The 72,089-nt window shown below is 40.0% G+C and overlaps 2 protein-coding genes across 3 annotated transcripts in view; one reads left to right on the top strand and one right to left on the bottom strand.

Moving 5' to 3' along the window:
* The window catches only part of sub1b (SUB1 regulator of transcription b), a 5,384-nt gene extending 1,006 nt beyond the window's left edge, over positions 1-4,378 (top strand). For both annotated transcript variants that reach the window (XM_078249986.1, XM_078249984.1), the window contains exons 2-5: positions 1,271-1,343; positions 1,861-1,980; positions 3,535-3,643; positions 3,832-4,378. In XM_078249986.1, the coding sequence (XP_078106112.1) occupies positions 1,275-1,343; positions 1,861-1,980; positions 3,535-3,643; positions 3,832-3,911 (378 nt within the window). In that variant the 5' untranslated portion in view covers positions 1,271-1,274 and the 3' untranslated portion in view covers positions 3,912-4,378. The remainder of the gene's footprint in view (positions 1-1,270; positions 1,344-1,860; positions 1,981-3,534; positions 3,644-3,831) is intronic.
* A 29,809-nt stretch (positions 4,379-34,187) lies between these two features.
* Positions 34,188-69,745, bottom strand: npr3 (natriuretic peptide receptor 3). The gene is made up of 8 exons (XM_078249983.1): positions 68,744-69,745; positions 52,328-52,450; positions 48,422-48,597; positions 45,677-45,812; positions 37,666-37,760; positions 37,438-37,555; positions 37,249-37,333; positions 34,188-36,121 (listed from the first exon to the last, which is right to left on the bottom strand). Exons 1-8 carry the CDS (start codon positions 69,405-69,407, stop codon positions 36,010-36,012), a joined length of 1,509 nt encoding a protein of 502 aa, XP_078106109.1. The 5' UTR covers positions 69,408-69,745; the 3' UTR covers positions 34,188-36,009.
* Positions 69,746-72,089: the final 2,344 nt, after the last annotated feature.

The raw sequence follows: 72,089 nt of genomic DNA, 5'->3' as shown, positions 1-72,089 counted from the left end.
TATAACGATTTATCGTGCAGGCCTATAGTGAACTATTTAGGCTAGTGACTTCTCATTTTCACTGCGTAGTAGCGCTGTCGATCTTCCTCTATAATACTATTCGAATTCCATTTGTTATTTTATTTAATATTCGAATATTAAATGCTCAAATTCATCCTGTTATTAATATTTACGATATTACACAGGCTTATGGATGGCCAATGCCACCATCAGCATGTGGTTGTTACACTTTCTGTCCACTAGAGGGACGACTAACATTACAAAACACACATTTGAAAACAGGTGATCACTTTCTTATTAACAATCAAACAGCGGAACAAAATGAATGACTTTAATTTGTCAACTTTAATGTACCTTGGCTCAAGCTCGTGAATAAAATATTTATATCCAGACCCTGCGTGATGTTGATCGTCTCATATCTTTACATTTTGAACCGTGTCAGTTTGTCCGTTATGGCCTGGTGGACAGCTGGTAAGCCCCGTGATGAGGAGAGAGCTGTAACGTTGTCAGGTGTGCCCTCAGGCCGCTTTCCGCCATTTTTGATAGTATTGTGATGATGATACCGCGTGGATGTACGTATTAAGGGAATATGTACGATTTCAGAAACGTTATTGTTCATCAGACTAAACAAAAGCATTTAATTTTCACATGCGTGTAGGCCAAGGTGACGAGAAAGGCAAGATTGCATATAAAACATTTAAAAAAATTCATAAAAAAGCAATATTCCAATAGTAATTTTAGCGTTCGAATAGTATTGATTTTTTTTTAATATTCGAATTTCGGAATTCGTTCCAACAGCCCTACTGTGCAGACACCTGTCCTTTACTTTAACTGCAGGCTTTCTGTCTCAATTAGTGAATAATGTATTTATAAATATAATAATGAAATAAATACAACTAATATAATAAGTAATACATTCTTTGATGACAGTCCAATGTTTGTCCTACAGAATATCTTTGTCTGTTACAGAAGCAGCTCCAGTAATATGCCAGTACAGACACAAATGTTAATGTCAAACAGCATGGCACATATGTTATTACCTGCTCTGTTCAAATGACTTAATACAATGCTAACATGCCCAATGTAGAGTTATTGGTCACTGTAATCATTCCTCCTTTCCCTATATAGTGCATATGGATAAGTTGTCATTGTGCACACTAGCTTTTTGCCATATATTCTGTTTAAACTACCCAGACAGAATAATGTCATGCATATGTCACCGTAATGTTTTGTACTGAAATAGAGGTCTGATATTTGATCCCTGTCTCAGCAAAATGCCCAAATCGAAGGAAGTGCTGTCCTCCACATCTGGAAGTGACTCTGACAGTGAAGTAGAGACCAAGGTTTGTGCTTAATACTAATTTCTGATGTGTTTACTTTATCCATGTACTTTGAATATGTATTGGCCCCATCAAAATGAAGCTCTGAAAGCAGATCCTATTTTGAGATAGACAATTTTGGGCCGCTACAGTTTGGACACTTCAAGGCTAGATGGCATGACACTTTGCAGGTTGAGTCACCAGTACAAACGAGGATACATTGATTTAGAAACGGTTTGTTTGCTTTTCTTTTAAAAAAGGTTAATGATACAAGCCTGTGGACATTAACACTGAATAGAGAAGTCAACTATGAGTAGGGATGGGTATATTTAGGAATTTGATTAAATAAATAATGCAATAAATAAAGTCTTTGCCTTGGCACAATTAGGCACAAGTGCTTCCTTGATTTTCTTATTAAAATCATTTTCTCCCAATCTGCTAATACCAACGCTGTACTACTCTTTACTATTCCACTTTATCTATTCAAGTTAGTTAGATGAGGGGCAAGTATTTTAGAAGTATTTTTTTGTTGTTTTTTTAGGCAAAGAGAAAGAAGTCAAATCCACCAGAGAAACCAGCCAAGAAACCAAAGAGTGGCGAGAGTTCCAAGCCAGGTGGCTCATCCAAGGGCAGCGGCAATGGCGATGACAACATGTTCCAGGTGGGTATCGCAGGCATGGGTGGGGGGGTTACAACCCCCCCAATAATCAAAACTGGCCAGTGCAACCCATCCCAAAACCTATTATATTTCCTTTACATAAATAAAGACATTTGCACCATAACTTGTTGCAGAGAAAATCACCAGAATGCAGAAAATGACATTTTAATTTAGCTTTAGGAGATCTCAACCCCCCACCCCCACCCAATGTTGAACCCAAAGTTACGCCCTTGATCACAGGCATACTGTAGTTAAAGATGTTTGGATGGGGAATTGCAATTGCAGCCGTTGTGTTTAACAATTATTTTTGTATTCAATAGATCCATTTTACATGTAGGTGATAGATAGGAGTATGTAACATTTGTTGACTTACTTAAATAGACTCTTCAACGGGGGTCCGGGACCCTTAGGAGGTCCTCAGAGTCAGTGCAGGGGGGCCTCCAAATTATTGTCAATTTTTAAACGTTCTTTCATAAAAATTAAAATGTCTTAACATGAATCCAACATATAATTAGCAAATATAAATCCCCACTGATGATAGGCTAACTGGTCTATAGGTAAGGTAGTCACTGAGGTAGCCATCCACTGATCCAGTTCACCCTAAAGAGTCACTGCAACATGTATGTTTAACATTAAAAGATGATTTATGAAATCATGCTAACAATTATTATTTTAATAGGTTAGTATTCTATGCACTAAGACGGTCTGTATAAAGGCTTTAGGACGCCCTACACGTTATTGTAGGCCCAGTTTAATATACAACTTCATTTTATACAATATCAGTAGTAGGGGGTCCCTGCTCTGTCTATCTTTCAGTTAAGGGGTCCTTGGCTTAAAAAATGTCGAAGACCCCTGATCTAGAAGATCAAATTATGTGTTTATTTGGTTGTAATTCACTGTTACACAAGTTTCTCATTTTGTTTAGTATGTCTGCTCTTGATTGTTTGCAGTTAATCCTGAACGCTGCCGCAAGGCTCCTCACTAGGTCAAAGTCGCATATAGGATTCAATTAAAATTTCTCACGTCTTCCCTCACGTTTCTCAAGCACAGAGCATTGCACGGTCGGGCTCCTACATACATATCTGTCTGAAGTACTTCACTCATATTCTAAGCTTTACAGCTAAGCTTTGAAATGCTCTGCCTCTTCCCTTACGGTCTGTTTTTGTGACTCTTCAAAAAATCCGATAAAGACCTACCTTTTTAGACGTTTGGCTGACTTTTCTGCACTTTTTGTTTTATTATGTAATTTTAATTGTGTATTATGTTCTTTTGTATACCTTTTTTTTAATGTGATTTGAAAGCACTTTGAGATTTTATTCGTGAAAAGGGCTTCATAAATACATTTAACTTCATCTTTGAACAGCACAATCTTTGGTCAGGTTATTGTATTTGCAAATAACATTTCAGGTCAAAACCTTCAATTATATTTTCCTTCAGTTTTTGTGAGAACAGAGTTGTTGTTGTTGAGTACTGGTTGGATAATATTGTAAAGGCCTTAAAATGTACTTCTCCCAAAAATGTTTTGTGCAGAAAAGTGAAGTAGTTTGCTTCTTACAGATTGGAAAGATGAGGTATGTCAGCGTCAGGGACTTCAAAGGCAAAGTCCTGATTGACATCAGAGAGTACTGGATGAACCAAGATGGGGAGATGAAGCCGGGGAAAAAAGGTAATGGCATCTGTAAGCCCTGCATATGCTAGAGATGTTTTTATGATCAGTTTCAGTGATCTACATGCGGTTCATATTTATCTTCAAAAGTACCCCAGGACCTGGAAAGATGTACTATATTTGATGTTTTTACTGGTTTGCTGCTGTGGTGTAGGACGCACTTTGAACCTGTTTTACATTGCTTGTAGGTATCTCCCTGAATCCCGAACAGTGGAACCAACTGAAGGACCAGATTTCAGAAATTGATGATGCCATGAAGAGAATATAAGCATTCCTTTTGATGTGATCTGTTGAACTTATTCCTTTTAAGTTAGTTGGCTGATCAGTTTTGTAAAAAGCCTGTATTTGTTTTCTAATGGACTTGTTTAGTTTGTAGTTGTATAGACCTAGAGTCATCTGCATACTCTGGTTTTCAGTGTGAAACTTGTTCTTGAGCTGAAGGAAAGGGATGGGTGGACGAGTATGGGGGTGGGTAGAGCGTATCAATAAGGTGATGTTTTTTATTGAATAATAAAAATGAGGCACTAGCTTAATATTGTTGTTCACTGTGTAAGTCCATGGTCACAGTTTGATTATCATGAATTTTAGGACTCTGTTTGATCTGACCTTTGTAATATGTAGCACCCAAAATCAGTGCTCTTCATTTCAGAAAGCCGATCCAGTCTGTCATGTTGTACCTGCAGGGGCTGTGACCCATGGGTTAGCTTTTGAAATTAAATGATACTATCAAACAAATTGTCAATGATATTATTGAAAGCATTGTATTAGACTTGCATTACCTGTAACTAGGGCTGGGCAATAATTCAATATGATAATTTATCGTCTTTCAATGGAATCATATTGCGATGAAGTCATATATCGAGATATTGTGATATACAATTACGTCTAAATTGATAAGCACATACTGACTCAATTTTCTCAGAAAATCTGTTGTGAAACATTTTGAGGAATTATTGAAGAATTGCAGATTTGTTTTAACATGACACTATTGTTGGTCGTGCGTGTAAACAGTCGGTATATAACTGGAAAAAAATGTTTTCTCAATTTCACTTGAAACTGTTTACCACATTGATGATTATTTGTCTAAAATGTCATTGTAAAAAATATTTTGTGAAAACACCAATTGTCAACCCTACAATATCGTCGCAATATCAAAATTGATGTATTTGGTCAGAAATATCGTGATATCTGATTTTCTCCACATCGCCCAGCCCTACCACTTGTACACAGTCATAAAGAATAGGAGTGTGTGTAAGGCCAAAAGTTCTAGGCCTATATATAGTGTTTCTCAAACTTTTTCAGACCAAGGACCACTTACCCAATAAAAAAACCAACTCACGGACCACAGAACTGCCAAATTATTCCCCAAAACAATAGACCTCCTACCTCAACGGTATATTACAAATCATAGCCAAATAAAATGACAGTTCTACAAATAGCTTACTCACTTATTGTCTCTGTTGCCAAGAATGGTGGTGCTGCTTAGGCTGAGACATCAGGCAAGCAATGTCTGTCAGAAGCCATCGTTCCACCTTGTCAGTTGACAGTAACTGTAAACTTTATTCCTCCGTACATCCTTCGAATGTCACGCTGATGATCATTTGTGACATAAATCGGAGGCGTTCTTGCAAAACAGCCGGCATTATTGTTGAAGTTAAACAACACAGCAGAACAGCCAATTTAAATAATATGTTTGCATTTACACAATATTGGAAACAACATATCTATGCACCTCACTAGGCTTTGGAGTTTCTGGCAGACAGTTTGAGAAACAATTTTAAATAAAAACATTATTTTACTAAATCTACTCATGAACCACCAGGGGTCACTCACTTAATACTCACCATAATAACCACTCATAGGCCAGGCCTATGTATAAGTCTGAAGTATTTATTTGTATGTAAACAAACAATGAATGTATCTACTAAAAAGTATTGGGTAACACTTTACTTGAAGGTATCTACATAAGAGTGACATGAAACTGTCATGAACACATGACACAGTCATGACACATGAACCCTAACTCTAACCATAACCATAACTTGTCATGACAAAAACCGAGTGACACTTACTAAAAGAAGCGTTATGTCATAAACGTTTATAACTTGTTTATAAACGTTTATGACACATTCATGACAGTGTCATGTCACTCTTATGTAGATACCTTCAAGTAAAGTGTAACCAAGTATTGTGTGTGTACTAAGCCTGATATCTTCTTCTCTGTGCCATAGAGCTCCACATCAATGAGCCACACTGTTGCACTGGATGACATGTTCCTTTATAACCATGAAAACACACACACTGTAGATTATTTTGTACTTTATTCAGTACACTGTCCATAAACATGGCTCAGGAAAGCTGGACTTATTGCAAAAAGCCTGGCTTGAATGAGCCGAACAAACAGAACCAGGTAAATTGTTCAGCAGGTCCAACTTTAAATGTAGGTGATAGATATAAGTATGCAACATGTAAAATGTATGATGTTTAATTACTTAAATAGAATAGAAGATCAAATTATGTTTTAATTTGGTTGTAATTCACAGGTACACACGTTTCTTATTGTGTATGTATGTCTGCGAGAGAGTCTTGTGAGTAAACTGGTATCCTGAGTGAGATGTAATCAAGATCCGGATAAATGCAAAACATACGCCACCAATTGGCCAGCTGCCACCAATTCCTCTTCAGGAGATCTTCGAGGAGACACGGGGGCGATTCCAGGATTTTTTAAGCAGAGTGGCACGGGGGGGACAATAATCAGTCAGGGGGGGCACAGGGGTTTTTATCGGAATACAGCATAGAAAATCTACTTAGAAATATAGGAAATATTGGATAAGATAGAACAACACACTGTAATTTAGCTAAATAAAACACATTATTAATTTCACTTGTTTTTATTTTCAACAAATTGTATATCTAAATACAATACACACATTTATATGGGCTCTTAAGGTAAAAATGTGGATAGTCATTATTGAAACATTAATTGGGCCCATTCAAGCCCAATCCGGCCCATTCAAGCCCATTTCCAATTTTTCCAAATCGAGGCACCAATCACAACCGTTGAGGCGGGCTTTACACCAATCACAACCGTTGAGGCGGGCTTTACACCAATCACAACCGTTGAGGCGGGCTTTACACCAATCACAACAGTTGAGGCGGGCTTTACACCAATCACAACCGTTGAGGCGGGCTTTACACCAATCACAACAGTTGAGGCGGGCTTTACACGATGACGATAGCGCAGCGACGGCGAGCAGCTTTTTGTTTACATTCAACATGACGGCCACCGAAGCGCAGCAACCTGTTGATGCTGCTGTCGCTGCTACGTCACCCAGATCGTTGGTCTGATTGGTTGAAAGACTATCCAATTGCGCCCAGAGGCATTTGAGCGGCGTCCGTTGGTGACGCCCCTTTGGAAATGGGCTGTGAATGAAGCTTCCCCAGACCCCCTCTCAGTTACAGCTGAGAAGGGTCTGGGGTCAACCAGGCTAGTTACTGTACACAGTTTTCAGATAACAGGAAACTGAACAGAAATAAAGTGAAAAAAATCTATTTATTTCTTACAGCAACAAGTGCTCTACAGCGAGTACACAGTTGCCATACAATGTGTGTTTAAAGTAGATCCCCGTTTACCAAATGGAAAGGCAGCCATTGGCAGAAGAGGCAGCAAAGGGACACTACTCTGATCCAATGGAAATCAAGTTTGTCAGATTGACAGCACTCTAGCCCAATGGATTGGGGGGGGGGGGCAATTATATTTCATCCGGTTAAGTTTAAGCATAGGTAATATTTGTGGTACTCACCATTATGGTTGTAGGATGCGCAATATCTGGTAGGGCACTGGTGCAATATTTTTTAATATGAAACGGCATTGTGCAATTGCGTATTTGGCCATTGTGCAATACATAAGTTATTGATTACAGCATGATTTAATGGGAAATGTGCAATCTGGGTAGACTTAAGTGCAATATGAGGGGGAGGATGTGCAGTGGGTTCTCTTTCTTCTGTGAGTGTGGGGGAAGGTAGGGGGGTCTTGTGTGAGGTTTATTGAAGGCATTTGGATGAGATAATGTATGCTTATGTTTTATGCATGTTTACTGTATGTTTATTGTGTGTTTATGTGCAATGCGTCGCCATTTTTTTTCTCACAACTGCCCAGGACGAATTTCTTCTAATAAAGGCTTATCTTATCTTAGACAAGACGTGGTATCCTCTCATTTGTAAGTGCCATGATCATTTAGGATTTTTGTCACCTGTCATCCTTTCAGCAAAAATGGTCCTGCAGGATCTATGTGGCAGGAAAGTCTCCTGGGATGAGGATATCTCTGCTGAACTTACTCCAAGATCATCACTGTGGCTTTCTGACCTCACAAGGCGTCATGGCTTCACAGTAGATAGATGTCTCTAACCGGTTGGATTTGGAACAATCACATCTGCACAGCTGCATCACTTCGCGGATGCGAGTGAAAAAGGTTATAAAGTTGTTATACCTTCGCGTAACGAATAAAATGGGGGTAGTCTATATCCACGACGTACTTCCAGGATTGCTCCGTTGCTGCTGGAAATTCCACTGGATGTTCCTCTTTTCAGCCAGATTTCCGTCCCCTTCCTCCTTCTTTGTGTTGGTGTTCTAACCTCTGGTGGATTTGTGAGGACTATGGTTAACTGCTCCTCAGATCTCTGCAGGGTAAATCCAGACAGCTAGCTAGACTATCTGTCCAATCTGAGTTTTCTGTTGCATGACTAAAACTACTTTTAACGTACAGGGGGGGGTTATTAGAAGAGGTAGCTTTGTCCCCCCTTTAAAAATATGAAAGACAACCCACTCCCCAAAACAGGTAAAAATAATCATTCAGGGGGCTCAAAACAGGTAGGAAAAACAAGAACTGTGTCTACTTTGCTACATTGGGGGGTTAAAGAACACAACAGGAAGTGGAAAATAAAGATATATTTATGTAAAAAATAAAAAGGAAAATCAAGGCACTCTTTTTCAAAATTATTTAAAAAGCCTTTATTTTACTGGCTATTTCATAATAGAAAATGTAAAAGACAGGGAGAAGCAACCCAGGCGTAGCGGCACAGACAAACAATTTCCCCTTTTGTGTAGGCTAATTGGAAACACCTGAGTGACCACATGAAAACATGCCAAAACAATCCACTAGGTGGCTGGCTGTAAATGTTCACATTCAAAAGAACAAAAAAACTAAAAAACAGTTCACTAAGTGGCTATACATAGTAAATATCCACATACAGAGAGAGTCACTAGGTAGCTACATTACAAGTTAAGCCCAAACAAATCTATCTATCTATCTATCTATCTATCTATCTATCTATCTATCTATCTATCTATCTATCTATCTATCCATCCATCCATCCATCTATCTATCTATCTATCTATCTATCTATCTATCTATCTATCCATCCATCCATCCATCTATCTATCTATCTATCTATCTATCTATCCATCCATCCATCCATCTATCTATCTATCTATCTATCTATCTATCTATCTATCTATCTATCTATCTATCTATCTATCTATCCATCTATCTATCTATCTATCTATCTATCTATCTATCTATCTAGCTATCTTTCTTTCTTTCTTTCTATCTATCTATCTATCTTTCAAAAGCCGCTTTCCGACCGCAGGGATTTTTGCAGTTCCTAGAACATAACGGTCCTAGAACCCTTTTTTTTCTCGTGTCCCGACTGGACCAATTTGGGGATTATTAAGTTCCTCTGACCACAGTTCCTGGAACTCTTTCAGCTCCTACTTCAGGGAAGGGTCTTTTCTCTTTTCCGCATAGTGGCGGTTAGATGGCTGTGTTATAATAACAAAAGGTCAGTTCCTATGGCCACAGTGGCCAGCCATTCTCTAACAGATTTGTTGTTGAGATGTACACGATTCCTAAAAAATCATCCCAAAAAATGTGTGATGATGATTTGAGTATGCAGAAAGTTTTGAACAATACAGGAGAAGAATTATTTCCTCTACATAAATAAAGACATTTGCACCATGAATTGATTGAAGAAAATGCACAAATTGTTGCATACAAATTCACCAGAATGCAGGAAATGAAGTGTTTGACGTACACAATTTTGTGGGAGAGGACACCCAGACCCCCCCAGTTACAATGTGTCCCCCCACCAATTTTGAAACAAAACCTACGCCCGTGTGTTCTAGTGGGCTGACGTAAGGCGTCGCCACAGTCGGCCTTCGTCGCCACTAGTTCCTGGCCGTCTGCTCTGTGTGTCAGGGCCTTTATAGACAAGCTGTTGTGGAATTGCCAGCAAACTTTCTGCAGTGAGACCATTTCCCTGAACCATTAGCATGTCCAGACTCTAGGTAAAGTTCACATCATCTTCTGCCTGCGGAGAAGAAAAGGGTGATGGAGGGTGTTTGAACAACATTTACTGTTTACTGGTAACCTGTCAAGTAAGGACAGGGGAGTGGAGCACTTGTTGACATTTCCCAGGCACTTTCTACTGTGTGGCTGTGTTTCCGACAAGGAGTGACAGCTAACAAAGCCAGACAAACATTCAAACATTTAATCACCTTGTTGACGCATGCATGCCTGCACTGTTCACTCTTTGCTCTTTTTGCAGAAATGACTCGAGAGAAGTCAACAGTTGAAGAAGTGCTGGAAGCCATCAAAAACAACGATGCTCTTCGTTCTGCTTTTGGAGATTGTGGATTACCCTGGGAGTATAAAAAATGTACTGTTTATTATTTATGCTTGCATGTCACTTCAGTTTATAAATGATTGTCACAGATATGCTTTGGGAATGACAAAGTGAAATCACAGAAGTCTTACTTTTCTCTTACTGCTCTTACTTAAACTTAAGAGCATTTTGAGTCTAATGATTTGAAAGAGAGCTACTGTATGAAATCCTTTGTTTCTGCCATGACTTGGACTATTCCATGTCTATGGAGAGAGATTTGTCTCAATATTATTTGTGTAAACAGATTGACTATCTGTGTGTAAATGTGTAATCTGTACATATAAAAACACATTCCATAACTACAAAAAAATATTTGTAAATATAAAACTGATCTGCAAATACACAAATAGTTCCACAAATAAAAAAAATATATATATATATATTTGTAAGTACATTTACAAATAAATGAAAAAGTATTCTTTCGAACGGGCATTTGTGAATTCAGTTTTGATCTGTAAATCGATAGAGGCATTTGTGGATCTCAATTCTATGCGTGGATTTGCATTTTACAAACAGAGTGTTGAGACAAACTTTCTGCCGAAAATCCACTTGTAGTACACGATCATCTTTTGGGAAGCACATGCTTGTATCTATATTTTAATTATGTTAATGTGATGCAGTGAGTATTAGTGTTTGTTTATTTGTTCTGTGTACTGTGTATTTTCTAGCACACACTTTCTTATTCATTTTAGTGTTACGTACAGGATTTTGTTAGACTGTGGTGGGTGGACCTCGGACCCTACAGGGGCAGCTCCCCTGGAAAAAAAGTTAAATGCATCAACGCGGTGCCCTTTGCTATTTTCAGCTATTTTAAGGGTACAATTGTGTGACTTTTTTTAATGTGGGGCTTAATTTGGGCAATTCTCCAAATTTATAAAATATAAATACTTTATTTTGAGTGAGTCTGTATGTAGGCAGAGATTTACTGAACTCAAATATATCAGTCATATATAGAAATTATGGAGCAATGTGATTTTAGAGCACCTATGTAGATTTAGAAATGTAGATATTACACGTGGCACATTCATTTTGGCAATTCTCCAAATGAATACAGTAAAAATGCTTGATATTTTTTGTGTATACTCTGAGTTGTCCTTAATTGTCAGGACATTCCTTCCAGCAAACCATTACCAAAAAAAAAAAAGTATTTTCCCTTAAAATTTAGTGGGATTTCTTATTTTATAAGAGACAGCATTACCAGACCTTCCTCCACAGCGCCGCAAAGGAGGGTCTGGCTAGTCTACACACTAAGTGCCTTTGCAGTAGTAGCCCCTAAACTCTGGAATCAGCTACCTCTTCATATCAGGCTGGCTCCTGTACTGCCTCTTTTCAAATCCCGTCTTAAAACACATTTTTATTGTCAGGCTTTAACACATTAGAATAGTTGCCTTTCTATATTATTATCATTTTGCTGTTAAACTGTTGTCTTTTTGTTGTTTTTGTGTTCATTGTGTTCTTTCTATGTTTTAGTTTTTCTGATTGTACAGCACTTTGGTCAACTGTTGTTGTTGTGCTTTATAAATACATTTGGATTGGATTGGATTTGGATTGTAAATATTCTATATTTGTCGTTAATATCAGGATTATTATTTGTTCAAGGATACCTTTTTGCACTAAATTGTGATTATTGCATCAGCACTTTTCCATATTCATCCTGCACTGATGTTAAGCCAATAGAGGGCAGCATAAACCAGCTAGTGGTATATCTGTTCACCACTCTTCCCATTCTACAGTATGTGGATGTGGATCTTACTCTTTTAACATTCCTGTATTACATAATGTTGTTGTTGGAAAAAACTGTGGACAATCATTTCTTCATCATAGTCAGTTACCTGCACTTTCCAACCGAGGACAGGAAAATCTAACTGCAGCATACCAGTGATAGCGTCCACAGTGTCCCTAATAGATATTATTCTAAAGTTTGTGAGTGGAAGTAAAAGTGAAAGATTTTTTACTTCTATGTTTCACCAAATTCTTACTCTAGCAGTTTGATAAACACAGGCCCTGAGCTGCAAACATGCACACAGATTCATAGAGCCTTCTGTTTCTTCCTATAGCAGCTGTGATCAACTCATTAAATCTTTCAGCATTTTACTCTGCTCCCTTTCTGATTCTCTTTCTCCCCTCATTACCACCTGTTCATCATCAACGCTTTGAAAGTCTGTCATCAGCCTGGAAACTGGCCAAAACAAGCTTTACCTGCTGAAGACTGCGCATGACCAACACAGCCAACTTACGCTGCGTAGGCACCGCTGACACAGCTCTGCATGTATACAGTACGTAGCAACCCATAAGGCCCTGGGACATGGTCATCAGCTGCCTATGTACATTACATCCCATTAGCCAGCTCTGACTGGGGGATCCCGAGGCGTTCCCAGGCCAGTGTGGAGATATAATCCCTCCACCTAGTCCTGGGTCTTCCCCAAGGCCTCCTCCCAGCTGGCTTGATATGCTGCTGCCCCAAATTCTACTTGACTTAATACATAAAATCTTCATTCTGACAAAACCTTCTGCAGTCAGCCTCACCAACAAGCCCCCCCCCCCCCATCCCTAGTCTCTACACTTGCACTAACTTTATCCTGGACTTTACATCTGCACATACTATTCTTTGCAAATTCTGCACTCAACCCATGCAGCCTCTTTTTCTTTTTCTTATGCAACAGTTATTTTGCATGTATGTATTTGTTTTTCTGTATTTATTGTTTATTTCACATTCATGTTTCATATGTTTGTTTGTTTGTTTGTGTATGCACCTTTCACCAAGACAAATTCCACATAAGTGTACTTAATGTGGCAAATAAACCTTTTTAAATTCTGATTTCACATTTCTGAAACCGTTTCATGGAAGCAGCCCTACACAGACAAGTAGACAAGCATGCAACTTTAAGAAGACAGGAAGAACGTTTTGGAAAGCCTGTACAATATAACATTGGTCAACACGTTATGTGAAACAACATGTATAGTACAATATATAATATATAATAATAGTTTGAGCTCACTAGTTGTAGCGGCTGCTTTCTTTTGACAGGATGTTACGCCTCTTGTTTTTGCATTACTCAGGGGTACAAATGATAAGAGTAAAGTTGATATCATTTTGTATCCAATCTATATCCACTCATCTACTTTGTTTGCACTTGTTAATGTAGTTCTAAATTACCCGTGAATTGTTTTCCTCCTTAGATACCTCCTCTATCTGCAGCAGACTTTCCTTCTTGGTCCAGTATGTTTCCAAAGTCTTATAAAAACAGGAAATGGCTCAGTCTTTTCCAGAAACGTATTTATTTAACAACAGTTATTTATTTATTTACGGTTGTGTTTTCTTGTTACGCTTATGATTCACTTATGTAATGCTTAACTCATGTAATGCAGCTATTACCAGATTTGTGTACCCTTTCATTGATAGGTTTCATTAAAGTGACTATATGTAACTTCTCAATGTTTCTGAAGCTCTGTCATTTTTCATACAATGGTCTTAAATGACCTGTAACAGCAAAGGAGACTAACAGTGAGAAGAACGCTATTTTTATATAGTTTTTAGTAAGACATCTGCCCGGGTCTGATTTTTCCCACAAAGTCACAGAATAAGTCTGGTTTTTACACTGTTTCTATATATATCTTTATGTTCTTAAATGTATTTTATGTAATGTGAGCCTGCCCCGTCAAAGACAAATTTATGTCACTCGTGACTAGTCTTTATCCACGACGTTCCACTTCCAGGATTGCTCCGTTGCCGCCGGAAAATCCGCCGGATTTCACTCATTTTCGGCCGGATGTCCGTCCCCTTCCTCTGTCTCTGTGTTGGCGTTCTAACCTCCGGCTGATTTGTGAGGACTATGGTTAACTGCTCCTCAGATCTCTGCAGGGTAAATCCAGACAGCTAGCTAGACTATCTGTCCAATCTGAGTTTTCTGTTGCACGACTAAAACTACTTTTGAACGTACACAAGTTCCTTCCTGAGACTATTTAGCAGAGGCACCGCAGCTTTTCTCCGGTGCTTAGCTCTGCCCAAGACTATTGTGATTGGTGTAAAGAAATGCCAATAAACCAGAGCACGTTTTCCTCCCATCCCTGAATGCTACGTGGACTAGCCAGACCCTCCTCCAGCGCGCTTTGTCTTGCAAAGCGAGACTAATCATGACAGACAATAAAGTTTTTCTTATGTTATCTTATCTTATCTTAAGCCACCTCCGATCATGCACCTTGGAAATGTAATGCAAATGTGTTTTTAACTCTAAATGTTTGTCACATCTCTGAATAAGCACATTTCTCACTTTATGTAATATTTGTGACCTGTAACATTTCTGTCACACTTCAAATTGTCTCAACTGAATGCTGTCACAAAACCATAAAGACAACAGAGAGAATAGATATATGTCTTGTTCCGCTTTCTTGGAGGAAAAAGTACACATAATAACTATATCAATTAATTATCATCTTTTATGCACAAAACATAATTAGTTGAATAAACCAGGAAACACTGTAAATGGGCCCATCTGTATCTCTGTCTCTGTCTCTCTCCCAACTGGCAGCGGCAGACGGCCGCCCACCAAGAGTCAGGGGCTGTCTGATAGTTCTGTCTGTTTAAAGGAAGTTTTTCCTTGCCGCGGTCGCACCAAATGCTTGCTGTTTTGGGAATTGTTGGGTCTTTGTAAATTATAGAGTGTGGTCTAGACGTAATCTGTAAAGTGTCCTGAGATAACTGCTGTTATAATTTGACACTATAAATAAAATTGAATAGAATTTGAGGAGATTTGATGACGAGATACTCGTGTCAGATTAGTCTGTAAAACTGATTTGAGGTTTCCCGTCATTGTGTGGGGCGAAACAGGTAAAAAAGTACAACCACAATAATAACCTGAACGGATGTCTTATGGATCAAATAATGCACTTCCAGAACATACAGGCTGTGAGCAAATAATACGTAATAGTCCTTGTTATTCTATGTTTGTCTACACAGATATTATCCAAAATGCAGCAAATTATCTGGTAAATGATAGAATGATGAGTAAAAATAAACCATAGTGGATTCACTGTTGAGCTCACAGTGTAAAATTTTCTTATGCCCAAAAATATATTAACGTTTCTAAAAGAACATCCGGTTCTCCAGTGAAAAAAGACTTCCCCTGCACTGAACAGACAGAACACTGATGTTGGATTGGTTTACAGAGTGCTTGATTACAGTTAATGCTAAATTCTTCTAACCTTTCAGTTAAAAACTAAATCTACAATAGACCTTTCTCACGGCAGACATGTTGACATGTCATAGTAGGAAAAGCACAGCTGTATTCAAAACCATTAATGATGGCTGCATTCCCCTTAGGAGAGGCCCTGGTCTTGGGCATGCTGACTCACTGAAATAGCTTCCTGGGACACTTGATGGAACTGAGCCATTGTTAAGGTGGCTCAATCAATCTCAGCTGTGCTTTTCCTACTATGACAAGTCAACATGTCTGCTGTGAAAAAGGTCCATACCTGCATGACAACTATGGGATGGTTAAAAAATAATGATAATATGGTTACAGTATGTTTAGGGTTAGCCAACCAAAACACTTGGTTAAGGTTAGGGAAAGGTTGGTTATGATAAACTTTTTTTTATTGCTGGTCTGTAACAGAGAGCAAACACCACTAGCTTGCATTTAGGTTATATGCACTACATGCTCATCCTTTACTGCATCATCCACACCACACATTACTTTCAATACAGGAAGTAGGAGTCTCAGACCAGAAGAAGTCTCAAAATCTGCTTGTAGCATGCTCGTATGATTTATCCATCGCCCACCTGTGGGCTCAGCATTCTTTGGCTCAGTGGTGCTGCAACCAAAAGTGAATGACAAAGGAATGTAATCTTAGGAGAATGGCATGTGAAATACCAAAGTGGTTTAAAGCCTTTAGGTTTGGGTGGGTGAGTATCTGTATATCACAATGAACTGAGACAGCTGAGCCCTCATCTGTGTTTCATAAATCTACTGTGAAGCACTCCCCCTTGGTTTTAAAGGTGTACACTTGATAAACATCTGCCTATGCTTTGGGTTCTGCACATCTTAGATATATGTAAGTGTGTTAGTAGTGTATTGGAACTGGTTTCTTTGGAATTGCCTTTGTAAATCTATTCCTTTCTTTTACAGATTAAATTAAATTAAAAACAGCATCTAAGAAAGGTGTAGCTGAAAGCTTAATTTCGATTACGCTTACGAAACAAAATTGGGAAGACAGATCAAGAGAAAGGAGTGCATTCTGTCAATCATAAAACAAATCCAGCTTTGGAATTTGAAAACCATTGACTATCAGATTGCAGATAACACATATACATCCATGCAGGAAACACATTGAGCATAAGCAGACATGTTGTAGCATCAGGTTGGAATGCATGTCTAAAGGGGGTAGTTGAACAGTGTTAATGAGAAACCATGTTGATTTATAGCAGCTGTTACTGCTTTTAGTTATAGCAGCTCCAATCACCCTTACAAGAAGTGAGGTGGGCAAACAAAGACCGGTCAAACTTTTTCTTTGCAAGCACAGCTAATTGACATTCCTGTTGTCAAAGTAACAAGTCAAGAGGAAACTGCTAAGCTACTAAGCCTAATACACAGTTTCCTTGGTAACCGTTGGTGTGGAGGCAGCTGTAGGCAATTCTCAACAATTTCCATGTGACAACTCTCTTCAAAGTGGTTATGAGTAGGCTATTTTTACACTTTAGACTGAGTAGCTCCATGAGTGTGATGGTCGATAACTGTAAACCGATGTCAGAAGTATTTTTGGAATTTTATCCACTGTTTATACACCTGCTGCTGAGACACAGTACTTCCAAACCATGTAAAACAAATTGAGTGTAGACTCCCAAACTTAAAATCATACAGATGTTACTTTTTGCAGTCTGTGCGTGTGTTTCTGTCTGTGAGAGAGAGAGAGAGAGTCTATACATAAGTGTAAAAAGTCGATGAATTACACATATACTCCACTGCATAGACTCTTTGCTGACATCTCCCTAGGTTGCTTGTTGTTATGACTCCAACACAGGCACTGTAGGCCTATATGATAATAGATAGGCCAATACATTTTATTATGGTGAAACACTGCAAAATGTTATAAATTGAGTAGATTGTATGTGATACCCTTTTAGTTGAGTGCATGCATTCATTTTTGCTTCCAGCACACTTAGGTGAGAGATGGGTATGTCCTGCTATCTGGGGCAGCCTAGACAATCTTGAATCTAAGTGGATAGGTATATATGTATTACCTCTGCACAGCTATCCTAGTTTCAAGTGCCACATATTCTACATTGAATTTGAGTCTGGACTCCAGGACACTCCAGTGGATTAACATTTTTGGTTTTGAATACATTCCTGTGCAGCTTTGGCTTTACATTTGGTCTTGTTTTTTTGCTGGAAAATAAATGAGTCAGTCCTGTTGTGGACTGCAGCTCTTCCAGGGCTTATTGCAGACAGCACACCCCCCCACCCCATGCTCACTATTCTTGTGGTGTTTGACTTATGCTAAACATGGTGTTTATTATGGTGCAGGGCTGCAACGAAAATGTATGCTCTTATAAGTCAAGTCAATTTTATTTATTGTTATAGCCCAATATCACAAATCACAAATTTGCCTCTTTAGGCTTTACAATCTGAACAGCATATGAAATCCTCTGTCTTTTTTGACCCCTTGAAACAACAACTGGGGAGGGATCTCTCTCTCAGGATAGACAGATGTACAATAGATGTAGACTGTATGCACAGTTATTTACGAGCTTAATAGCCAGTAGCATTTTTTCCTATGCTCCCCAGGCTTTATGAGTGTAACATTGCTGAATCAGTTAGGACTGCAGCCAGCCTCAGGTATGCCTCAGGTATCATGGAATGACCATATCTAATAGCACAAACTAATTCAAAGTGAATATATGGTGACTTCCTCTGTGAGCAGTGTTGGTCATTAATTTGCTGAGTGCCCATGGTGTTTAGATTTTGCAGCAAAAGATAAAACTCTGTGTTGACATTATGCAGTTGCATGTGAGGCTGTGAAACAGTGGCATCCAGGCGGGATGTTTGGAGTGATGCCTGAGCTTTGATTGGTATCAATGTTGTAAACATCACAGAAGGAGCCACTCAGCGTTAGCCTCAACAAAGAAAGCTCATTTTGGCCATTTCCCTATAACCCTATCAGAAAGTCTATGATGTTGATTTGGATATTATCCATCTGGCCCTCATCTGTTGACATGGATGACGTCAAAAACCTTTTATCAGATAGAATTCTCACACTATACATGGTCAAGTTGACAATTTGCAATGGAATGCATCCCCTCTCAGCTTCGGAAGAAATGGCTTCCTTCCTTTTTTACTTTATACTTCCTGTCTCATTAGTGCCGTACAGGCCTTATGGTTGTTTTGCTTTCCTTCTGCATACCACGGTGCTGCAGAGATGTCTGAGTTAACTAAATCAATCATACATCTTTACTTCATTTTAAAATAATTTGTCTTTCACAAAATAATCAGTAAATAGTGGGATTTCAAAGGGATGTTTGTGATACAGTAACTGAAAAGGAAGTATGCAGGAATTTAGCTGTTTCTATTCCATGACATTAAAACAAAAACATTTAAAGTTTTAGGACTTTACAAAAAGGCAGCATCCTGGAACATTTACAAAGTTCTTTGTCACACTATGCAGCAGAAAAGACTAAGGTTAGTCTCAAAGTCCTCTAAGTGAACAACAGAGTAGTGGACATGGTCATGACTTTATTAAACATAGCATACTCAGTGATGTAGTGGTTCCTGGAGAAGTTGGTATACTCTGAATTTTTTTTAAAGTTTTTTTTAAGTGGCCTGTCCAGCAAAGGATGAACGCTGTGTTAAAGGCAGTGACATGTAAGACTGCTCTTGCATATTTAGTTCACAAAAAATGGGCCGGTAGTATTTGCACATTGTCACTTAACTTCTGCTGCTTGACTTCAGGGAGTAAGCATCTTTCTGACATCAACATTAGCCACGAGAAGAGGTGCATATGTTGCAATCAATACTGTCCCACATAGGGTGAGACAAATACATACACATTTTGAGTGAACTTTTCCTTATTCCTTAGTCCATCTACACATACACAACTATTCTGTCATCTTGCAAGTAGTCTATGGGCCACATGTTTCTTTTGTAAACAGTCTCCTGGAACAGCTGATTTACAAAAGATAGTGTAGGCCAGAATGTGCCACCATTATACAATTAACATTATTTGTCAAGAGGCCATTTGCAAATATTACTGGTCCTGCACAGGCCTCAAGATGAGGCTAACATGGCGTTTCAATCAGAGATTAGTTTCTTTTTAACAAACATTCAAATATCATCATCATTCAAAGAATATAACAGTATATTTGAAACAATGCGTTAAAATGTTTTATTTAGTTACAATGAACAAACATACATTTTACAACATTTTTAAACCTGTCAACAGTGTTGTCAGGAAGTGCAGGGCCAGAATGCAACAGATCAGTTCAAAGGCAGTCAAACACAGTTCATGATTGCCCAGGGAGGGGGCTAGGGTTAAGGAGCATTGGCAGTAGGTCGGAGTGGCAGACCAGAGGCCTGTACTACGAAGCACGATTTAGCGTTACCAAGGTAACTTCAGGTTCAACCCAGGGTTTTCTGTATCACGACGGTGGATCAGTTGTTACCGGGTTCAATCGCCGTGGTAACTTATGCTAACACCTAACCTGGTCGGGAGCAGGTTAGGTTGGAGATTAGAGATCAACCGGTGTAAAAGCACCGCCTACTGACCAATCAACACTCGGTTGATAACGGCGTCACCGTTCTTAGAAGATCAGGTGGAGCTCGGTGCGTAGAGAGAGAGAGAGAGAGAGAGGGAGAGAGAGAGAGAGAGAGAGAGATTTTTTTTTGATTTTTGAAAATCTTTATTGTCAAAAAAAGATACCAGAACATCATGGTGTTTTCAAATGCACAAGAAAATTAGAAAAATAAAACATGTATTAAATATATAATCTCATAGAAACACAGAATGAAAGATGAGCTCATCCTCCTGCACTGAACACACAGCGGTGGTGAAACACCACAGGTCTAAAAACTGCTGCATGTCCTTCATCAGAGAGTGGAACCTGAAGTCCACGCTCACTCTGGCTTTCACCAGAGACACAACCGGTGTCACCGTTCTTAGAAGATCAGGTGGAGCTCAGTGCGGAGAGAGAGAGAGAGAGAGAGAGAGAGAGAGAGAGAGAGGAAGAGAGGGATGCTCTAATAAAAGTTAAAACATTTAGAGACCGACATCATGGCAATTCACACATTATCGATGGGGAAGTACATCACATACAAATACACGTCATGTTATCTTGGTAGTTATGTTAAGTTAAATGTTTGTTACATGGTAGGTAGGCTGTCACGAGGAGACTGCGCACCAGGCTACTGAACAAGACCAGAACCGTGCCTAATGCATGAGTCTATGTAATCAAACGGGTGTCTAGGTTCCCGGCAAGTTTGAGTTATCAACCGATCCATGGAAATTCATAGGCTACATTACCAAGGGGAAAGTATTATATCACATACAAATACACATAATGTTATCTTGGTAGTTATGTTAAGTTAAATGTTAGAAGTGAACCGCTCAAGTCTAATGTAATAAAGCGGTTTCTGGCGGACCACGGTTGTTAGGGTTAGTGAAGCCGGGGAACTGAAAGAAATCCAGGACATGTTGAACTTAATTCGTAGTATAGGCCTCAGGAACTGGCAGACAGGTAAATGTGAGTTCCAGACAGGGTAGATAAACAATGCGATATGCAGAGTTTTCAGGGGGTGAAGTGGTCCTAGTCAAAGGGGGAAAAAACCCCAATTAATCCAGAGTTTAACTTGAAAGAGAACAAAGAATCTTACTTGGAGATATCAGTTGGCTGCAGAGCAACTACCACATGTGGTTAGCTGCCAATCTGGCGGTGAAAAAGATGAAGAACCAGGGTAAATATATTGCAGCTTCTTGATTAGAGGAATGTGGATCAGGTGTGCAGGTGGAGATAGGCAACAGACCTCAGAGTGTGAATCCACGCCCAGATATTTGAGGGGCCATCTGAGACATTATTCAGAATTACCTCACACACATAGAACACTTTTACACTTTGCTTTCATACACACTACCGAAAAATTATACTCTCACATACTATACTGAAACACTCTCATAAACACTACTGTAACACTCATAAACATTACTGAAACACTCTCACGCGCAATACTAAAACACTCATATACACTACTGAAACTCTCTCATATATATTGAAAGTGAAATCCCGTTAAAGTTGTGTATATGAGAGCGTTTCACTATTGAGTGTGAGAGTGTTTCAGTAGTGTGTGTGGGAGGTTTCAGAATACTATGTGAGAGTATAATTTTTCAGCAGTGTATATGAAAGCATTTCAGTAGTGTGTGAGAGCATTTCACTTGTATGTGTGGGAGATAATTGTGAATAATGTCCCAGATGGGCCCTCATACTGACAGACAACACACAGACAACACAGAGAGACAGACAGGATACACAGGGAAGGGGAAAACATTAAGATAACACAAGAAATGAGAAGGAGACACTGCAGAACCCCAACAAGTACAGTATAATCCAGACAGGCTTGCTTTCTGCAGGGATTTTCAGAAGAGGCAGCACGGTGGCTCTTCAACCAGGTCCTTGTATACTTTCTAGGATGTTGATGTTAATCATTATTAAGTGTGATATGTTTGAGATCAGCCCTCTTGTCTGTGCTTACAGTTTATTGTTCCTACAGTAAGGCAATACTGTAAACAAAAAACAGGTAACAGCTCGAACAGACTAACATCATGAATGAGATGGACACTTAAGCAGATAGCAGTTGGAAGACACAGTACTCAAGATGAGGGGTAATGGTTGCCTTGATAATGTTCTCTAGCAACGTTTTTCTAACAAGTCCTACATAACTGTATGTACCACACACGTATGTACCATCTGAAGGTGGTTAGGGTGGATGGTTGGCATTAAAAGCCATTGGTAGAAGGTAACAAACTACATTTACTTAAGTATATTTTTCATGTACTTATAGCCTCTTTTACTTGGGTATTTCCAATCTCTGCGACTTTTTACTTCTACTCCACTACAATTCAGGGGGGCCTACTTTAACCCCACTACATCGGTGGCTGTGTCTCAGGTGGTAGAGCGGTCGTCTATGAACCCAAGGTTGGTAGTTCGATCCCTGGCCATACAGTCCATCTTGAAGTTTCCTTCGGCAAGACACTGAACCCTGAATTGCTCCCGATGCCATCCGTGTGAATGTTTATCTGATGAGCAGGTGGCTCCTTGTGTGAATGGTTCCTGTACTGTAAAAGCACTTTGAGTAGTTGTTAGAACTAGAAAAGCACGATATAAATCCAGTCAATTTACATTTATCAGACAGCTATAATTACTAGTTTTTTTTCTTCAAATTATGACTTTATATAAAAAGCATTTCAGAAGTACCCAACTTTGACAACCACAAAAGTTAAATGCTACTTCTAAAAATCTGATAATGTCACATTAATATATCAGTTACAGCGGTCATTTTTCTGCAGAATGATTACTTTTACTTCTTTTACCTAAAGTACATTTTGCTGATAATACTTGTGTACTTTAAGTTAAGGAGAGCGTTGAACACAGGAGTATCAGAGTATTTTGAGATAGTTGTATAGGTACTTTTACTAAAGTAAAGAATGTGAATACGTCTTCCACCACTGTGCACCAAAGTGCAGGACTTTGACAGCGGAGACAGGGGTTCACATCCTGAGACCTACGTGTGGTTAGGTTTAGGCAACAGAAGCACTTTGGTTAAGGTTAGGAAAGGACCTTTTGGTTAAATGCTAACAAAATAAACTTGTCCTGGGATGTAAAAGACGTATCTGGGAATCATTTTCTTTCTTACAAAACACATTTGCAGTTTCCCATTAATAGTATATAAACTGAAAGGTGTGGAGTTTAAAAGACATGGATGTTTATCTATTAAAAGATGTTATTGGTAGTAGGGCTGGGTGAAAGGACGATATATATATATTGTCAACCAAAATATTAAAATAGCTATATGGCATATATTTTTCTATATAGTTTCTCTCACACTATCGAAAAAACAGTGGCCGAACTGCATTACAGCAATATTAACGCCATTTGGACACCGCTTTTTGTTCTAATCCTTGCACGTTATGTTCTACTTTTTATTTCTCAAGTTTTTAATTCTCACAGGATCATACAAGCATAGGCTTTACCATGTGGTTATTTCATATAGACTATTTACTGAATACAGAAAATTTGCTATATCGTTATCGAGATATGAAATGACTTAAATTGGGATAGACCATATCACAAACCGAATTGGTAGCATAATGGGTATTGTAGTGTCCAGTATTTTTGGAACTTGACCCATACAAGTAATTTAACGTCAGGATATATCTGCCTCTCCTACTTTGATTTTATCCATTCTCTTAAAAAATCTGTCTCTTTCAAATTCCCCAACTGTATGGATGTATAATAATATATTTCCCCTTTAAGAAATAACCAGAATTACCTAAAACAGCAACAGGAGCACTGATTGGCCTGTCTTGGATAAAACACTCAAAGGTCCTTACATGATATGACTTGAAGACTTGGGGTGAGTCAAATAAACTGGATTTAAATCAGAATGTGATGACATCAGTCTTTTTAATTAACACTTGAAATGCACTTGGAAATGACAAGGTAATACACAATGTAAACCACGCTTTGGTGTCATTCTTTACTTCAGATTTAATTAAATTCAGCTTTTTTTCTTTTTACAAAACACTGACAAATAAAAAAAAAAAAGACTTGTACTGGACTATTTAATTGTATATACTACCTCTTTAAATATGGTATACTAACTCTGTGGTTGTTTTTATTTTGAAATCAAATTTGGTAAAGAAGTCTTATTTAGGGCTTAAACTCAGTTTGGCGTTTATGATTTGAATGTCAAGACTGGAGATCTACTTGTGATTCACGAAGCAATGGCATTATCCCACCTTTATGTTAACATGTTTCACTATTCACCGAAATAGCTTCTTGTGCTAAGATAACACTACTGATAAATGACAATTTGTGTGAGTAAATCACTCTTTGGTGGCCTGTGAGCATGACTCCACTCCAGTTGACCCCTCCAAGAGGTTGTAATTGGTTTTGTTCGCAAACCAATAGTTGTAATAACGTTGTAAGGAGACTTGCAGACGTTTAGCAGATTTTGCTTCCTGCTTTTGTGAAGATTGCTTGGATATTAAGGACCCTTTCTCAAACTGCTCTTTCTCACTAGCACTTAACTATGGAGTATTTCTCCACAAGAAACTCCCGTCACAGCTATGGATTGTTAGGGGGTGGGTATAAATAAACAAGTAAACTGTGGGATACACTCACCGCTCTCAGGAAACATCCATTACCACGGATACTGATAAGACGCCTTGCTTCTGTTCCTGTCAGGTCCTGAGGTCAGCTGTTGTGTAATATGTTGTTTTTGCCGTTTCCTTGCAAATAAAGAATGTCTCCAAAACACTGAAGGTATGTTATAAAGTTTAAATGCATACATGCAAAATAACTTTGACCCTTGTTACAAAACTACATAACTGCTGGTTGAAAAACAGCACAGAAATTAGGGAGGCAACTAGCTGGATCAGTGCAGAAATAGTTTGCATTGGGATGAAAGTTGAAGGTGAATTATTGCATACCAAACAGAGGCAGGAGTATCGGAGAAGCCTAGAGCAATAAGGTAAGGAAGATTTGATTTTCTGCAGTAGTTATGGCTGCGCCCCTGTCTCTCCCCTGTGTTTCCCCGTGTTCCCCATTCTTCATATGTCTTCCATGTCCACAGTTTGCCTCTCTGTGTGGGTGTGTGCTCTCTCACTCTCCTGGTTCAGAATCAGAATCATATTTATTACCAACGTAAGTTTTCACTTGCAAGGAATTTACCTTGGTGTATTTGGAACATACAATAAACATATTTAAAAAGGGAATAAACAATAAGGTTTGATACAGTCAAGAACATAAATGTAGAATAGATATATTACAATAAAAAGTATGTAAAAAGACTATGACAAAATAACAAATATGTACAATATACCATTTTTAGCAAAAGGAATGCTGTACGGTTTAATGCAGCGTGTTCTAAAATATTGATCAGGGGATGTGCAAAAGTTAACAGTATATATAATATGTGCAATGGTCAGGGGTTATAGTCCAGGATGTGCATTAATGTAACATGTAGTGACTGAGGGTTGGGGGTTAAAAGTCTGTCAAAGAATGTCAGTGGGGGCCCCGGGCCTTATTGAAGGCCCACTGCAGTCGGGAAGAACCTTCTTAGCAGTGGATGATACGCGGCAGTCTGCCCTTGTCCTTGCCGGTGGCAGCAGTGCATTAGATAGTGATGGAGGAGGTGAGGATGGACTCAATGATGGCAGTCTAAAAGTGCACCATCATTGTCTTAGGCAGGTTGAACTTCTTCAGCTGCTGCAGGAAGTACATCCTCTGTTGTGCCTTTTTGATTAGTAAACTGATAACCAGCTTCCACAAGATCCTGGGAGATGATAGAGCCCAGGAAGTGGAAAGACTCCACAATGTTGACTGGGAAGTCACCCATGGTAATGGGGGCAGGTGGGGCTGCATCTGGAAGTCCACAACCATCTTCAGAGCGTTTAGCTCTGGTAGCATAGGTGTTCTGACTGCACCAGGTCACCAGATGGTCATTTTCCCACCTGTAGGCGGTCTCATCCTCACTTCAGGAGTTTGATGGACTGGTGACTGGAGGTGTAGCTGTTGGTGTACAGGGAGAAGAGCAGAGAGGAAAGGACGAGGGGAACCGATGGTGGTCAGAGAGTCAGAGACATTTTTCCCCAGCTTCACGTGCTGCTTCCTGTCAGACAGGAAGTCTGAGATCCACCTGCAGGTGCAGCTGAAAGAGCTTGTCCTGCAGCAGGGCCGGGATGATGTTGTTGAAGGCAGAGCTGCAATCCACAAACAGGAACCTGGCGCAGGCTCCTGAGGAGTCAGGTACTGTAGGATTAAATTAATGTCATCTATAGATCTATAGACTCTGTAGGAAACTGCAGGGGGACGGTGAGACAGAACAAGGCGCTCAAAAGACTTCATAACCACAGAGGTCTTTAGTCCTGTAATCCTTCTTTTTTGGGGACTGGGATTATGGTGGAGGACTTGTGTAAAGGGACACAAAGTTCGGTATTGACCAACGAGCGTGAAGAGATGGACAAAAGACCACAGTTGATGTTGTATAAAAACTCTATATCTTTATTATATAATTCCTACTGATAAAACTGAGCTAAAAACAAGGCTTAAGTTGGGGGAGAGTTAAATTAATTAAAAGGGCTGAGAGTCAACTAGATAAAGGGAAATATAGGGCTATTTGTGACGGGGTGTACTGCTAGGCTTCTTTCCCTGCCAAAGGCCACAACAAGGACTGCTGCACTATAGCTGATCACCGGTTCAGGGCTGGTTGGTTCCACACTTCTCTGATCTTGGGACTCTGTGATTCAGTTGCTGCTCTGGACCACACTGCTCCTCAGAAATGGACCCAGCTGTCTCAAAGTGTAGTCAATAGCTCCAGGAAGCAGAATGATTGATCTCTTTTACGAACATTTCACCAGAATTTGGACCACATCTTAGACATCCACCCACATTCATTTATACAGCTGAACAGTGAAAACTGCTTTAAAGTTACACATGCAAACATGGTCTGCACCTGAACACAGGAGGAGGACAGCAGAATGACTGAATCTTAGTGAGTGCGTGGTTGGTAAGATTCTGCAGATTGGAGGTCACACCCAAGCACACCTGTACACCACAAGCCCATCACCATGCAATTAACACCACACCACACATGGAGACCACAACCACAACCTTCACTGATCACTGCACACACAATATTAAACCCAAGTGTTCACAGCACACAAACTAGATTGATTCAGATCTACCATGTTACACTTGAAGCAGGCTGGTACGTGGCATGTCTCCAGTGAGGTGTTAAAGATGTCTATAAACACCAGACAACAGATCAGCACAGTGCCTCATGGTGGAGAGAAAGACAGAGTCTGGTCCGGCTGCTTTGCGGGGGGGTTCTGTCTTTTAAACAGCCTGTTAACTTCCCTTTAGTGGATGTAGAGGGTCGTTGTTGTGGAGGGGGGGCTTTAATGAAAAGGCTGCTGAGGTGGGGGAGATGGAGCTGGAGTGCTGGAGCTGGTAGATAGGATCATGGGGGATGGTGTCAGGACTGTCCCATTGTCTTTCAAAGTGGGTAAAACTCGATCAGACTGTTTGCCAGGTCCAGGTTGTTGATGGAGTGGAGGGCTTTAAGTTTGTAGTTTGTGATCTGTCTGAGGCCCCTCCAGACAGAAGCCCAGTCATTAGCGGACGTCTTTTAGCATCTCTATCACTGCCTTGCTAAACCTGTAATTTAACTCTTTAAACATGTCCCTGTCCCCACTCCTAAACACTTTTCCTTTAAGGCGCTGACACACCAAGCTGATAATCGGCCGTTGGACAGTCTGGCGAGGTCAGTGACTCGAGTCTGTTCGGTGTGTTCCGTTCATTTTGGCCGATTTGACATATATAATCGGCGGGCACTGCCGGCAGTCGGACTCAAATGACACATCTGATTGGTAGAGTACTAACCCGGAAATGGGGAGCAGAATGAGCGTGACTAGAGTCTCTCAAAATCTGACGAAAATCTTTTAAACTGAGCTTTGTCGATCTGAAAAGAAGACAGATTCAGCAACTGCACGGCCTATTTCTCTCTTAAAATGTTTTTCAGTACAATATGAGATCGTATTCTGAACGAGCCGACATGACAGTCTGTCTTTAAATTTCCTCGCATGTCGCTTTGGTGTGTTCCGAGGCACTTTTTTGACCAACTCGGGGACACTGATCAGTCCAACTGCCTTTTCTGCCGAGGGTCGGCCGTCTGGTCTGTGTGTCTGCAGCTTTAGCAACCTGATCTGTCTGAGTTTGGCTGTGAACCAGGATTTGTCATTGTTGTAACTCACCCTGGTGCGTGATGGTACACAGCTGTCCTCTCAGCTATGTGTGCACTGTGCCTCCTGTATGTTGGCCTGTGGTGGAATGCAAATACCAACCACAATAAATTAAGCAAACTCACTGTGGGAGTATAACGGTTTGCAGTTTATGAAGATTGTTTGCAGTTTAGGAGAACAGTGCTGTAGGACTGCTGTCCCATCATTACATCAGCCACTGTTGCGTACAAACAGATTACTCCACCTTTCTATTTGCCAGAGAGCTCGTTGTCACGATTCACTCTTAACAGCTTGAAGCCTGCCAACTGCAGTGCAGAGTCTGGTATCGATCCACAAAGCCTTCGTGAAGCACAAAACGGCAGATCTAGAAAAGTCTCTTTTTTTCTCCATCAGTAGATGACGTTCATCCATTTTGCAAAATGAACGCACAAAATAGCGTGGACTAACGTTGAGCGATAGTCCATGTCGGCGGAGACGCAGTGCAACGGCTCTTCTCCCACTCAGTGCCAGATCATTTTCTCAACTATCGTGGTAGCTATATCAGGCCTCTAATTTAGGAATATTTGTGTATAGTTTTCCTCGTGTTCTAGTAACCTGAAATAATGCTTGTTTGTTTCCTGTACTCCAGCCTGATTGCTCGCCTGCCTGCTACCCCCCTGCAACCTCAGCCTGCCCACGCCTCTTACCTTCATCCAATCTGGTCTGCCATCCAATGTCACCTGTGCCATCACCTTCTCTCCTCTCCACCCCCTTTTCTCTGTGGTCTCACAATACATCTTCTACTACTTTACCTACATCTGGGTCAGTTTGCTTAATTTAGTTCCACCCTTATATTAACACAACAGTAGTTCTATCAAAGACAAGAAAAACAAAGTTGTAGTTAGGAGTAAGTCGGTGCAGGAGGTCAGTGAGGTAGAAGGGGGCTAGGTTGTGGAGGGCTTTGTTGGTGATGAGGTGCATTTTGAACTGGATTCTTTGTTAAACGGTAAGCCAGTGGAGGTTTTGAAGGACTGGTGTGCTGTGATCTCTGGTATGGGAGTGAGTGAGCAGATTGGCAGCTGAGTCTTGATTTTTTATTTTATTTTTTTTATTTTGGTTGATGTGTCCTACAGAATGCTGTAGGACACAGAAGTGCAGAAGTCGACGTGTGAGGTGATGAAAGTGTGGATTAGCATTTTAGCGGCTGAGAAGGAGAGGGATGAGCGTTGTTTTTAAAGGTCCAGTGTGTAACGTTTTTAGTTGTTCATTATCAAATCTGTGTCGCCTGTCACAAACTTCCATGAATATTTACCACCACCATCAATTCCAAGTATTCCTATTGGCTTGAAATTTTACATTTGCGTTTGCATGAACTGGGGTAGACGCTCCATATTCATGCTCCATCTTGAAATACGTTAGCCGGTAAGAGACATACAGGACATACTGCTCTGCCATTCGCGTTTTTGCTGTCACATGATAAACTCACAGCTGCTGCTAATGCTGCTAATGGGTATCGTAGCTTCCCGGTCCCGGAAGTTTGAAGAAGGAAACATGGAGGACCACACGTATTCAAAATCCAAATTTTAGGAACAGGAGTCTTCTTCTTCGCCCAGAAAAAGAAAAAGGATATTGAATAGAGCAAGAGACCAGCTTTTTGAAGCGTGAAGACTACCGTAGCTGTAATACGTACTTTGAACTGTGTGGCGCGAGAGAGTTGATTGTGATATATGATTGCTAGATGGGAGAAAAACTTCCCCAACACTGATGTGGAAGCACTAACAGTGGAGGCATCCATGCAGAGTGAGAAATCAGGGCAGGATTTGTTGAGAGTTTTGAGGCTGACAATGAGGATTTCAGATTTGTTGCTGACAAGTTTGAGTTAGCTTGCATCCAGGATTTCATATCAGTGAGGCAGTTTGTGAGGGGGAAATGAGTGATGGCAGTAATGAGTTTGTTGGAGATGTAAGCTGGGTGTCATTGGCATAACTGTGGAAATATAGGCGATGGTGGCGTATCAATTGACCAAGGGGAAGCATTTAGAGGATGAAGAGGAAGGGGCCAAGCACTGAACCTTGGGGGACACCTTGAGAGACTGGGGCTGGTCGGAGAAGTATGATTTCACCAGAAGAGGGCAGTGCCAGTGATACTGAGGAAATGACCAGGGGTCTCATTTATAAATGGGGCTGAAAATGTGCGTATGCCACTTCCCACGCAAAGGTTGTGATTTATAAAAGTAAACCTGACAGGAGAATGTGCGGTCCTCCACGCAAACTCTGACCCATGCGTATGCACATTTTGGAGACAAAATAGGAATTGGCGACACAGATGATGAGGTGGTGAACTGAAGTCAGACTGCAGAAAGTAAATGTGGGAATAACGATTACTCGTAATATTTTCAAGTATTGATGCCTCATGCACATTTTTTCACTCCATATCATCCACGTTACCATGAAGATTAAATCCAGCAGTGTTATTTAGTCTGCTACGGAGCGCAGAAGGAGGAGATGGCCCGACTGCATTGAATACAGGATAGCATCAAATACCCTAGCATTAGATAACTGCAGAACACAGTGTAAATAATTAAATATCTGTCTTTAATACTGTGCATATATCATTAAATGTCAAAGTCTGGAAATACAGCCGTTAAGCTCTCGCGCAATCGTTACACTTAATGTCCTCGTTATCGGTCCTAACTTTATTACTGTCCGTGACAAAACCTGCATGAAGAAAAGTGTGTTTGCCTAATAGACTTTCTTTCGTCTTCAAATTGTATCTCGGGGTGGGGATACCACTAGTTGATGGTGTCATTTTGGTAAGGTGTTAACAATCAGAAATTGTTGAAAACATAAATTCTGCAGTGACCCCCGTGCGTAATGCTGCATGATGGCCCTGCTGGCCCTGCTGGCCCTGCAGGAGGACTAACCCCCAATGGAAGAATCAGGAGAGAAAGAGACTTCAGGGACCATGATGATGACTGGCTAATATGCCGATTTAGATTCCCTAAAGCTGTGCTCTTGGATCTATGTACTGAATTGGGTCCAGTAGAGAGGGCAACGTGCCGGAACCGTGCCATCCCGGTCCAAATATAGGTCCTCGCCACTCTGGGGGAAACCGGATGTTTCCAGAGGGAAATGGCAGACAGCTAAGTGTTTTATATAAATATTATATATAATCTTCAACTTTATCACTAAGGCTTGTTTGGATATAATATATAGTTCTGTTAAATCTAGGTCTGGTATATCAAAGCTGTCCCTGAGTGCCGTAATGCCTGCCATTTTGGACAGTATTATTAATATAGGTAGTCTATAGATCAGGTTTCCCTACACTGTGCAAGAATAAGCCAAAATTATAATGCAATTTGCAGAAATTCCTGAACGTCTGAGAAGTTTTTTGGTTTTCCCCCGCCAGTCATCATGATTCGGTGTAACGAAAGAACAACTGCCAGGGTCATTAACATACTGATCAGCATTAATAAGGTGATTTGGATTGACTATTTATGGTTAAAAATGGGCGTGTACAGGGCGGGATAAGAGGCTTATTCCCGTATGCACACTTGTGGGGGCTTTTGGGCGTATGTACACTTTTAGTAAGGATCCTACGCACAGTTTTATAAATGAGACCCCAGTTGTTTGTAGATGGTCTCGACTTTTGCTTGTTAGAATGACAGGAAGGAGTTACATTTATCAATCAGCGGGATCAGTGGAACCAAAATGGTTAAGGCCAGAGTAGTAGGTGGGGTTAAAGGTGTTAAACACATCTTTGTATTTCTGCATTTAGTATTTGTATGCCAGGCTGTGTACTGTGAGGTGGTTTTTCTTTGAAAGCTGCTCTAGTTGACGTTTATCAGATTGAGTTCAGGGGTGTACTAAAGGATGTGGGTGTGGATATTTTTTCAGTGAGGCAGACTGACAGTGATTGAAGGACAGATGAATTTGAGTGTGACCACCAATCCGAACTGACTGGGGTCTGTTTTGTTAGGAAGTGTGGTACTCAAGCCCAGAGTGCTACATTTTCAGTTGAATTGGCTTGATTGTTAAATGCTGAGAAATTCTGATGTAGGTGTTGTTATTTTCAACATGTGTGAGGGCTGACTGGAGGTCAGTGGAGATGGCAGCCTCTGTGATATGTTAATAATGGCAGTATGACAACATGGCAGCATGAGATTGACTAGCACATGTTCTTCGTATGTGGCCAGGGATGTTATCAGGCCCAGCAGCTTTGCTTCCATTCACTCTCAGCAAGGTTTTTGTCACAGCTCCAGTGGCAGGTCCTCTGGAAGTGGAGTAGACTTGGCAGCTGACTCTTTGTTTAGGAGATTAAAGCAAGCAAAGGAGATGTTGAGCTCACATGGCAAGCAAACATGATGGGGGCGCGCCTGCTTTTGTACCCTGTGATGGTCTGGATCGCCTGCCTGTGCTTCCTTTTCACCTGAACAATAGGCAATGTTTTTGGCTCTGGATAGGGCCCTCACCTCTCCATTCATCCAGGCTTTCTGGTTGGGGAATGATTGTATTGTCGTTGTGATCATTACAAAATAGATTGGTGTGGTTCTCGTGGGTGGCGCCATCTCTAAATATGTGGCAAATTAACAGCCCGTAACAAGACCTTACTGTATGGAGTGTGGGGTCTGGGAAACATTTTTGGTAAAGCTCAAATAAAAAGATTGAACTTTACTTTAATAGATTGTGCTCTTTACCTTTAGTCATTCATTTACATCCAGTTATTTAATTTGTTCCTACCCTTTAATTACTACATCATACTCACACATTACTGCATACCCCAAAAGACATTGAAGGGAGTTCAAATGTGGCAATGCATTGTATGTAGCAGCCAAAACAGAATTTGTCGATGCATCTTAGTCCAAGGCTGCACCAATGTTCACTGGGTTTGTTAAACTTTTCTTCAACCTAAATTCTCTGCCTTTATAGTGCGTTCCATTTACCGCGGAACTCAGAAGCTGGAGCTGGGAATGATGTCATAGCCAAGTTGAATGCGTTCCAGTTACAAGTCTGATTTCTTATTGTTTTCATTAGCTCTAGCCAGGTTAGCCATTGTTAGCAATCAATCAATGCCAGTTTATAACAACGCATTACGCTGTTTGTTTTCACAAAAAACAGTGTAACATGTCCACAGATAGAAGATGGACAGGACTGTGTGTAAGACTTTTAGTGAGACACAAATAAGACAGAAGTGCTTATAACTGTATGTTACTACAGCTCTCACCACTGTTGGTGCACGGGGCAGCCATGTTGGATTTTAAGCTTGGGGTACTCTGTGTGGTTGCCCGAGTTCCGAGATCGGAAATCCGAGGTCAGGGGGCGAGTTTTCGACTTTGACCTCGGAAAATCCGACTTCCGAGTACAAATGGAACTCACTATTACAATAATAATAGATGCTAAAGAATCAGATACAGATAACACTACGTTTTAGTAGAACTGAAGGACTGGTCTCACAAATCTATAAAACATTAATTTCAAATAACCTTAACTTACAATCATGCTGGTCTGGGAATGGGAATTGGAGTCTTGGTTTGGACTGGAAGTGACCTCAAAAATATGGTCTCGCCGTAAATGTAGGACAGCAGTTCATTATGAATTTGTGGTGAAAATAAGAAACATATGTAATATATGCCTTTTCTGAAACAGGTAATTTTAGTTTATTTATTTTTTTAATTCTAATCGAAAGAATAAAACTATAATAAAATCCAAATCACTGGCTATTGTACAAATCAAACAGTCTCTACACTAATATTATAGCATATGAAAAATATACCATGTCCTCGTTGGGATAGAAATGAGGTGCAGTTAAATTGTAGGATATGAAGGAGAAAATCATGATATGAAGAAACCAAATAGGATGAAGTTTAATAAAATCACTATAAATTCAATATTGAGAGAGACATATTTTAAAATATATTTGTTAAATAACATAAAATAATTTAAATACATTGTCACTGTTAAGTCACTTTACCAGATACCAAAAGTTATTATAGTAATATTATACAGAGCTTTGAATAAAGCAAGTGAATGTGGTACTCCAGAATAAAACTGTTTTTGAACCTAAATACAATACATTTGTTTATTCTCCGAATATTTCCCCAAACACACAAACTGAACCAGCAGGCTGGGTAGGCCATTTACCAAGTTCACTGTCTTTATTTTGCGTCTATAAAAACCTTGTCTTTAAATCCGGCTGAATAATTCAACCCAAATGAGACTTTGCTAAAAAACTAAAGGTCACTAACGCAGAGTGAAATACTTTTTTCATGCAGTCACTACTGTTTATGGAAAGCATCTCACACTGCTTTTATAACACAGCAATATAATTAACTATCATTACTATCACAATTAATTATGATTTCAGTTCCACTTTCTGATAAGGAATACTGCAACTACTTTGCAACTTATGTCTTTGGTAATGTTGATAACTCTTTCAATAATGAATGCGTCCTTAATAAGCCATTATTAGAAACCTTTGTGTTTTTCCTTCTTCCTTCTTCAGCAGGAAACTTGCTTTATGTTTTTTAGCTTGCTCTATGAATCTCTTTTTTTCCTAGACTTCTATTTACTCTGGCCATCACTTTTGATAACATTGTACTCATCAAAGTAACTGGTGAAAACAGTTATCTTGCTAAACAAGATTCATCAGGGAACAAACTTGATAAGGATCAGACAGCTCAGACGATCAAAGGCCAGAGTTATGAAAATAAAACCCAAGTTGCAATAAATTGTAGTTTTCCTTTAATTCATTGGGAGGATGGTCAGCTGTGAAGCCAAAACGAATACAACCCAACCCAAGTTGTTCTCTGGTTTATTAGGCTACTGCTCTATAAAGCATTATGAATGATTGACCAACCATTAATAAAGTAAACTTAAGTAGGCATTATCAGAATGTAGAACCACAACTTCTTATGCAGGTAGCAATGTATTTAAAAGGAAATATTGTAAATGAGCCAATCTAAAGATGTAGAAGAGATGTACTCAATGATATGTGACCCAGTGTTTCTCATTTCTCATTTCAGCAATGAGCTCAGTTAGGAATGAGAAATTTGATTTGTATGGAGGCTGCTGGATCTCAGAAAGGTTATGGTGAACTGAAAACCTTACAACATCAGTAGCTTAATATCAGTAGCTTATAGCCTATAGATATAGATCTAGCCTATATCCCTTTTTAGTCGGTTAGCTCCAGCTGTAGCATTTCTTAAAAGTTTTGCTCTGCCATTGTTGTTTACCAACCTTAAACATGAGGCCTCTGTTTGTCCTGTCTTTTGACCTGAGAGGCGAAAGTAGACCTCACTACCCCCACTAGTGCATGCAAATGTAGTGTTAGATACACAGTCTGAATCATTCACAGTCGTGGTAACCACAATCTGAAAATAAAAAGTAAAACACATTCTTTAAAAATCCTTAAAGAATACTAGGGCCAAAGCTTTCTATACACCAATACAATCATATACCTTTTTTATGGAGAACAATCAAAGTAAGTGGTGTTTTGTGACTGTTACAACTGTCCTGAGTTACAATAAGTCAATTAACATTAAAGGATACAACACAAAACGTCTCATTTTTTAACAGCATGGCTCCACTGACAACCATTGCAAAGTCTTTGGTCACATTCAGATGTGTGATTCTCTGTGAAGGGACTGCTGCTCCTGCTGAGGATTATGCTGCTGAGAAGTGCGATCTGATGGAGTCCTCTCGTAACTGACGGTGCTTCCCGGTGTCACACTCTTCACTATGTGTGCGCCGCTCAATGGTTATCCTGTAGTTTTTTCTGCAGAGGAATCACATTAGAGAAAAAAATCTTGTTTTTTAACCTGTTCTTTTCTGTAGTTTTCACCATCATTCCTTTCAGTTTTCATTAAGTCTTTCTCACCAAGAACACTGAGAGTTAGGGAAGCAGCAGCTACAAAGTCTTAGGCCGTTTACACACTGGATGTGTCGCGCGAGTGTGTCAGCTGCCTGCCGTGTCCGTTTTTATTTTGGCTCACATATTAACAGGTTAGAGCTTACACACTGCCTGCGTGACACGCACGTCTCAGGAAAAAACACGTCCATGCTAGAAAATTCACACGACACACAAGCGTGTTGGAAGCGTTTCCAGGCAAAATAGAATAGGAAAAGATGTTTATGTCATTTTGACACAAATACATATTAATAAATGACACGTTGATGTTTGAAAGTCTCTAGGTTTTGACATAAATGCAGATATAAATGTAATTTAAAAAAAATCTATTTTCAAATATTGCACCTGTCAATACGAACAAAATATTCTGTAGCCTATTTTGCCGTCAATACTGCCGACGTCTTTGATGTAATCAGATCAGTCTATATTTATGTTTAACATGAAGTATACTACTGCTCGAGTGCATTTCATCAATGGGAAACATACATGTGTACAGACAAGGCTAGCAGCGGCAGCAGCAGCGCCGCATCAGACACGTTTCTGGTGTGTAAAGACAGAAAAATCCATGCAGCCGCCACGCAGCTGACACGCAACAGAACCACCACACTCACGCCACGCTCACGCCACGCTCACGCCACGCAGCCAGTGTGTAGCTGGCCTTATACTTATTTGGTGGTGAAAACTTGAAAATGATTATCTAAACTGTGATGTAACGGGGCTAGAAGGAGGGCACGGCGTGGCACCGAGGAACGAACAAGCCTTTCCTGGGTGAAAGTGTTTTGTTTTGGCCGCCAAGTGAACTCCGCTCTCCGGCTGGCCGAATGGCTCTATATCCATGGTGGTATTGGAAGGCTGATTTTATTCTGACATGTTCTGTTTTGTTGTGCATGATCAGAAAATTGACCGCTGAGCCAGCCGACAGTACCTGACAAACAGTGTAGTACTTGAACCCAATAATATTATTATAAATGAGCAGATAACTATCACCTTGTTACCTGAAAAAGTAGAATGCTATAAGCATTGCAGTTCCTAGAACAGCTCCCACTATGACTCCAGTCAACGCTGATACTCCTAGTCCACCTGTTTGGAAGAGCAAAACATGTACTCTGTCAAACATACTGTACATAACATACAAATTCCAAGTTAAATTTCACAGGTGTCAGTAAACAGTTGTGTCCAATTACATGATTTGTCGGGTATCTCTGTGTGTGTTTTATGCCTTCCTCTCAGGGTGAAATGGTCAGCGTTGAAGGCAGGCAGCAGCTGAAAAGTTTCATTTTTACCAAAGTAGTTGGCCACCACCTGTAAGTTAGTATAAGATATTTTCATCCAATTGAATCTTTACTAGCACATTTACCATATTTTGCCTGTTAGCAAAGATGTAACAATGTTGGAATTTTGCTTCTTCTTACCTCATAGGTTCCTGCCTCAACATTCGTCATGGCCATCAAAGAGAAATCTCCATTTCTGTCACCATTGACATCCATAGATACCTGGCCAGCGATTCCTGTCCACCACCATGAAAATAATGACAACATAACTTCTCACACTCCGAAGAAAATATAGGAACAAAATTTTTGCCACTACTCTAGCTTACTGAAATGCCATTCCAGGACATATAATCAAACATTTCATTCAAACACACATTTCTTTCAAATAAAAAGCCCGTAGTCAAATAAAAGCTGGGTCTCAAGTAATGGCCGAGGACATAGGTCCCACGAACAAATTAAAGCCGGACCCAAATACAGGCTGGGAAAAAAAATAAAAAAATGTAATACTCCTAGTGCCTGTCATATATTGTGCACACATAATGCACATTTCCATCCCTTTAATTGAACAAATTCACCAATATAATCATGCTTATTTTTGTAACACTTTGTTGTTCTGGATTACTCATTCAGCAGTGTTATTGTCCCATTTGTAGACACTGTGGGTGTGTGTTTATGTCCCAGACAAAGCCATAGTAACGCACAAGTGCCACAAGATGGCAATAGCTACATTTGAAGTACGGTATGTCACTGACACGACACGTTCTTGCCAATAAAAGCCCTGTTAGGAAATGAATGGATTCTGTTCACTGAAATGCTACAGGACTTTTAATTTGGAATGCAGGAAATATTGAGTTTGAATTAACAGAATTATGCCAGCATTTTTTTAACAGGGCAAACCGGTCTGATAAGTTAAGCCAATGTGAAAGTACCTTAAACCTGCATTTTATCCAATTTCCAGCAGAGGCAGACTTCCCTTTTTGCAAAAAAAAGTTGGCTTGTAAAACGTCTATGAGAAAATGACCCTACTTCTCACTGGATTTATCACCTCAATAAACTTTTTTAAATTTTCATGAAGAGTTTATTGTCTCAATTGCTAGTTGCTAATTCAAGTCTTAAGTTTGTAAATTTTGGTCCCATTTATTTACAAATTGTTAATAAAGCAGGGGATGCTTTAGGGGCTTGTCCTGTCAATCATGATAGAGGCTTAGCAATGCTAGCCATGGCATTGTGTACATGACAATAGCCGTGAACTTCTTTTGGGATGTTCTATGTTTCCGTCTTAAACTTGGACCCTCTCACTGTGTGTTTTGACTTCATCAAAGTTGATTGGAACATTTTCGTCGTCTAAAAATGTCTTGCTCAGCGTTCTGTAGCACCTTGCCAACCAAGCTAGCCCTTGCGTTAGCTGGTAACTTAAGGGAAAGTTAGTTCATTTTCAACCAGATCTGTGTACTGCCGTACATTCAGATGAACGTTGCCAGTGCACAGAGGTCCGAGTTTACCTGCTGGTAAAAACTCCACTGAATGACTAGCTTCAGCCAATGAAAACCAGAAAGTTACCCTCTTTAGCGTTTAGCTTAGCGCAGTGCCATTGAAACCATAGATGATACTGGCTGGGTCGTATCGTTCTCCCCAGCTCTGCCCTCTCGTCCAAAAATCATCACATCTGGTTTCAAGATATCAAGATGGCAACAGCCAACTTGGCAAACTCAAGGCTTTAAAACTGCAGTCCACTGCTGCTACGACCATTACTGTTTTACAGTCAATTGTTGATGGCACTATACAGTATACTGTATATCAGGAAGCATAACTACAGACCCATTAGTAGGTTAATTGTCACCGGGATGCAGAGCTAGAGTTCAGTAGGGTGACAGCCGCAGGAAAGAAGCTTCCTCTGAACCTGCTGGTTCGGGTGCGGAGAGACCTGAATTGCCTCCCGGAGGGGAGAGGGGTGAACAGTCTCTGGTTGGGGTGGGAACAGTCTTTGATGATACTGCGTGCCTTACGCAAGCATTGCTTGCCCTAGATGGCCTCGATGGAGGGGAGTGAGGAACCGGTGATGCGTTGGGCAGTTTTCACCACCCTCTGCAGTGCTTTCCAGTCATGGGCAGAGCAGTTGCCATACCAAACTGTGACACAGTTGGTGAGGATGCTCTCGATGGTGCAGCGGTAGAAGTTCACCAGGATCTGAGGAGAGAGGGTGGACCTTCTTGAGTCTCCTCAGAAACGCTGAGACGCTGGTGAGCCTTCCTGATCAGGGTAGAGGTGTTGAGGGTCCAAGAGAGGTCCTCAGAGATGTGGACACCCAGAAACATGAAGCTGGTGACATGCTCCACCTCAGTCCCGTTGATGAGAATGTGTGTGTGTGTGTGTGTGTGTGTGTGTGTGTGTGTGTGTGTGTGTGTGTGTGTGTGTGCTAGCTTTAGACTTCCTGAAGTCCACGATGAGCTCTTTGGTCTTCTTGGTGTTGAGAGCTATGTTGTTGTCAGTGCACCACAATAATAGGTGATGGACCATCTCATTGTTGTTGCTGATGAGACCAATCACCGTAGTGTCATCTGCAAACTTGACAATGGTGTTAGAGCCATGTACAGGTGTGCAATCGTAGATGAAGAGGGAGTAAAGGAGAGGGCTCAGCACACATCCCTGTGGTACGCCGGTGTTCAGGGTGATTGTTGAGGAAGTGTGATTATCTAACCTAACAGACTGAGGTCTGTTGGTTAGGAAGTCCAGAATCCAGTTACAGAGGGAGGTATTGATACCCAGTTCACTGAGTTTGGTGATCAGTTTGGAGGGGTTGATGGTGTTGAATGCTGAACTAAAGTCAATGAACAGCATTCTCACATACAGTTGTGTTCAGAATAATAGCAGTGGGTTTAAAAAAAGTGAATAATGCTCAAAATCCTTAGAATAGTTTTTAATTCCATAATGTCAATGCATTGGGAACACTGCACATTCAATTCCAAATCAAAACATGACCAAAAATGATCAAGTTTGTGTTATACCTTTCCAGAAAGTGAAGAAAAAAGAATATAAAGGCAGTATTTGCATTGTTCTTTACAAACTCAAACATTTACTGTATAAACTGAAAAATGTCTCAAGGGTTTGCTCTACTTTGAATCACTACACTAATATTTAGTTGCATAACCATTATTTCTGAGAACTGCTTCACATCTGTGTTGCATGGAGTCGACCAACTTCTGGCACCTGTGAACAGGTATTCCAGCCCAGGACGATTGAACTACATTCCACAATTCCTCTGCATTACTGGGTTTTGCCTCAGAAACTACATTTTTGATGTCACCCCACAATTTTTCTATGGAATTGAGGTCTGGGGATTGGGCTGGCCACTCCATAACATCAATCTTGTTCATCTGGAACCAAGACTTTACTCGCTTACTGGTGTGTTTTGGGTCATTGTCTTGTTGAAAGACCCATTTTAAAAGGCATTTCCTCTTCAGCATAAGGCAACATGACCTCTTCAAGTATTTTGATGTATTGAAACTGATCCATGATCCCTGGTATGTGATAAATAGGCCCAACACCACAGTATGAGAAACATCCCCATAACATGATTTTTGCACCACCATGCTTTACTGTCTTCACAGTGTATTGTGGCTTGAATTCAGTGCATGGGGGTCGTCGGGAAAAACTGTCTGCGGCCCCTAGACCCAAAAAGAACAATTTTGCTCTCATCAGTCCACAGAATGTTGCCCCATTTCTCCTTTGGCCAGTCAATGTGTCCTTTGACAAATTTCAACCTATTCAGTACATGTCTTTTTTTCAGCAATGGGACTTTGCGGGGGCTTCTAGCTGATAGCTTAGCTTCACATAGCCTTCTTCTGATCGTAACAGTACTCACAGGTAACTTTAAGTCTTCTTTGATTTTCCTGGAGCTGATCATTGGTTGAGCCTTTGCCATTTTGGCTATTCTTTGATCTATTCAAATGGTAGTTGACCGTTTTTTCCCACGTCGTTCAGGCTTTGGATGCTATTTCAAGGTATTTGAAATCATTTTGGCTGAGCAGCCTATAATTTTCTGCACTTCTTTATATGGTTTCCCTTCTCCAATCAACTTTTTAATCAAAGTCCGCTGTTCCTCAGAGCAATGTCTGGAACGACCCATTTTGCTGAGTATTTCAGTGTGAAATGCACCATAACCAGCATGCACAACATTTGCTTCCTTCCTTCCTTAAATATGGGCCATAATTGACACCGGTTTCTTCACAGAATCAATCACCTCACTAGTTGAACACAACACTGCTATTATTTTGAACATGCCCCTTTCAATTACAGATTCAATTACACAGAAAGAGCAGCATGCATGTCATGACTGTTGGGTCTGTTGGTTTTCTATGACTCTACAACATTTACTAGTAAATTATTTGCCATGTAGAAATATCATTTTTACCAATAAATTTGATTCATGAGGTTAGTGATGTTGGACTGCTATTATTTTGAACACAACTGTAGGTGTTGCTATTGTCAAGGTGGGACAGGGCAGAGTGAAGTGCTGTAGAGATGGCATCCTCTGTGCTCCTGTTCTGACGGTAGGCAAATTGGAAGGGGTCCAGTGAGGGTGGTAAGCAGGTCTTGAGATGGACCAGGACCAGCCTCTCGAAGCACTTCATAATGATGGGGGTGAGTGCAACTGGACGGAAGTCATTAAGGCTTGTTGCAGTGGAGTGTTTTGGCACCGGCACGATGGAGGTAGGAAGATGGAAGAACGCAGGGACAGCTGCTTGGGCTAGTGACATAAATATGTCAGTCCAAACCTCAGTCAGCTGCACAGCACAGGCCCTGAGTACGCGTCCGGGGATACCATCAGGACCAGCAGCCTTGCATGCATTAATCTTGCTCAGTGCCACACGCACATCGGTGGTGGAGAGTGTGAGGGGCTGGTGATCTGCAGATCCTATCAAAGTGGCCATAGAAGTGGTTCAGCTCATCAGGCAAGGAGGTTTTGGTGACAGGGGGGGTGGAGTTAGTAGCTTTGTAGTCTGTGATGGTCTGGATGCCTTGCCACATGTGTCGGGGGTCAGAGTTGTTCTTGAAGTGGTCCTTAATCCTTAGCTTGTGGTTGTGCTTGGCCTTTTTGATGCCCCTATTCAGGTTAGCCCTGGATGAGCTATAGGCTTGAGCATCACCTGATCTGAATGCAATGTCTTGTGCTTTCAGCAGGAGTCTGATCTCACTGTTTATCCATGGCTTCTGATTAGGGAAAGTGGTAATCTATTTCAGACACTGTTGATGTTTGAGTTGGTACAGTCCAGAATGGAGGAGGCATAAGAGTCCGTGTGGAAGTCGTGGGTGGCCTGAGTTGCGAACACTCTCCAGTCAGTGTCTCCAAAACGCTGCTGAAGTGCCGAGGCAGCTCCCTCTGGCCACACTTTGACTGTCCTTACTGTTGTATTAACACGTTTGATGAATGCTAAATACTTGGGCAGTAGAAACAAAGAGAGGTGATCTGAGTGTCCTAGATGGGTGAGGGGAGCAGCTTTGTATGCATCAGCCACATTTGTGTTGACTTGGTCTAAAATCGTTTCTCCTCTTGTGGGCCATGATACATTTTGATGTAATTTAGGCAGTACAATCTTTAAATTTGAGTGGTTGAAGTCACTCGTTTTGTTAACATAAATGCACAAACCCCCACCTCGGGTCTTTCCGCAGTCATCAGTTGTTCTGTCCGCACGGAGGAGGCAGCGTCCAGCTAGCTCGATAGCGCTGTTGGGTATTCCACTGTTAAGCCAAGTTTCTGTGAAAATCATGATGTTGCAGTCCATAATCATTCTGTTTGTGGTGATCCGCAGCCACAGTTCATACATTTTGTTCACCAGTGAGCAAACATTGGCGAGGAAAAGGCTTGGAAGAGCGAGTTGATGTGGAGTTAGCTTTAGCCTTTATTGTCTCTTATGCTCCATTGTATAGTGGCACATTCTTCCCTGTACTGCTGTCATATTTGTTTTATATCTGTTTAATGCTGTTTGTACTTTCCAATTTGCACAAACTGTATACAGATTCTGTACTACACTCAGTATTTATATTTGATCTGTATGTTTTGTAGACTCTTTATTGTATTTTGGATCTTTATATTTTTGTGTATTTAATGTTTAACTCTATGTTGTCTCACAAGTTTTATGCCTTATCATGGCCAGGTCATTGTTGCAAATGAGAATTTGTTCTCAATCGGCTTACCTGGCCAAAATGTTGAGTGTGGATTTCTGGACACTACTTGCACTCTATGGTCGCCATCTTTGCTACAGAGCGGAAGCTACAGGACCAGCAAAGTTTTTTTTTTAAAGTCGTGAAAGTGGCAGGCAAGGAAGCTGCAACGGCAAAACACGAACTTTTCGATAAGTACCACTATACTGCCATCAGATAGTGAGAAAACAAGCCAGGCGGACGACAATAGATGGCACTAATGCTCCGCCCAGCTGCAATTTACCATTACACAGGAGAAGAAGAAGAGTCAATTCCTGTCAGTGCATAACTGCCATGCCCGATTTGAGACAACACTACCCTGTCAAAATTTACGTACTGCACTCTACTACATGTAAGTTATGGAAGTATCGGAATTGAGACACAAAAATGGACACACCAGTCCATTTGTCAGGATCAATCCCTGTGCAATAACTCTGTAACACCAAACATCGTCTTTTCAGTAAAGTATATATTTAATAGTGTTAAAAACAACATTTAAACATGTAAATATTTGTATATACACTGTATACACTGTAATATCCACCTACCTCAGATATATACAGTAGGCAAACTATTTATTCCAGGACCATTGGCACTGACCTATTGTCTTACTGCTTACAATTCTCATAGAGCTGTCTGTTCACATGTATGTATGGATGTACGTATGTTTATGCAAATGTATGTGTATGCATATATTCAATTTTTATATACAAATTTATATGTGTACATAGTCAAATGTTTGTTGACCTTGTTCAGTTTTGTTGTCCTTGTTGTTAGCCGTATGTTTATTTTTTGTGTACTTGGTCATTCAATTTTTATTTTCCCTTGCGGGATTAATATAGTATTTTAATTCAAACCTGGTTTCTTTTAATTGTAGAGGGTATAATGTTTATTCTCATTATCTGCCGAAGATCTTCCTCATTGTCAGTGTTTTGGTTTATTTTGTAAAAATAAAAATAAGTTTGATGGAATTTTAAGAACAGAGCTAAAAATAAAACACCATGGTATGGATCACATTTTGTACTTATTTGTAATCTGCAAGAGCCTTTATCATTTCAAGTGATAATTGTAAAAAGAAGTGGGTAGACCAATGCACTGATTTTAGACTTGGAAAAAGTGTGTGTGTGTGTGTGTGTGTGTGTGTGTGTGTGTGTGTGGGGGGGGGGGTCTAAGGTCTAAATTCATAACTTTAAGAAGTGGGTGTGACTTGTCCCACCCTTATATAATGACCCTGACGTCCATGCTTATATCACAGATAGGACCGTAACTATTAACAACAACAACATGTGGAGTCCCTCAAGGCTCAGTCCTTAGCCCCCTCCTATTTTCCTCTCGTTCCAATCTCGTTCCACTGCTACGTGGTTGACACAGCTAACCCCTAACCCTAACCCATCCAACCCAATGACCAGTCTGGACCCACTACCCTTGCAAGATGTCTGGATGATATCAAAGGATGGATGGCTAACAGCCAATCAAAGCAAAACATATCATACTTAATTTAGTTTAGTTTAATTCCCCAAACTCCACCAGCACCACCATCCAGTCCCTTAACGAGTTACTCAACCACATCAAACTCTATGCAAACCTTGAAATCACTTTGTAATTTGATAAACAGGTTAACAGTTATAAAATCTAGCTTCTTCCAGCTCAGTACCCTGTACCCAAATGTCAGGACTTTCTGATCACCTTAAGATTTAGAAAAAGTCATCCATGTTTAAGCCTGTGACATCATGATTCATCATGATTTTCTTTTAAAAGGAAAACCAAAAGCAAACATGCCACATTTTTTTGGAGTTAATCTACTCTTATAAGCTTTGCAATGCTGTATATCATTTTAAGGATATTCTAAATAATTCTACTTAGATTTTTGCATTAGATTTTTACCAAACCACATTAGCAACATAATCATAGTGGCAGTCATCACTGATTCAGTGTGAGCAGTGTGTTTTACCTTCAAAAGTTCTGTTCCACATGCGTGAGGTGATCTCTGATCCGTTGTTTTTACTGTATCCGTTTTTCATGGCTTCATGCAAGGCGATGGCATACAGCAACATGGCATCATGGAATCCCTCAACAAACATGTTGACCTGAAATGGAAAATTTCACATTGAAATTACACTGAATGACAGTCAAACTGTATATTTAAAGCTGGGGTCGACGGTTTTCTAAAAGGAGGCAAAAATAAAAAAAAATAATTATAATTTGAAAATACAGCCCAACTCCAGCGGCTCTGTTCTAAGCCCGTCCCACCAGACGAGCACGGGCATATGTACGTGCTTCATCCTGTCATTGTGATCCCAATCCTGTTACGCAGATGCAATTCTATGAAAATTACTGTTTTCTTTGCAAACTTGTGGGTTGTAAAACCCATTAAGATGGCATACTGTGATTCCAGGCTTTAGGTTGCCACATGAACATGAACTTAGCCGAAGTCTTAAGACTTTGGCTACAATTAGCAGAAGGCAAAACATTTTGTCTCCATCTCTGAAACGATATTAACGATGCCGGCAAGTGTTTTATTGCGTTTATTGTCTCTCTTTTAGACTCTTTTGATAAGTGCCTCTTTCCTTTTTTGAGTTGCTTTGCAGTCTTGGCAGTTGTTGCCAATGCTGGAATATCAACCTTTTCTGCAGGACTTTTTGCGCACCTGCATTTTTAGAACAGACAATAGGAATGTCCTCTCTCTGAAGTGTTCTGTGATTGGTCAAAGTAGATTTTCTAAAGCCTGATAACAGAGCCAAAAGGAAGTGCAGACGTCTAGTTTTCTCTCAGACCACTTGAATTACAATATGGTGAAAGGTTATTATTAGGGCTGTCAAATGATTAATTTTTTAATCGCGATTAATCACTGAATTTCTATAGTTAATCGCGATTAATCGCATGTTTTATCACATTATTAAAATTCCATACCAGTGTATCTTATTTGGGAATCAAATGAATGCAAAGAAAGTGACTTTATGAACTTGACTTTAAGATTTGTATTTGTTTATTATTCATTTATTTACTATAAACAAAAGAAAAATGTGTGAATCTAGTCACACATTTGAATCTAGAGTCAATATAGTGTGCAGTAACTCCTAAATAATTTTGATTACTCACTGACGTCCAGTGATCACCTTGCATCACTTTGCAGCAGTTCCAGTTTGGCTGCTTTCTCCGTGTCGTACAGGCTGTGTATGCATGAAACTACTGTCCCCCTCGACGGCAATGTATAAGACGGGTCAGAACATGCCAACCATAGTCTTTAAGACCCGAGTCTTCTACGATGCTGACAGGTCTGCAGTTAGTTGCCACCCATTTTACAAGAGCTGTAGTAATTTTTGGGGATTTGGTTTCATCCACAGGTCGGCAAGTAGCACTCTCCAAAATAGTTCTTAGCCTGAGCCTGCTAGCATCAACCTGAGTCACGTTAACTGTACGACTATGCTTAGCTCGTAGGTGGTAGCTCAAGCTTGACGTGCTTCGGTGATATTTGAATTCGTCTTTACACAAGGTGCATATGGCTTTTGACCCGTCCGGGAGTTTTGGAAAATAGAAAGCGCCATTCAGAATTGTGTTGCTGCTGTCTTTCTCCATCATGCCTGCAGCCTGCAGCAGCAGGATGTGTTACGAGGAAGTATGGCAAAGTGCGGCAAAGGGTCAAAATAGTAGGTTAGGCACGACGCGAAGCTGAGTGAAGTGAAAATAAATTAATTTTTTATAAATGGCGGCATGCAATTAAAAAAAAATTAACGCCTTATGCTTGGCCCTTAATCGCATCGCGATTAACACATAATGCTGACAGCCCTAATTATTATGGATTATTTAAGCCCAGTGACGCCATAGGAAAACTGCCTACCCCAGGCCTAAATTCCACTTTTGCCTAAAACACATGCTTTGTAGAATTGATAACTTAAAAAGGTATAATATGCAAAGCTTTTCCTCAAAAACAATGTATAGACTAATACAAAAGCAACTTCACTTATGACCCAATAGTGTGTGGGTGTCTGTATCTGCCGAGACCCTGCCCTCTGCCTGGATTCTCTTTATATTTTCCTGTGTGCGGGATGTTTCTGGGCTAGCTCAAAGAGCCTGGACAAAAGTGTAAATATATACAGTATATGACCAAATTGCAGACCAAATAACTGCAAAACTATGGAACTATCAACAATCTCCACTAACATTGGAAAAATGCCATGATAAAACAAAAGTAGCCCACTCTGACCAATCACAGTTCTTGCTGTCCCCCTGTGGTATAACCGCCATAACCCCGACATGTAGTGTTGTGGTAATTTTCTGAAAATCAAATTTGCAATTGGGTGGACATATAAAATAATATACATATAAAAACTACTTTTATAATGCACAGTGTTATTTTTTTGCAGCCACAGAGCGAGTGATGATAAGGTGAGGGCTGGACAAAGACAGCTAAAAGTAGATTTGGCAGGAGTCCATGTAAGATTTAAAGTGAACTACAATGCTTAAGTTGTATATTTTGGATTTTGTAGATTTTGGATATCTGTTTATATTTTTATACTTGCAATTGATATTCCTTTTTTTGCACACTTTTCTACATTGTACAGCAACTGCTGTACAACAACTTCCCTCTGGATAAATAGTCTGATCTTATGTTCTAATTTATCAGCATTTGCAAATGCATCATACATTAGTCACTAATACTTCAGAGAGATTCCATGAGATAAACAGACATACGTACACTTCCGCAGTCCTTGCAGTCAAGAAACCCAGCTTTTTCAACAGCCTTTTTCATTTCCACTGAGAAGTTTTCAAAGTCGGGCTTGACTGTCCTTAGCAGTGTCACAATGTTCAGAGAAGCAAAGGCCTGCCTCGCATCATTGTCATATTTATCCCCTCTCTTCCACGAGCCATTGCCTAGAATTTAAATCATAAGATAAAGAAAAAACAACATTATCCAAACATTATTGTCAAACAGTATGGTTTAATATAAATAATATTTTTAAATACTGATCCCGAGAATTAAACTAAGTGCATCTACAGTGAGGCATGGCTGCTGAGCTTAGTAGCTACAGTGCAGTCACTACAGGACAGAGGCCTTCAGGTGAAAACATTTTTGAAACGTAATAAACACAATAGCACAACAGACACCAAAATGTCACAAACCAAAGGCAAGAAAAGAAAGAAGAAAACCAACTCTGAACCCCAAAGTCTGAACCCTGCCCAGTTCCCCTCAGATTTACCCTTATTACGATTCTGCAGCATCCATTGCATCAAGTAGAGTGCCTTTATGTGATGGATGTTTGGAGACCCAAAGTAATATTGTGGTTGGGGAGGTCAATGGGCATGTAACATGTCCGACATTCATGCCGGATTGCAATACAGAATGTTAGCAGAATGTTAGCAAACAGCTGACTGAAAAAAAGATTATTATTCATTTGGAATTTTGTGCCCTCCTGATGAAGGTCCGATTTCCTAATTTACTCTACTTTTAGCTCTGGTTTGGTCTCCACCAACTCTTGAGAGAAATTAAAAAATGTTTTACACCATATAGTCATTAAATCAAATCTAATGGCCCAAACGTGACAGTCACAAGTTTGTATTTGTCATTTTCACATTCTTAACGAGTACAGAGCCAAAACAACAGATAATATGTCACATATGTATGGACTGCATTGTAGATGCATGGAAAGTCATTCATTAAGACTGCAGAAAATGTAAAAATGATTCCGATGGATTTGGTAGATTTTTTATCATTACTTCAGTTTGTAAAAAACACATTTAAAATTAATATGATGGTAACTTTACCATAGGAAGAGGCATTGAAGAGTTCAACATTGAAGAAAATATAACTGCCATTGGTCAACCGTCGTCTGTGTGCAGCCAGCATGATCTCTCGTATTTTGTCTGCTCCCATGCACATGATCACCACTGCAGGAAAATAACACAGAGAAAGATGCAGTTATAGCCAATAGCCAGAGTCAGATCGTGCATGAATACCACAGAATACAACTCCTTACTGATTACATCGGGACCACAATTGCATTACTTGTATTCATTGTATTGTATATGATTACTTGAAATAACCTAAAACACACATTATGAATTTTTATGTTTGATGTTCTCACCGGGCATTTATCAGTAATTTAACACAAAATAATTAACTTTGATGGAATTTCGTTCTTAGTTTGTTTTGTATAAATGAATGATATCATTATTTAGTGTGCTTAGGATACATATTCAAATCAGTAAATCAAAATAGAAATTCTTAGCGTAAAGCATTCAGACATGATTTCTTTCTCTAGGGGAGGTGCTGGTTAGGGATTTTAACCCATATTTAATCCATCTGTGGGTAATGTTTCACCACCACCACACTAATTATACAGCTAATTAGCTATTAGCACTTCCCGTTTGCAGTGTACCATGGATGGACAGACAACTAGTACTGGAATACTTTGATACTGAAGAAAACTTAAAAAAGTGGTGATTCTCAGGCAAATGCTTAAATATCTTTTTTTTCTATGATTCCTAAGCAGATTTATGGATGTTTATTCTCAATAGACATTAGAGATAATGTTATCCTTGGAAAGTGTAAGTCACATTATTTGATATCAATATGTGCGGAGTCCTTGTGCCTTCTTGCCTCACAGATTTCCTTGGACTGTGGCGGCACCTGGATCGTAGTTGCAGGGATAGTTGGGTCTTTGTAAAATATATAGTGTGGTTATATCTGTAAAGTGTCCTGAGAAAACTTCTGTCATGATTTGACACTATGAATACAATTAAATTGAATGTGTTTCATGTCAGTGTGTTTGATTAGATTTTTTTGACAGATATTTATACTTTATGACTCAAATTCACCTCCTGCAGTAACTTTGCCCTTTAACTCTCCGGTTCAGTCTGGGGAGGCTTTTGGCTTTCCTATTTGGCTTTGTCCTGCCGAATGACAATGTCTATTACAGAGCACATCCTGTAACGATGAGTTAAATTACAGAGGAGCATAATAAATATGTAATTTCCCCACCACCTAAGACACTGTTTTCAGATTTGTTTTGTGATGTTATGATACACCTTGTAGTTGTCCTTTATTTGTTTCCATTAACTTCTTAATTTGCCTCCACTTAAATGAAAATTAATCAACGTTTGCAAGATGTGCTATGACAACCATTTTTTTCTTCCATGTGGTCCATTTAGATATAGGGTTGGATCATAAAAAACACATTTTATAATGTGCCGTAGAAAACATATTTAACACTAACATATTTAAGTTTAACTTTAATTATACTACATTGAGTGAAAGAGGTGATGTTGATTTACATTTGTGATAAACAATTGTCATTCAAGCACAGCTCGGTCCGGTATGCCGTGATGATACAGTCGTGATGCAGAGTTTACTTCAGTGTGAACAGCGCTGGTAATGGTATACTTAATCATTAATTTAGTACGCAGTACATACTGATTGTTAGTATGTGATTTTGAACAGACTCACAGTGTCAGCGCACCTCAGAAAAATGTCTTTGTGTTATGCGCCAAAATACAGCCTGCAATGTCGAATATTAACCAAAACAGACTTGTCAAAATTGGCCGGTATCCATAGTGACTTTTTTTTTAACAATGTTTTTATTGAATTTTCATTAGTGCATTAGCCCCCAATCCCCATCCCCCCGATCACAGTACATAAAAAAAAATCTCTCTCCCAACATCTGCCGTATTAAGAGCCAACAAACCAAAAGCAAACTATATGACAGTATCATATGCACAGAACAATGGCACATCCAGCAAAGTTATGCTATGCATATAAACTCCAGTAAACAAGATTTGCACCTTTGCTATCACCCTCCACGACATGCCTCAGTCCTTTCCCCTTTGTAGGTTCACCACTTATAAACTTAGCACAAAAAGTAAGGAAATTTGTGTTTGGTAGATTATTTCTCTGTGGTAACAATGCTTTTTGGCAATAAACCTTATACTGTTGGAAAGCCTGTTTAGTTCCCTTTCAAATGGTGCCCCATTTGTAAGGAACATTTGTGGGATGAGCAGCAGCGCTGAGTATGTGGGTTGCGCCCATGAACAATTTGCCAAATCTTCTCTGCCATTGCCAAACAGGTTATTTTGTTGTTGCTATTGACACTTGTTTTGAGCTTCTGGTACCCCCAGGTGTTGCCAATCAGGTGCCTGATTTAGAGATGAGATTCTGCAACCAGTGGCAATCCCATATCTCCACAGTCTGGGACCGAACTCTATCCTCCAAGATGACCACGCTCGCCCCCACAGGGCAGGGTTTATCAGAGACTACCTCCAGAATGTGGGAGTGGAGAGGATGGAATGGCATGCCAGCAGTCCTGACCTCAACCCCATTGGACACTTGTGGGATCAGTTTGGGCATGTTGTTCGTGCCAAAGTGACCAACACAACCATGTTGGCTGACTTGCGACAAATGCTGGTTCATTTTCACATTCTTAACGAGTACAGAGCCAAAACAACAGATAATATGTCACATATGTATGGACTGCATTGTAGATGCATGGAAAGTCATTCATTAAGACTGCAGAAAATGTAAAAATGATTCCGATGGATTTGGTAGATTTTTTATCATTACTTCAGTTTGTAAAAAACACATTTAAAATTAATATGATGGTAACTTTACCATAGGAAGAGGCATTGAAGAGTTCAACATTGAAGAAAATATAACTGCCATTGGTCAACCGTCGTCTGTGTGCAGCCAGCATGATCTCTCGTATTTTGTCTGCTCCCATGCACATGATCACCACTGCAGGAAAATAACACAGAGAAAGATGCAGTTATAGCCAATAGCCAGAGTCAGCTTTGTGCATGAATACCACAGAATACAACTCCTTACTGATTACATTGGGACCACAATTGCATTACTTGTATTCATTGTATTGTATATGATTACTTGAAATAACCTAAAACACACATTATGAATTTTTATGTTTGATGTTCTCACCGGGCATTTATCAGTAATTTATCACAAAATAATTAACTTTGATGGAATTTCGTTCTTAGTTTGTTTTGTATAAATGAATGATATCATTATATAGTGTGCTTAGGATACATATTCAAATCAGTAAATCAAAATAGAAATTCTTAGCGTAAAGCATTCAGACATGATTTCTTTCTCTAGGGGAGGTGCTGGTTAGGGATTTTAACCCATATTTAATCCATCTGTGGGTAATGTTTCACCACCACCACACTAATTATACAGCTAATTAGCTATTAGCACTTCCCGTTTGCAGTGTACCATGGATGGACAGACAACTAGTACTGGAATACTTTGATACTGAAGAAAACTTAAAAAAGTGGTGATTCTCAGGCAAATGCTTAAATATCTTTTTTTTCTATGATTCCTAAGCAGATTTATGGATGTTTATTCTCAATAGACATTAGAGATAATGTTATCCTTGGAAAGTGTAAGTCACATTATTTGATATCAATATGTGCGGAGTCCTTGTGCCTTCTTGCCTCACAGATTTCCTTGGATTGTGGCGGCACCTGGATCGTAGTTGCAGGGATAGTTGGGTCTTTGTAAAATATAGAGTGTGGTTTACACCTCCTATCTGTAAAGTGTCCTGAGAAAACTTCTGTCATGATTTGACACTATGAATACAATTAAATTGAATGTGTTTCATGTCAGTGTGTTTGATTAGATTTTTTTGACAGATATTTATACTTTATGACTCAAATTCACCTCCTGCAGTAACTTTGCCCTTTAACTCTCCGGTTCAGTCTGGGGAGGCTTTTGGCTTTCCTATTTGGCTTTGTCCTGCCGAATGACAATGTCTATTACAGAGCACATCCTGTAACGATGAGTTAAATTACAGAGGAGCATAATAAATATGTAATTCCCCACCACCTAAGACACTGTTTTTTTTCACCATTTGAAAGGGAACTAAACAGGCTTTCCAACGGTATAAGATTTACTGCCAAAAAGCATTGTTACCACAGAGAAATAATCTACCAAACACAAATTTCCTTACTTTTTGTGCTAAATTTATTAATTTGAGGTCATAGTGACTTGTTTGATACTGAAAGGGTCAACGTACGGTGGCCCTGAGAGCTCAACGTGCTGCAATTTAAGAAAAAGCATGCAAAAGAGCTAAGACGTAGTTAGGTTTTTCACATTGTGATAACATGATTCAGATACTAGCCTAGAGTTAGCCTTTAGCCTATTATTAACCTGCCAATTCAAATAATCTAACGAAATGCACACAATTAATTGTGAAACAGGCTAACGTTATGTAATCTGGCTATAGTTACTTTATTTTAAAGAACTGTTGTCTGGGCTCTTGTCCGACTGCCCACTGTGTTAACTCTCTGACATCACTCATGGAGTGTTGCACATGTTCACTCTATTGTCTGTTATGATCCATTGCATAACGGCACAATCTTACCTGCATTGCTGTCATATTTGTTTGTTTGTTGTACTATTCCATTTGCACAAACTGTATACAGATTCTGTACTAAACTTAGTATTTATATTTGATCCATATTTTTTCATAGACTCTTTACTGTATTTTGTATGTTTATATTTTTGCGTATTTAATGTGTAACTTTATGTTGTCTCGCACGTTTTATGCCTTGTCTTGGCCAGGTCGTCGTTCCAAATGAGAATTTGTTCTCAATCAGCTTACCTGGTTAAATAAACGTTAAATAAAATAAAAATAAAAAAAACTGTCACCAAGTACTGTTCAAGGACGAAAATAAATTGCATTTAATTAGCATTAATTAATTAATTAAAAAGCATTAATGGTTTAAAAGTAGTCAAAAATGAGTTGCAGTTTAACAGCATGAATACTATTTAAAAATGTATACTGACCCTTTTTGTAAAGAAAGAATGGGCAGCAGTTATCCTATTTAATTTGTAACTGATAAACTAATTGAGGAATGTGATAGGTTTCATTTTATTAGTCATGACAGCAAATCCTACTGGGAGTTTACCTGCTTGTCCCCTATTACATGTTTTAAAAGTAACTGTAGTAACTGAAATGAGACAGATTCAGTATTTGCATAGCCTATTTCTTGCATAAAATGTTTTCAGAAACCCATTTCGGTGATCTATTTTCATAAAATAAGAGATTGTATTCCAAACAAGCCGCCATTATGGTCTGCTTACAAAATCTGGGAGCAGACAGCCCCACGTGACACGTTTGTCCAATCAGGTGCATCTGGCTGTTGGAGGATGGAGCCTGTTTTTTTTGCTTACCAGTGGTCATTGAAGAGTAGTTTTGAATTGCCAAACCTTCCTCCACAGCGCTGCAGAGGAAGGTCTGGCGAATCCACACAGCACTCCTGGATGGGAGAAAAACGTGCTCTGGTTTATTGGCATTTCTTTAAACCAATCACAATCGTCTTGGGCGGTGCTATGCTCCGGACGGAGCAGCGGTGCCTCTGCTAAATAGCCTCAGGAAGGAACTTGTTTTGGTGGAACATGTGTACGTTCAAAAGTAGTTTTAGTCGTGCAACAGAAAACTCAGATTGGACAGATAGTCTAGCTAGCTGTCTGGATTTACCCTGCAGAGATCTGAGGAGCAGTTAACCATAGTCCTCACAAATCCACCAGAGGTTAGAACGCCAACACAAAGAAAGAGGGAGGGGACGGACATCCAGCGGAATTTGAGGCGGCACCTGAACAATCCCTAAGTGAATCGTCATGGATATACACTATTGAAGAGAAACTGGCCTGCAATGCTGGGAAGCGGGGTGATTCCTTCTGCGAAAACGCGTATATGGACCCGTACCATTAATTTGCAGAGTTTTGTCTATTTTCATGTGTTTTCTTAATTTGCAGTGCTTTGAGCTCTCAGGGTCACTGTATCAATATGTATAATTCACACAGTTCCATTTAAATTTGATGCGATCTGAATCAATGAAGGAGAAGGAGTTACAGCACTAATACACTCAAGTTCGAATCCCTTCAGGTAGCCATGTGCCTCCAAAAAGGTCTGAGGCAGAGTGGGCCGAACAGTGACACACTGCCAACTGTGTTACCGGTGATTCAAATCATGCAGAAGCTATTCTCATTTGGAGGTCCATTTGTTTTAAACTAAACATTTAATCAACGAAAGTAATGTAGTGAGCAGAGGGCCTGCCAAAAAAATATCAAATGTCAAAATATTTTTGCACTGGGTTGATATGAACTTTTCCTTTGGTGTCCCAGTGATTAAAAATAAATAAACCAACAAACAAGTAGCTACACAGACAAAGGTTGCGATTGAAAACAGTAACCCCAGCGTCCCTGTTAATAACGAAGATTCAGAGTCTTGCTGGAACATTCCTCACAACTCTGTCACTTAAACACACCTCCTGAAATATCCCTTGAGTCAGTGGGACAAACTTCACCTCAGTCCTGCCAGCACTATAGCACCCTTTAATTACACTGGGCTCTACACACACTACTGGCCCTGTGTATGCTCTGCAAGCCATTCCACGGGGCAGCGCTTGCAGCCAGCAATATTTCAAAACTTCTGGATTTTCCTTTTTGCTAGGGCACCGATGCTAGTTACAAATTAACTCAGGAATGGGGCAGCACATGGTGCACTTACTGAGTGCCCACAGTGTATTTCAAATGCCCTGTGTTGGCTGTAAACTTCTAAAGCTAGAGCATATGCAAATAGGGGGCTGGTTTGCAAATTTGTAATACCATTACTCCAAAAATTCAAGGATTTATGTTGTTGGATCCGTCTGTCAGAAAGTGAACAGGATAAAGAAAAGAGTATAAGGTGGAATATAAAAGCTCATTGTAAGATGAAAATGTCTCAGTTGGATCGGGGAAAAACTTGACATACATAAACGCTGTTTATTAGAGGGACTGAATGGATGCTGTATAAGCCGATTGATGATTATCCCGTTGTTGTTGTTGTTGTTAGTAACAGTATTGTCCTCTGCCCTTTCAGGCTGAACCTGCAGACATTTGTGGTCGTACAGTAAAAGCGAGTCATTGCGTTACAACTATGCTGGAGTCCAAGGGGAGTTCTCGCCAAACACAAAGACTTCATACAGACTCAGGATGGGAGTGCATGTCTCAGGAGGATTAGCATCAGAAACGGACCAATCACAAGAGAGGTGCTTCATTTTCCCTCCTATGTGTTTGTTGCATGTTGTAATATTGTGCAGCCTATGGTACAGACATCTGTCGCAAACTGGTGAGGGGATTTTTACAGGCAAAGCGTGAGTTGCTGGTAAAAATGACAGAAGCGATGCAAGTAAGAATTGTATGCAGTATCAGCTGAATATGTTGGTTTGTGTCATTATAAAATTAGAAGGAACAGGCAATGAGTAATACTTCAAATTTCTTAGCGTAATCCTTCAGCACACTATGAAGCATTAATTAAGTATCAGTAAATACTAAATTCATCATTTCTAAAGCTTTGTTCCTACATTATTACACACTAGTATGGTACTGATAAATAGTTATACATGTTTTATTCTTGATTAATAACCTCATCTATAATGTGTTTATTGATTGTATTTTTTATACTTTATGAATGATGGGATTCACCATTTCTAAGTTAGGTTTAATATAATTTATAAAACAGTTATTTAGGAGTTGTCAATGGTTCCCAAGACCATTAATGAAAGTGTAAGTAAGTGATTATCAAACTATTTAGCAGTGTTGTAGTCAAGACCACATAAACCGAGACCAAGTCGTCGCCAAGACTAGAGTGAATCGAGACTGAGACAAGACCGAGACTTTGAGGGGTCGATACCGAGTCAAGACCAAGACCAGACCAGTGCGAGTCTTACATTGCATGACATGATAAAATATGGAAAATGCTAACCATAGGTACTCCTCAAATTGATCTAAAAGATCCACAGTTCCAAAAAAAACACCCACAAAAAACAAGATAAGATTCTTCTTCATTTACCTATGTTATTGCCATAAGTGTATCATGAGAAATGCCTTAAAAGTAATAATCGAAAGGCAGTCGTGGTCTTGCCCAGTGTTGAAATAAAATCCAGAGTCCTCTTTATCCAAGATGAGACAAGACAGAGTAAAAATGTGATCGATTCCGAGACGAGACTGAGAACTTCAAAAAGTACTATCTCAAGTACTACAACACTGCTATTTAGATGTACATTTATGCATGTGTTTACACTTATGATTTAGACATGCACTAAGGGTCAGTAAGTGTGTTAATATACTGAAGTTCATGATTAATTCAGGTAGTTAGAAAGCATTTACTGATTGTTTGTTAAATATATAGTGCATAGTTTCTGTCTCCCCCATGAGGAATTCTAAGTAATGACAACAGCACTGTCGGTGCCCCCACCCCTCCCCCATGCAGTTGCTAGTAGCCAAGGAGGACACGGAGGATTAAAAAAACATGATGGACTCTTCAGAAGAGGTCATTATCTTCACTTGAGTTTCAGCGCGTGAAAGTCTCCGGACGCCACAATCTTCTGAACATAGTCACACTGAGACATCCAGAGAGAGTTGTGTGGAGCTGACAGTCTTAATTAGCTTTGTAGCAACTCATTTGGCAATGGCTTGAATGTAACGGACATTCATTAATATCAAAATGTTACGCACTAAAGCTTTAACATATTAAAAACTCGGTGATGATGCACAGTTGTGCTTACAGTATGTGATCTAGTTAAAGTTGCATTAGTGATTTTGTTGCATCAATGAATGCAGTCACAGTAATTACTTCAGAGATTCATTTAGGTTTGGATTCTCCTCAGGCAGACATAATGTCACCATTTACATGACTGTCAAGTCAATTTTATTTATCAATGACAAATTTGCCTCGAGGGGCTTTATAATCTGTACAGCATAGGACACCTTCTATCTTTAGACCCTCAATTCGGATAAGGAAAAACTCCCCCCAAAAAACCCTTTAATAGGAAAAACTGTCTGTAAAAACAGACAGCCTTTTTTCAATGAGAAATAATTGTTTCCAGTCCCACCACTGTCCAATTTACTGTAAACTGATTCTGCTCTATCACATCATGCCGTTCATGTCAGCCACAGGTCTACCTTTGATGCAATTATAAATGCACAGCCTCAGGCACTGCTTTGGCCAGACCTGTTGGACAGAGGCTAAGGATGATGCACCAACAGCCGCCTTGGGTAAACTGTGTTTTCCGTCGAGGATACATAAAGAGGAACAGACATGCTGAAGATGTTTATGGCTGTAAAGAAAGGAGAGCCTTTAAATAATAATGATGCTATATTACAACTTGGGTCTTATTTTTGTAGTTTTCGTCATCATTTCTATGATAACCTTAAACTGTCCAAGTTAATTACTGAGATTATCTTGGAACACAAAAACACAGAAAAAAAAGTCTTACGGGTCAAGAAACAAGATCAGACAACTTAAACACAAACCAGCAGTTTATCAGGATTATCTAAATCATTTTATTTGGAGGGGAAAGAAATCGTGAAAGTGAGCACACCTGAAATGTTTGCTATAAAAGAGAAAACTGTGTGTACACAACTATAGTAAGTAAAAAAGTCAGTAGGTCATAGTTGAGGCAGGATATGAGTCTACAAAAGTGATGGACAGTTTGGGTAATACTTTGATCTAATAGTTTGCCTAGTTAGCTCAAACACAACAAAGAACACTTCATGTTGGCTGTGCAGAGGAGTAATGATTTGAAGTATACACTCATCAGTAATTATAACCACACAATGACCTGTCTAGGGCTCTGATAGTTCTGATAGCTATGGATGTAATTCCAGCTTGATAAAACATCTGGATTTGTTAAGCTTTGAAGCTGAACTATCTCTTATTGAATCTTTTGTCTGTCCTCTGTCTTTTTTATTAGCAATGTGTCAAACACTCAGGTAAGCAGGAGCCTCACTTTAAGCTAGCACTGGACGTCATTACCTTGATACATGACAGACCTGACTGGTGACTGGAGATTATATCAGGTGCAGATACTTAACGTTAATGCCATAAATGATTGGTTAATGTGCTCTCTGCACGCTAGCATCCATGCTCGGTCAGAGAGTAAAAGGAAGCTAACATTACCAGTCAAGAGAAGACGATGCATTTCTGTTGTGCAACAAGACCAACTAATAGAGCGAGCGCCCATATATAGAGGTTTACTCCTCGACGCAGTGGGCCCGGGTTCGACTCCGACCTGCGGTCCTTTGCTGCATGTCATTACCCCCTCTCTCTCCCCCTTTCATTTCTTCAGCTGTCCTGTCAATTAAAGGCCTAAAATGCCCAAAAAATAATCTTAAAAAAAACAAGACCAACTAAGTAGTGAGTCTCCTCTGATCTCGCTGCATCACGCCCATGTCAGGAGTTGGAATATCCTATGTTTAATATGTTTGTTTCTGTATGCACCATTCACCAAGGCAAATTCCACATACGTGTAACTTATTGTGGCAATAAACCCTTTTCTGATTCTGATTGTAGTTAAAGCAAAAGCTCAACTTTAGGAAAATATGTGTATTGGCTTTCTGGCAGAGAGCTGAATGAGAAGATTACAGAAGAGGATTAGGGCCACACAAAAAAAAATCTCAGAATTCTTTCATATGTGGCCCTAATCCTCCTTAGAAGATTGATGCCACTGTCATATCCATCTGTTAAACATGCACACATGGTGGCTGAAGTGACTTGAGCTGCAGCCCATTTTACCTTTTGGCTGAAGAGCACCTCTGGGCAAAATTAATACATATATATCATTAACTGCTTCTGCCACCTTTTTGTATTACCCAAAGTTCTCACTATTACACATAATTAAATGTGGTGTTCCTGCCTGCTGATGGGGAACATACTCGTGTGTGTGTGTGTGTGTGTGTGTGTGTGTGTGTGTGTGTGTGTGTGTGTGTGTGACTGCACATTCCTGCTCAGTTTTGAGTGTTCCAGTGCAAGTGTTCTGGATTTCTAAGCTTCACTCCAATTGTTTTCCAAAGCCAAGAGCAACTTCAAGTGTGTGAAGTAGACATTTCTTTATCCTAAAGGACACAGCCTTGTCTTGATTAGCAATGTTATCTTATTTGGGGTGACGTTTAGCTAAAAACAAGGGACATGTCTGTTACAGATCCTAACATATGTAAGCATATATAATACAACACTTATTCTAAAAAGGCACATTGAGTAGGATTTTCCTGAAAACAAGGCATAAATTAAGTAATCCCTCTCAATCATCACTTGTGACCCATGTGTGACAGTGTCTGTATCTGCAGAGACCCTGCCCACTGCCTGGATTTTCTTATTTTGCTGTGTTTGGGACGTTTCTGGGCGTCACCGTCTATAAAAACTTGGCGACCAGGTGCCAGATCGTAAGCACACATCAAAGAGGAAGCTATAAAAATGGCAGACACAAAAAACCCAAATACTGTGTAGTGCATCGAAATGCCAAGTGGACAAAGCTCGTACCAAATCAAGAGTGAATCTGGGGTTGGCTTCCGCTGGCGAGCACCATAACCCTCGTAGAGCCGGGAGAAGAGGCCACCTTTGAATGTTGTCTTTACAAACGGCAACCGACAGATCCTACTCCTTTACACCTACATTGTTTGGTACGGACTTTCAGACTTTTCAGTTTGATCCACACCAAAATTACAGGTGTAAAACCTTCCCCCCAACCATGGTCCAGACTAAACAGCAGAAATTTGGTCCAATGAAAAGAAGTGTTCTCGGTCCGGATCAAACTGGATCATGGTTCAGTTTGATCCGGACCGAGAACACTTGTGTGAAAGCATTTTTTTTTTTAATGGTTCAGACTTTCGGACCAAATACAAAAAAGTTCTGGCAGGCTATTGTCGTGTTATAAGAGAAGTGTAGCTCCTTTAAGGAATAGCTCAGTGCTTAGTGTGTACGTGAAAGAGACGGTGTCAGCGCTCAGAGCAGACAGCTGTCGGCTATCAGAGCTGAGAATACATCAGCAGTTTACTTGTTAAGTGGTAGTAAATGTACAGGTTTCAGTTTGTCTCTGAATAAATGCTGCAGCTCCTCAAAACCACAAGTAAAGTTCCCGCGTCATGCTTCTCAACAACGCAACAAAACAAAAGGAGCCACGGCAGCACGGGGAGAGCAGCAGTCAGCTGGAAAAAGAACTCCCCAAAACTCTGACACCAGAGAGAGGATACGAGTAGACGGGAAAGCCTGTCTACAAACTAATCAATGTCAGGTATCGGGAGACGCGGCACAAGTACGTATGTGATGACGACAGAACGTAGTTTTGTCTTCTAGAGTTTTTTAGTGTGCTTGCATAACTTCAGTGTGACCGTGGTTCGGACTTTCAGGTGTAAAAAGGCCCTTAATAATTTGGTATATTTTCGACCTTCTCTTGGGAAAAATTATCTTTTAAAGCTTACACTTTTGTTTTGCGTATGTTCAATAGTGCTTCAGACAGTTTACATCTCATTCAGTTATAGAATTAACACTATTATAGTCTCAACACATTTCTCTGGTGATTAAAGCCATATATATCTAAGTACAGTACATGCAGAGCAATGATTACAGAGAGTGGCGGCGTGGACCCCCGGCCCTTGGGGGGAATGAATGAACAACACACAGCACAGCAACACAATCCCTTTTTTCCTTTTGAGTCTGACCTTCTCAGCGCCACCTTTCCCTTTTATTTTTTGGCTTTTCATCATTAGACGCTCACTGATCCCCTATATTTCTAAAAATCCTAGACCTGGTTGTGATACGGCCCGCCGTACGGGTTGAGCAGAGGCTTCACAGTTTGACCAGCGGGCAGCGGCCGCACACCAGGCCGCCGGATGGTGTTGCTAAGAACTTGCAATGTATAACTATTATCAGACCGGCACTCGCGGCCCACTGAGAAAAGTCCTGACTCTCCCGATTGCCACTCCGCTACTGATTACAGATGTGATAGGCACAGACAAAAGGGTGTGCCGCCGATACTGGAACAAAAGCACAGGCAGTATGAAAATAAAAACCAAAACCAAAGTTTCACTCTCAGTGGTTTCTGTGTTATAAGGAATACTTTCAAAATACTATATACTATTGTTTAAGCTACCTTTAGCTCGGGACTAGTCAGTGTCGTGGACAAAGCCAGTGAGTGAGTACTCGTAGTAGCAGTAGTTCTGCTTACGCAGAGAACGTACACACTGCCAATTGAATGTGGCCATATGTGGCCCAGACCAATGGGTGCATTCACAGCTGTACTTAGAGCGCTCAACAAACTCAGGCCCAGTGGTGGAAGAAGTATTCGGATCCTTTACTTAGGTAAAAGTACTAATACCACAGGGAAAATTACTCTGTTACAAGTTACAAACATCAGATTTTATAAACTACATGTGTTTTGTGTGCAGAAATCTTAATGTGTAAAGTAACTAGTAACTAAAGCTGTAACAGATGAATGTAGTGGAGTAACTAAAGTAACTAGTAACTAAAGCTGTAACAGATGAATGTAGTGGAGTAACTAAAGTAACTAGTAACTAAAGCTGTAACAGATGAATGTAGTGGAGTAAAAAGTACAACATTTCTCTCTGAAATGTAGCGGAGTAGAAGTAGAAAGTGGCATGAAAGTTGAGGCAGAATGCAACACGTAGGGAAAAGGAGGCAGAGGGATTTTTTTGTTACGGCTAGGCTAACCCGTAGTAGCGGTGGTCTTTGTGGTTTTAACAAGCCCGCTTAGTTTAGCGCGTTCGTAACAGAACGTACAAAAGGTACGTGGAGATATGGACCCTACGCTGGACCCTACGCCGTAGCCTCACAACTGTGATTGGTCCGCTCGGACTGTGTCTTGGTAGTGTTGCATACACAGGGGAGACACTTTGTTTCTCTCACTATGACTCTAGAGTCACTACTCGCTCTGAAGCTAATCCCTGTCACTCTCTCGCTCTACCACACACTCCCCACATGCATGCATGCATAAACTTAAGGCCACTTATGTAGGCTACGAAGAAATCTCTCCGCAGTACCCTTAATCAGGCCAATTTATGCTCCTGCATTAAATCAACGCCGTGGGTACATAAGTATGTACGTGGAGATATGCACCCTACGCTGTAGCCTGACGTGCACCTGTCAAAAAAATTTTACTACACTTTTCCGGCGACGCAGACCGCAACAACTGTGATTGGTCAGCTCAGCCGTGGCTTGGTAGAGTTGCATTTCCCCCGCCTCAAACAACATGAAATCAAGGAGAGGGTTAACTTTTCCTGCTACAGATTTCCAACTGTGGTCAAAAAGCACAGGGGAGACACTTCTCTCACTATGCCTCTGGAGTCGGTACTCGCTCCGAAGAGAATCACCGTCACTTTCTCACTCGCTCTACCACACACACACATACACACACACACATGCCGGCCCTGCTATTCTCTTAAAGAGATCGACGCACACACCAACGCACAAGTATTAACTACAGGCCACTCACGTAATACGGAGAAAGCTCTGAATGGAGCCTCCACATAACCATAAATCACGCTCAACCCTCAATTATCTTGAAAATCAATTCTGGATCTGACCTTACCCCTTAGTATACCATAGCTAAGACACACAACCTATAATCAGATGGGCTTGGAGCTGCTGCTGTGTGAGATAAGGAAAGGCTCATGACGCCAGTACGCTGTAGGGGCATTCAGCTAGGGGAAATAAATTAATAAAAAAATTGATTTAAAACCAAATATGTGCATGTTCTGGATGTTTTCAATGGCTTTGACATTTCAGACAGTATAGCTATGCAGAATGGCTGTGTATAATAAGACTGTGCTGTTGAAGGATACTGCCAGTGGCAGACCAAGGACATTGTAGATTGTGTTCTGGAAATGTGAATGTGACAGCATGACTGACTCCAGTGTGCAGACTAGTCATATCTACAGGAATCTAAAGTGCCATGGCACTGATGGCTGTGTGCCTGATTGCTGTTGGCAAAGCTGAGAAATGCAACAGCATCATTGATATGAAACCTTCATACCATGTTATATTATATATATTTACACAGGTGAATCCCACTTATATATCTTGTGCTGAAGCAGGCTAATGATGGCCTGCCTCTCCCCTCTAACACCGCTCAGTTTTTGCTGAAAGCTGTACAATATTTGCTGAAACCCTTCAAACCTCTTGGTTTAAGCACCTGACATGCCGGGAATACTAATTTCTTGCCATCAGGTGCACTTTGTGGCTCTGCAGCATTTAGCATGTTTAATATATGCTAATTTATACAACAGCCACTTCTGTCATATGAGGTGATGTAATCAGGAGCTGAAATCAGAGGATTATAGCCAACAAGCTGCTTATCAGGCCTGAACAGCCTTGGCATATACACACATTTTCATTTGGTTCGACTTTAAGGGAGAAAAGTGATACCAAATCAACAGGACTAGTGTAGTCATTGTGCACATTTACATTAGACTGCACTAGTACAGTAATAGCCTAGTTTTGTATACTGCATGCCTCATGCTGAAAAAGATAGCAGTCCTACTACTGCTACTAATTCATGTTGTTAGGTAGTCAGTAAAATATTCAAAATTAGTTTTATGTTCATGGAAAAAAAGCCCCCCCCCCCCCCAAAAAAAAAAGAATGATATGCCAATTTGTTCTGAGGGGCATGTAAATACATTAGGGCTTCTTCGACCAAAACTCATATGATTTCGTCGACTAATCGATTAGTTGATTTAATCAACCGAAAGAATCATGCAAAAGCACCACTTTAAATCTTGTGTTTGCCAGAGACCTTCTCATATGTTTCTTAGAAAAAAGTCTTTTAGCATTGAAAAAAATCTTAGTCGACTAATCAGCTAGGAGGGGGCAGCCCTATAGGATACAACACACCTTTAATAAAATAAAAACATATTGAACTGGCTTATTTTCTAACAAAATTGCTTATTTTCTACTATGCTTAGTTACTCACTAGCAGAACCTGAGAGACTGTCCTGAAATGGTGCAAAATAAAACAATGACGGTGTTTAAGGTCTTACTGGACTGTAAGAGCTCTAATCACTCACAGCTTTAGGCCACATATGGAGCTTTCTGTCTGCCAATTCCAAGACCTCTGAACATTTTCAGAGAACTAACCCCTGCGGCTCATCTCTTCAGTCTGTTAGCATGATATGGATGATGTTTTGTGTCAACAGCACGCAGAACATTATGTAAAATCTAAAAAGTGAGTGTGGGCGGGGTGAGGACAAATAAAACACAGATGTCCATCACCTCAGTGTCTGCTCCTGGGATGGATACTTGGCTCTGCGGGGGAAAAGGGGCTGAGTAGGTGGGCAGTCGGGCTGCCGCTAATGATTGTTATTAACACATCAAACATTTATTTCAATTATTAATTTAATCTAAAGCTAATGTCCAATCACTATCATTGCCCAAAGTGGCATCTTCATATATTTACAATTCTGTTTACATTAACATGCATTTTATTCATTTTGCAAAATATTGTATCGCTATATTTTAACTTTGCATTATTTTATGTCCCTATTTTGTTTCCATGGACAGTCTTTACATCTATGATGAGCAGTGGAGGAATAGGGACACAGAAAGGGGATTTGGTCCTAAAAAGACTGGACCTTTGGAAGATATCACTTGACAACAAGACTGTGTTGGATACATTTGTCTGTCAAGAGATGTAATGTACAACTATAAAGCTTGTTTGTAATTTATGTAACTTATTTCTGAAATGTAAGTCATTTTCAATCATGAAATGAATGTGACTCATGAAAACAATTTGCTTCAAATTTGTTTTGTTTTTTAGCTTTTGTGTTGTTTGAGTCCGGAAAAGAGGATTTTATATCCTGTACCACAACATTTTCAAAAATTCACCAGAATGCAGGAAACGAAGTGTTTGACGCTCAACATCTTCTGGGGGAGGATCCCCAGACCCCCCAGTTGCAATGTGCCCGCCCCCCCCCCACAATGTGGAAACAAAAGCTATGCCCTTGGCTGCGATAGCCTAATTATAGTGATAATCATCATTATTTGCAGCATGAATTCAATGATCTTTAAAAGCTCATCTTGGTGTTTGAGAAACATGGATTATCAAACAGTAATTTACTGTGGTTAAACTATCAGTTTAGTGGGCAGACCCGTTGTGAAGTGAAGCCAACAGTGTTGTCATGCTGCACATAAAAGGAAAATCCATTTTCACCTTTGATTCGTCTCATTTTAAGTGACACAGACACTGACTTGTGATACCAAATTACAATGTGAAAAACCCTGACATGGAACTTGATTTTATAGGTAGGTGACCTATTAAATGACTAGTGGGGGAAGAAGTATTCAGATCTTTTACTTATGTTAAAGTACTTATACCACACTGTAAAAATATGCTGAAAATAAGTCCTGCATTGCAAATGTTACTTCAGTAAAAGTCTGTAAGTATCATCAGGAAAATGTATTTAAAGTATTAAAACCTTGTAGAAAGAGTAAAGGACCAACCAGTTGTGTGTTTAATGGTCTGATCATCTCAGCTGGACTTGTAGCCGTTATATTGTTGGCTAGTTTACTTTAGAATCAAACATCAGATTTATAAACTACATGTGTTTAGTGTGCAGAAATCTTAATGTGTAAAGTAACTAGTAACTAAAGCTGGAACAGATGAATGTAGTGGAGTAACTAAAGTAACTAGTAACTAAAGCTGGAACAGATGAATGTAGCAGAGTAACTAAAGTAACTAGTAACTAAAGCTGGAACAGATGAATGTAGCGGAGTAACTAAAGTAACTAGTAACTAAAGCTGGAACAGATGAATGTAGCGGAGTAACTAAAGTAACTAGTAACTAAAGCTGGAACAGATGAATGTAGTGGAGTAAAAAGTACAATATTTCTCTCTGAAATGTAACGGAGTAGAAGTAGAAAGTGGAATGAAAAGAAAAGACTCAAGTAAAGTACAAGTACCTCAACATTTGGAGTAAGTACAGTACCTGAGTAAATGTACTTAGTTACATTCCACCACTGTAAATTACTAGCTGTTATTCAAGTAGGGGTGACGGGGGCAATTATAAAAAAAGATTACATTTTCCTTCATAACTCAAACACTACTTGAAATACACTTGTCATCTTTTGATATAGGATATATATGTGCACTAATTAATAATACAATTGATATATTTTCACATATAAGGACAAAACTATAATATTAAATTGAATGCAAGAAATCAGTGTTGCAGTTATAACAGTGGTTAAGGGAAATTGTAACACTAAAAACACAAGTCATATTAACCCACTTTATCTCAAATAAAACCCACACCTCAAAGTAATCAGATTACCTCTGTAGTGTGTAATAATGTTTCTAACGCTAAGATTTGTTTTTTACATGGTTCAAATTCGTTTTCTCTAATGGAACCATCTAAATCACTTAGACACAGTAGTGGAATGTAACTAAGTACATTTACTCCTGTACTGTACTTCAGTTCAAATGTTGAGGTACTTGTACTTTACTTGAGTCTTTTCTTTTCATGCCACTGTCTACTCCGCTACATTTCAGAGAGAAATATTGTACTTTTTACTCCACTACATTCATCTGTTCCAGCTTTAGTTACTAGTTACTTTAGTTACTCCACTACATTAATCTGTTACAGCTTTAGTTACTAGTTACTTTAGTTACTCCACTACATTCATCTGTTCCAGCTTTAGTTACTAGTTACTTTAGTTACTCCACTACATTCATCTGTTCCAGCTTTAGTTACTAGTTACTTTAGTTACTCCACTACATTCATCTGTTCCAGCTTTAGTTACTAGTTACTTTAGTTACTCCACTACATTCATCTGTTCCAGCTTTAGTTACTAGTTACTTTAGTTACTAGTTACTTTAGTTACTCCACTACATTCATCTGTTCCAGCTTTAGTTACTAGTTACTTTACACATTAAGATTTCTGCACACAAAACACATGTAGTTTATAAATCTGATGTTTTATTCTAAAGTAAACTAGCCAACAATATAACGGCTACAAGTCCAGCTGAGATGATCAGACCATTAAACACACAACTGGTTGGTCCTTTACTCTTTCTACAATCTTTTAATACTTTAACTACATTTTCCTGATGATACTTACAGACTTTTACTGAAGTAGTATTCCAATGCTTTTACTTGTAACAGTGTGGTATTAGTACTTTTACTGAAGTAGCCTAAAAGGATCTGAATACTTCTTCCAACACTGCTTAGACATTCAGCCTACCTTCGGTGTCATGGAAGTTTTGGAGGATGTCGTCGGTGTCCAGGCGATCCTCTTGGTAAAAAGCATACGTCTTGATGTTAAAGTCCGCCATCAGGTGATAGACTCCCTCCAGAGTGAAGTAGCAGTTCCGCTCCTCCTTGTCGTCTTCGTACACCAGCAGCGCGCTCCTCCAGGTGAAGTGCTCGAACACCGCGGTGAACGTCTCTGCCATCTTCACGTAGGACGGAGCGATGCGGGTCAGGTGGGAGTACTCGGCGTTCTTGTTGCTGAAGCCGGCGGCCAGGGCACCTGCCGAGATCACCGGGATGTCCCAGTGGGATGCCAGCCTCACCACTGCCGCCGCCTCGTACTCGCACACCGGACCCAGAATCAGATCCGGCTTGCGCCCGCACGACCTGTCCACTAACACAAACAGAGCATCATTGAAACAGTTGGAGTTCTCAAAGTGGATGTTGAAGCGGAACCCGGAGTACTGTCCTCCGTCTGTCTTCAGCCTCTGCTGCGCGTAAAGGATCGCCGGTGACACTCTTGTGTGTGAAAAAGGGTAGGAATTATTTTGTGGCAAAAATACCAAAACCTCTATGTCTTCGGTGATGGTATTTGTCATAACTGGGTTCAGGAGCATCAAAAAGTAGTACACACACAGTGTGCTGAGATATGGCATGATGCCACTTTCCAAGTCCCGCTTCAGATAAATGACAAAGTGTTGGACAGATGTTCTTCAAATGTTTCTTTCCTCAAGTTGGCTCCACTTGGCAGGGCACATACAGCTGGAAACAGAAAGCCCTCCGCCGTGCGTAAATGGCTTAATGGTAAATAAGTGTATTGTTTTTTTAAAGAAGCGGATCTGCCTGACTGTGTGTGTGTTTTCTTCTGCATTGAGAGTTCCTTCCGAATGCTCCTGAACCTGCTCAAAATATTCTTCCCCAACAGCTGATCCTGCCAGGCTCGGAGGGTTCTTCCAGCTCAGCCAGCAGCCAACACACACGCTGGCTCTGGCCTGGAGTTTTGAAGCATCTTTTCAGGATTATTCCTGCGTCATCGGAGCGCTGCGCACCTCCTTCTTAAAGCGACACTGCCGCCGGAGCTCACAATGAGCCACTTCAACACAGCGCGAGTTAAATGCAGTTAATGGGAATTATGGTTCTGTAAGCCTGAAACAACAAACAAAGTACAGAACTTTCCTGTGTGTGTGTGTGTGTGTGTGTGTGTGTGTGTGTGTGTGTGTGTGTGTGTGTATGTGTTTTTCAAAGATGCTATTATTCATGATGCAAATCTAGCAGCCAGGGGTCAAAAAGTAATGCTCATGTTTTAAACCTTAAATAGATGCTGTATTTCATTTTGGGGTCCTATAACACTTTGGACAATCATTAAGATTTCAGTAATGTAGTAACATCAAGTTGTATTTAATACTAGGCTACAGCCAACACACTTGAGCAGCTACTTTGTCAGAAGTACAACAGAAGAGCAGCCTATCTGTTTACTGTACAACTGAATAAACTCACGTAGTAGGTATAGGCCTATGTGGAGGTAGGCAATTTCAATCCAGATCAGGAATGGCGGACTCCACCACTAACATTAAAAACTGCCATATAGAAAGGTAGCCTAATTACAGAATGTAAACACATTGAATGGCTAATGCAGAGAAAACTGCATCAAAACAACAAGAGAGTTCTTTTTCTCTCTACATGGACTGTAAACTGCATGCAACCAAAGCCGGCTCAAACAGGATTGGTCAATACTGCTTTGCCTAGAAACGGAAACCAGAACGCTTCTGGTGCACAAGTCACGTCACGCCTACAGATTCTGCATTCATAGGCAGATATCTGTTTTTATAGAGATTAGCCTGACACACACACACACACACACACACACACACACACACACACACACACAGAGTTGGAGATGATCATTCATGCTTTCATTTCCTCTCATTTAGATTACTGTAACAGTCTTTTTACCTGTTTGAGTAAGAAGGAGCTTTACCGTCTCCAGGCTGTTCAGAACTCTGCTGCAAGGCTTTTAACTCACATTAACAAAAGATCTCACATCACACCTGTTTTAGCGTCACTTCACTGTTACCAGTCCAGTATAGAATTCAATTTAAAATCCTGGTCCTTAATTTTAGAGCCCTGCACGGTCAAGTTCCTCCCTACATCTCTGACTTGATACAGCTTCATGCTCCCACCCGTAGTCTGAGGTCATTAGGTCAGAGGCTATTAGTGGTTCCCCATACTCAGTTTAAAACTGGAGGGGACCGATCATTCCAGTCAGTGGCTCCTAGGCCGTGGAATGTCTTGCCTCCCTCTCTACGTTGTGTGAATTCTGTCGAACTTTTTAAAAAGCAATTGAAGACTCTGCTATTCAAGCAGGCTTTTAGTTAGTCGAGGGTTTTTTATGGTTGTTTGTTATGTTTTCTATTTGTATTTAAATGTTCTTGTATTTTAATTTGTTGTATTGTATTACATTTTATTGTGAAGCACTTTGTGATTTTTATCTGTGAAAGGTGATATACAAATAAACTTTACTTACTTACTTACTTACTTACTTACTTACTTACTAACACACACACACACACACACACACACACACACACACACACACATAGTGCGTGGCACTATCTTTGTGGGGACCCGTCATTGACATAATGCATTCCCTAGCCCCTTACCCTAACCTTAACCATCATCACTAAATGCCTAACCTTAACCCTTACCCTCACCCTAACCAGAACCTCATTCTAACCCTAATCCTAAAACCAGGTCTTAACCCTCAAACACTTTAAAGTTTTGGCCCCACAAAGCTGTCCGGACCCCACAAGTATACTGTATTCGCGGTTTTTGGACCCCACGAATATAGTTAAACAAGAACACATACACACACACACACACACACACACACACACACACACACACACACACAGATGGATGATGGCAGCCATTATTTTTTGAGAATTGCTAAGTCTGGGGTTCGTCAGTGCTTTGAACGAGGATTCATTTAACAAAATTTCAAGTACTTCAAGCACAGGACGAGAAAATTGCCTCCCTGGTGGAAAAAGTTTCACTCAAGGTATTTCACATAACCACTGTTACATTTTGTCCCACACAACAACTATATGTGATAGTGTTGGTGTATAAATTGATTCTATAATAGTTTTTGTCCTCCATACAAAGTTCTCCGTCCACCTGTCCACTCTCAACCCGTTCTCTCTCCGAACTCGTAAAATACAGACGTTTGGACAGTGGCTGTCAGCATCTGAAGCGACGAAAAGCGCCCTTCAGCGTGTTTGTAGAATGTACCGGGGAAAGCAGCAGCTACACGGGGTTTGAAGATGACGTAACACTAAGAA

This window comes from Sander vitreus, chromosome 5 (assembly GCF_031162955.1).
Source record: "Sander vitreus isolate 19-12246 chromosome 5, sanVit1, whole genome shotgun sequence".
Lineage (NCBI taxonomy): Eukaryota > Metazoa > Chordata > Actinopteri > Perciformes > Percidae > Sander > Sander vitreus.
Note: the sequence above shows the minus strand (reverse complement) of the source record. Positions and strands in the feature narration are given on the sequence as shown.

What these genes read in the sequence shown, in the direction of transcription:
- npr3 (XM_078249983.1), bottom strand. Translation starts at nt 69,407, where the DNA reads ATGCCATATCTCAGCACACTGTGTGTGTACTACTTTTTGATGCTCCTG. An exon ending in AAACTTCCATGACACCGAAG is followed by an intron (nt 52,451 to 68,743) that starts GTAGGCTGAATG and finishes ATTTTCCTGCAG; the next exon opens with TGGTGATCATGTGCATGGGA. An exon ending in TTGAGGCAGGAACCTATGAG is followed by an intron (nt 37,556 to 37,665) that starts GTAAGAAGAAGC and finishes ACTAACTTACAG; the next exon opens with GTGGTGGCCAACTACTTTGG.